The following is a 72089-nucleotide window of genomic DNA, read 5'->3' as shown; positions in this document are numbered from 1 at the left end:
CATCAGTTTCTGCCTCTGTGAGATGGCAATAATAGAACAGATATCATAAGATTTTGAAGATGAAAGGCAATAATATATGCAATATATGTAATATGTAATATGTAATAATATATGTAAAGAAATTAGTCCTGTATCTGACAGAGTGGAAGTGCTCAATCAGCCATGCTTGCGCACTTATGACTGTTAACTGAATTCTCCTCACACAGGCATGAATACACTTCAGCATTATTTTCTGGTTTTGGCGTTCTATTTCTAGAGGGAATTGGAGAAAGGTATGTATGAACCTTTTTGGCCCAAGGTAGCTCTAGCTAGGCAGGTTTGGATTCCATTCCTTGCTCTGCTTTTTAACATATCTCATCTGGGAAATTATGCCAAGTGTAATACCTGCCCAGAAAGTTTGCAAATATGATAATAGATGGGATAGACTTAGCACTGTGCATGGTATCCAGAAAGCACTTGATAAATGGTGTCCATGATGAAGGTGAAATGATATACATAAGAGTAAGGAACCAACACTACCCTGGGAGTGGAGTAGGGGGTCGACACATATGTTAAGAGGCAGCAGTTGCTGTCCTGAAAGGATAGAAAAGCAATGTGGTTTCCCAGACAGTAAGCTGGGTTGTTTAAACAGAACTGTTTCAGGAGGTGTAGCAAAAAGCAAAGCAAAACAAACAAACAAAACCAAAAATAAAACAAAACCAAAAAAAAAAACCCCGATTGAGAAGAACATCATTCTTATTTATTTTGCCATTCCCTTTATACCTGAGAACCTTAAAGAGAAATGTGTGATTCTAAGGTAACCCTGGTCTTCTAAGGCTCAATTTTGGTTGTGCACAACATCTTATCCATAATCATCTTTTGTCAGGAGCATCTCAGTACATGTGGGAAGTCTCTGTTCTTCTTTCCTGAGGTGGAGAGCACCTAACTTCCTGAGGCTCCAGATGAGTATGGGATGAATTTACTGGCTACCACACTTGTGTGCAGAAACAATGGTTCTCAGGGATGTGATGTTAGAATAGGTGAACTTGTACATGGGCTGTAGAGGCATTATCCATTAAACTCAAAGACTGGGTGTTCCTGCTGGTTCTGGAGATGTGCCCATTTACTATAAGGTGGTAAAGGGAATGATTCATTTGCTGTCCCTCCATTTTATCTTTAGTAGTCTGTTAAGTCTAATCAGAAAAAGAAAACAGCCAGTTTTACAAGTGAAGCCAAGTGGTAGGTTTCTATTGTTTCCCAAACTGCATGGGGTAGGAGGTTGTTGAGCAGTTTCCAAGGGCCTAGAGGGCACTCACCCTCCATCCCAACCACATACATTCTTTGACTAAAGAGTACTAACCACAGGAACAAAAGGCTTCTCCACGAGATCTTCCAATAACATTTCTTCGGTGTCCCAGGTATCTATTCTTTTTTTTGGCCTGCGAGCTGAGGTTGTAGAAATAAAAATGAGTTTTGATTTTGGATAATGATTTAGAGGTAATTGCTGACATTGAGAAAGGCATACTTTATTTTCTACTAGATCCCTTCTGTTCCATTCTCATCCTTACCCCTTATTCCAAGAGCTCTGCCTATTTTCTCCTTGGGTATGGCCAAGTGCATGTCCCTCAATGCATGCATAACAACTCATTTAACTTCTTGTTTGGGTGTATACTGTATGTGTGCCTCGTGTTTATGTTTTCTCATTGATCAACTAGGCTGGGTAGCCTAATGAGGTCTGGGTGCTCCTTTCTCTACTGCCCATCCTCCAGTGCTAGGGTTACAGGTGTATAGCAACAATCTGTAACCAATGAGTCAACGTTACTTTTGAAAAGATTGTCATCACTAGATGGAGCTGGATTCTGTGTATTATAACATTGAATGTTGCAAGGCTTTTATATGGCTAGAGAGTATCCAGACTCAGGTCTTCATGCTGACATGGGAAGGCATGTTAATCCCTGATTTATATCTCCAGTTACCTATCATTAGCAATGTTAATGCCTCCATAGTATGGATGCATCCTCATTTATTTAGCCACCCCTGTCATTGGACATTTACATTGTTTTCAACATTTAGCCCTTGTACTGCATGTTATAATTGGAATATTCTTTAGTATACTTTTTGTGTACTTCTGTAATTGTCTTTGTAGATGGCTAAGAAATGAGACTAGTAATTTAAAGGCATTCCATATTTTTAAGTTTTTAAAAGATATATTTTACTTTAATATGGGTGAGTCTTTTGCCTGTATGTACATCAGTGCACCACATTCATTCTTGTGAAGGTCAGAAGAGGGCATGAGATCCCTGGGACTGGAGTTACAGGTGATTGTGAGCTACCCTATGGCTGCCAGAAACTGAATCTGGATCTTCTGCAAGAACAACAAGTTCTCTTTATCACTGAGCCATCTCTCTATCTCCATTTTAAAAGTTCTTAATACTACTGAGAAAAGGGAAGAGAGAGACAGGCAACATACCCTTCCTAAAGGTTATACTAATTTGCATTTCCACCATTGGCAAGCATAACCTTTAAGTTATCACTACTACCATCCAAAGATCTTGTGTGAAATAATGCTAGGGCATCCTTACTGCCCTGACAGGTGATGGTGTGCAAGGTTTGTTGCATACATCTTTCAACAACCGAATGTAGTATGAAAAATGAGTTTAAGTCTCAAAATAGGAATGCTATTATAGAAAATATAAAGGAAGACCTATGTGATTTGTTTTCTGTGACCAATGATTCAACATTACCTTTGAAAAGTTTGTCATCAGTAGATGGAGCTGGAGTCTGTGTATCATAACATTGACTATGGCAAGACTTAATGATATTCTGAGCTCCAATATTCTGAGAACATTCACCTTCTTCCATGATTACATCCAGAGCAAATGTTACAGACACATTCTTTTTGGGCCTTATTCGAAGACCATCTTTCTGCATGCCAAGAAGAAGAGGGAAATTGTCAGTTAGTTCTCAAGAGTTCAGTTACTGACCATGGGCAATAGTGTTTAAAGTCATTTACTTGTAGGATTGGCTTTAGAGGCCTAGCATCCAGTGAGCGTTGCATTAAATGCTGTCTTGAATCAAATTGCTGTCTTTTCTCAAAGTGTCTTTGCTCAACCTGCTGGCGATGCTCCAGGTGTAGTCTTTTCTCAAAATGATGTCTGTTGTTTTTGATCACGTCTACTCTGTTAACTAAACTAAGAACATTTGAAAGAAAAAAGTCAGTAGTAGAAATAGGCATATTTCAAGATTTTTCTTCTTGTTTTGGTCCTGGGAACTGAATTCTAGGCTTTCTATGCATGAGGCAAGTTCTTTGCCACTGATCTATAGCCCCAGCCTCCAAGCTTTTTTATTCAATGCAGCCACTACCCTATCCTTTCCATATGCCTTTGATCAATGAAAGTGACAACAAAGCAGGAGGACATTTAGGCCTTTTTTTTTCTTGCAAAACCCTGATCACTTCCTGTTCTTTTTCACCATTTCTGTCCTTTCCTATCATTCCATAATTAGGAAGATTAGAGAACTGAAGGCTGATAATCTGCAGCAGCTGTGTAATAGTCATCTTTAGAATATTATCAATAGGCTCCTTAAGGATCACATGTTCCCTCTGTCTTCCACATGGCAATTCTGAAAACAGAAGCCCTAATCACAATAGGTTGATTGGCTTTACCATTTTTTTAAACCTATATTCCCTTCTTCCCACTAAGGTGACTGCTGATGTTGTGCCAGGACAGGTAGTGTACCTAGAAATGTTGATGGGCACTGCCAAAGCCCCACTTGAGCTATCAGATTCTGAAGAAGTTGCTGTCCAGAATTCAAGGACCTCTCAGAACTCACAGGTCATGTTGAAGATTGACTTTCACTTCTGTTCTTATCTAATCTAATGGAGTAAATCTAATGGAGGCAGCTTAGTACCTGTCTGATGAGTATCTTTCCCCATAGCCTATAATGTTCTTGGAGGTTGAAATGCTTATATTGGATGTTTGTTGTCGAGTATACAGTTCTTCGTATTGATCTCCAATGGCAGCTAATAGCCAGCGCAGCCCTGTAACTATTGGCTGTTGGTGCCTCTTTGAAAGATGTTTCATGGTTGAACAAGGCTCCTGTAAATAGAAAAGAAGGCCTCACCTTTGGATCCCTGGACCTTTGGGGACTAATGATCATTAAAATGGCAGAGATAGATGTGCTATGCCTGAATGGGTTCTCAACTTTCAGGAAGACACTCAGCAGGCACATCTGAGAAAGTGGATGAAGAGCATAAAAGTTGGGCCCCTTTAATAAAATGGTTACAGTGGCTTCATTTTGTTACCTCAAGCAAACCACTGAGACCCTCTGGCCATTTAGCTTTCTCACCTATAAAACAAGATATTAAAACCTTTCAAAGCAGAGTGTAATATTTATTATTATCAAGTTAGAAACAGTCACTGCAGATTTTGCCTGTCATGGAGAGGAACTTTGACACCAAGCTGACATATGGGGCTGATGACAGACAGGGCCCTGGTTATATTAGCCAGGAACTAAAGGAAGAGAAATGAAACACTGACACTTACCACTCGGCACATGGACTTAGTCTCATTCACTAGCCTTTCCAGAACTAGATACTCAATGATATCACAAGGCAAGAGGGCATCCTTCTTATCTTGTTTGTTCGCCAGGCTAGAATAGGGCATAAAGACAAGAAGAGTGAAACCAAGGTATAGTCAAAGGGATGTGTCGGCACTTAGGAGGCAGGTGAATACCTGTGAGTTACAGACTAGCCAGGTCTACATATTGAGACTGTTTGAAAACAAACAAACAAAAAACAAGGCAAACAAACAAACAAAAACAGCAAACAAAACACAAGCAAACAAAAAAAAATATGGAGTAGGGGAATGCTAACTTCTACAGGTCCAGGAATTGGGCTTACCCAGTGAGACAGATGAGCTAGACAGTTTCCAAGCCAACTTTTAATAGAAAAAAAATAGCGCAAATTATTTGGATACAGATAATCCCCAGAGTTTATTCTCCACTTCCTCTATATCACACCTTGTACTTTAATTACAATCACTAATTGGGATATATACAGGTGTGGAGTTTTTACATCTATGAAACTCTGTTTATGCTCTAGGAAGGATTGCTAGGAATGAGAATGGCAAAGGGGGAGATTGGAAGGAGTGAGGATTGGCAGGCTACTGGAATTATCCCCACTCCAGGAAATGAGTACCAGCTACATCGTCTTGAGCAACCAACTGAGGGAGGAAGGCATTGGAGCTGATTGTATAAAACAGGGCTTGCTCTCTGCCATCAACTTTCAGGATCAGAGACTCAAACCAGAAAAGAACAAGTTAAAGAGTGTTCAGGAAGAGTCCAGGGTTGGGGATAAGATTATCTAGATATTATTTCTCTTTTCTGAAGATTCAGAATTCATTTATTCAGTTAGGTACCATGTTCCACATGACTGTGTGTGGTAGAAAGCGGCCCTTGAAAACAGTTACCAGTGAAACTGAGCCTTTCAACCTCATTGTGCCTAAAGAGGTCTAGCTCCTTATGACAAAAGAAGCCCTTCATCTTTATACCTTTCCCAAGGCACAAATTGGCTAAAAGAAAACAAGACACAAAGGCAGAAACTTACATTAAGATGGGCTTTCCCGATATCCTTTTATCAAACATTATGTGTGTTAAGATGATCTTCACTTCATGTATGCGTCCTATATCGCTAGAATCCACGACAAAAACAAGCCCATGTGCCTCAGCATAGTAGCTTGGCCATATTTCTCGGCCCTTCAGGTCTCCAGTTAGGTCATAGACAGATACTTGATAATCATCGAGTAGAAGTCTAGTCTGTGTTGGTTTCATATCGCTGTGCATCTTGCTAGGAATTACTACAAATGGAAGGAAGGAAGAAATGACCACAGTGTGACAAAATGTATTTAGATAAATGTGATCATCCTTTTGCAGAGCCTGCTGTCAGAAACCCTACTAAAGCAGCCTACCACCCTGCTCATATTCATGGATGCATCTTTCTAGTTCTTCAGTATTTTTGTTTGTTTGTTTGTTTTGTTTTCCAAAAATAGAGTTTCTCTGTGTAGCCCTGGTGATCCTGAAACTCATTATGTAGACCAAGCTAACCTGAAACAGAGATCCACTAGTTTCTACCTCTAGAGTGCTGACACTAAAGGCGTGCACCACCTAATGTATTTTTCTAAATCACAGATTTTCATGTGCTACCCTTCCTGGCTTTACAACTTCAGTGAGTAAACTGAACAGTGAAGCACATTTCTATCCAAGTCACCACAGTCTTCATACATGTCATAGTCTATCTTTTCCTGAGCCTTCACAGACTGCTCTTCTTTCCATCATTCTGTACTCAGTTCATGCCTGTTTTTATAAAGTATCAATTTAGATCTTTTGTGTTGTAGACAAACTTTCCTTATACCGCCCTTAGTCTGCATAAACTGTTATCTACCCTGTGTGTACTATTATTGTAACACACATTAGAGCCATGAATTCTATTATTTCCTTTACTGAGTTAGAAAGAGCAACAGGAAGGTTAAATCTTAATTTTATCCATTATATTCATGAAGCTGAGCACAGAGGTTGGTACACAGGTACTCAATAAATGTTTGATGAATTTACGCTAGTTCTTTCATTTTTATAGTTTCTTCAAGTCTCAACCTCCACATTCTTCAGGAAGCCTTCTCTGACCTGCCCCCCTGTCACTGCTGTCTCTTAGCACACTGTTGAAGTAGTCACTGACTTGTTTTTGGGCTTGCCTCCCTTACAGTAAGGTTTCAGTAAGGGTTTACAATGTCTGTTATTATGAATAAGGACATGAAGTGGCTCTTCCAAGAAACCAGGCCATAAGCAGACATATTTCCCATGTAAAAGCTTTGTCCAGAACATAATATTCTGTAAGGAAGTAGATGCTTAATTCAGCCCCTAATAGAAATGCATTTTACAACAACAGTCTTTATATGTTTCCATTTTGTTGAACTGATGGTTATGGTCTAAGTTTCTGCTTACATTAGTAGTTAATAATTTCATAGATTCTTGACACTAGCAGTATTCAGACTAGAATCAGTAATTTCTTATTTGGAGTCTTAGATATGTCTGTGACATTTTCCATAGGATTGACAAAATAAATTCTTAGGCTAATTTACTAATATGCTTTCAGGTTTTTGGAAATGCTTGTTTATATACACTTATAAATAGACACATACATCTTTATGTGTGTATAATATGGGGACTATAGCTTAATGTGGTTTTATAACATTTCTTTCATGTTTGTCTGATCTTTTTAATTATAGCTTTCAGAAAGCACATACATTTCAGTCACAACTTTGATATGCTATTTGCTATTTAAATTAGACTACTTGAAAAAATATATATACAGGTAACATTATACAGACTGGGCAGGTTTTAATTAAGAATACACACACACACACACACACACACACACACACACACACACACGTGTATTAATAACAATGATAAAAGGCCGTGAATTTGAAAGAGCAAAGAGAATGTATGGTAGGATTTGGAGGGAGGAAAATGAGGGTGAAATGATCTCATTATAAACTCAAAAAATTAACAATTCAAGTTTTAAAAAAGTGAATAGGTTGAAACTGCAAATGATATTTTAAAATCCTGTTTTGTTTGTTTGTTTGTTTTGCATCTCAGGAAGTTTTGTTATTTTTTTCCTGTCAGAACAACACATCGTTCTCCTGTTTTTCTTTTTTTTAAGATTTTATTTTAATTTATTATGTATATAGTGTTCTGCTTGCATGTGTGCATGCATGTCAGAAGAGGGTATCAGTTCTCGTTACAGATGGTTGTGAGCCACCATGTAGTTGCTGGGAATTGAACTCAGGACCTCTGGAAGAGCAGCCAGTGCTCTTAACCTCTGAGCCATCTCTAGCCCTCTCCTGTTTTTCTTACTGAAACCTAATTTTTTCAATAGTTTAGTCTGTTGCTGATGACATTAGATAGTAGAAGAAGCGTTTCCTTGTCAATTTGCATTTATCTTATTTTCTCTTCATTTATAAACACCCTGGGGAACATTCCAACTCTCGTTCATCTCTATCCCTGGCTGCGTGTTTCATAAAGTATGGTTTGGGATAGTGTGCTTCAAAGTTTCATGGATGTGCTTATTAACCCCTACCCTGAACCAAATGACTCAAGAGCTCAGGATCTCTAAGCTTGGGATGGATGCATCTATACCATTTGTAAGAAATTTGCTATGGCTAGCATGATCCTGATGTGATTCCTTTGCACTTTAAAGCTTGTGAGTCACTGCTCCTGAGAACTGTGACACATAGGTGTGGTGGTATCTCAGCATCATCTGATGGTAGTGAGGAGGATGGGCCCTCACCAAACTAAAATAGCTGAGCTTCCTGAGGCTAGGTTAAGAGGGCTGAAGTCTTCCCAGGTGACTTTGATCACTGCCTCGTTGTTCTCTAGATTTGCCTTCAAGGGCTTTTAAAAATCTGTGGTGCTAGTCTTCATTCTTTAAGAATGAAAATCCAAAATATGTAAATTAAATGTCAACAAAACAAATAACCCAACTAAAAACTGAAAAGCTGGGACATACCAAATTTACCCTGCATACAAGATGTGCAGGGATAAAGATAGAGCAGAGAAAGCAGAGACTGAAGGAATGCCCAGCCAATGCCTGGCCCAACCAAAGATCCACCCTATTGGAGAGTGCCAACCATCACACAATGAAAGATACTCTGCTAAGTTTGCAGACAGGAGCCTGTTAGAGTTGTTCTCTGAGAGACTCTACACAGCAGCACTTCAAAACAGATGCTGAGACTCACAGCTAACACTGGGCGATGAGTAGTGAGTCTTGTGGAAAAGTAGGAAGAAAGAGAAAAGGACCTGGAGGTGATAAGAGCTCCACAAAAAGAACAACAGGGCGAACTAATCAGGGCCCAGAGGGACCTATGGAGACCGAAGCACCAATCAAGGACCATGCATGGACTGGACCTAGGTCCTATACATATATGTAGCTGATGGGGAGCATACTCTTCATGTGGGTCCTCTAATACAGATGTAGGGACTGCATCAGACACAGGCTCACTTGCTATCTTTTTTTTTAATCACTTCCCCCTGGTGGGACTACCTTGTTAGGCCACAGTGGAAAAGGATATGCTCAGTCCTGATGCAACTTAATGAGCTGGGGTGGATGGGAAATTGCGCTCCCCTTCTCTGAGGAATAGATCAGTGGAGAGGAAAGGGGGAAGTTTTGGACTGGGAGGATAGAAGGGATGGGGGTACAACCAGGATGTAAAGTGAATAATTAAATAATAAATTTTTACAAATTGGGTTCAGAGCAAAACAGAATTCTCAACAGAGGAATATAGAATGGTAGAGAAACACTTAAAGAAATGCTCAACATCCTTAGTCATCAGCTAAATGCAAATCAAAACAACTCTGAGATTCCATATTACATCTGTCAGAATGACTAAGATCAAAAACTCAAGCTATAGCACATGCTGGTGAGGATGTGGAGAAAGGGGAACACTTCTTCATTTCCAGTGGAAGTGCAAACTTGTATGACCACTTTGGAAATCAGTCTGGCACTTTCTCAAAAAATTAGGAATAGTGCTACCTCAAGACCCAGCCATACCACTCCTGGGCATATACCCAAAAGATGCTCCCCAATACAACAAGGTCATTTGCTCAACTATGTTCGTCGCAGCTTTGTTCATAATAGCCAGAATCTGGAAACAACCGAGATGCCCTCAACCAAAGAATGGATAAAGAAACTGTGGTACATTTATACAATGGAATACTACTCAGCTATTAACAAAAAGGAAATCATGAAATTTGCAGGGAAATGTGTGGAACTAGAAAAGATCATCCTGAGTGAGGCAACCCAGAACTAGAAAGATATGCACGGTTTATACTCAGTAATAAGCAAAGTGTTGGCCATATAATACAGGATAACCATACTAAAATCCACAGACCTAAAGAAGGTAAATATCAAAGAAGACTACAGGGAGGATGCTTAAATCTCATTCAGAAGAGCAAATAGAATAGACACCAGAAGAGGTTGTAGTGAGGGAACAGGACCATAGATGTCTTCTGAAAGAATTCACCCAGCAGGGGATCGAAGCAGATGCTGAGACTCTCAGCCAAATTTTGGGAAGAGGCCAGGAAATCTTATGGAAGAAAGGGGAGATAGAAATACCTGGAAAAGACAGGAACTCCACAAGTAAACACACCACTAGAGCCAAAAAAAAACCCCCAAAAAACAAAAAACAAAACAAAACAAAACAAAAAACCCTGGACCCACAGCATACTGCAGAGATCAATACTCCAACCATGGACCATGCATGGAAAGGAACTAGACCCCCGGCTCAGTTGTAGCCAATAGGCAGCTCAGTCCCCATGTGGGTTCCCTATTAAGGGGCACAAGAGATATCTCTGACATGGACTCTGTGGCCCACTCTTTGATCACTTCCCTCTAGCAGGGTGGCCTTCCTAGGACACAGAGGAAGAGAATGCAGGCAGTCCTGATGAGATAGTCTGGGGTCAGAGGAAGAGAATGTAAGGCAGACCTGATTAGATAGTCTGGGGTCAGATGGTAGAGGAGGAGGTCTCCTTCTTTCTGAGGACTAGGGGAGGGGGATAAGGAGAAGAAGGTGGGATCAGGGAGAGACAAGGGAGGGGGCTACAATCCTGATATAAAAGTGAGTGAATTATAAAAAATAAAATAAAAGTACATAGCAAAATAATCTGTGGTGCTGGTCTCTCTGAGATTTGAATTACATATATTGGTCCTCAGGTACTGTGTTCTTTTGAAAGCACTCTAGTTGGACCTGGAGAAATGGTTCAGTGGTTCAGAGCCATTTGCTGCTTTTCTGGATGGACTTGGATTCCTGCACCTTGATGAGAGCTCAAACCTGTCTGCAATTTCAGTTCTAGGGTATCCAAATTCCCTCTTCTGGCCTCTGTGGGCACTCTATGCCATGCATCTGCTACACATATACACATGAAGGCAAAACACACATCCATATAAAATAAATATTTTTAAGTATATAGGTGATTGGAATGTATAGTCACATTTGAGAGTCACAGATCTCAGTGTCCTTATTTAGGACACCTGTCTGTTCATGATTGGATTTCTTGCCCCATGTGGTCATGACATGCAAAACAATTGTAGTAGATGGTGTACTGATGAAGTAATGATGGCTTGTATGCCAAACTATTTTGTAGCTGGTGTGTTTAAATGTCCATACAAACTACTATCTGTAGACTGGAATTCCTTTCCTAGATAGTGTCTGTTTATGGCATTCATCTTAAAGCAAACAACACAGAAACAGGAGAAGTGAGCAATTCAATTTCGAGTAAAGAGAAACCTAGTAGATTGACTCTAAGTGGGCCTGCATGAACAGTGGGGGCTGAGACATTCTTCAGAATGTGACATCAGTGCCCATTAGCATGTCTCTGTGAATGAAGTCACTACCATGAACCAAAGCATTTATGAGCCAGCCCCAAGTTATTCACTGAGCACAAGGCAAGTTATGCAAGACAGACTATATCCATTATACTTCAGGAGTCAGTCAGAATGGAAAACAGACACTAGAGTCAAATGAATAGCTTGTGGTTAAATTCAGAATGAGAGTTTCCCACAGTTTTCTGGCTTTCAGAAACACCTGGGGAGTTCTTACAGTGTGGGTTCCCAGACCCCATCTAGACTAAATGAGAATTCAGAGCTAAGGGAGGTGGAGCACTAGTAAACTATTCCCATTCTTGTCAATAATCTTGTGGCTTGGTCTGTCTGGTTCTTTGACTTCCTTGTCACTGTTTACTTTTGTTCATTTCTGGAGATGTGAGAAGTCAAGTGTGCTGCATCTAAGGGGGCATGCTAGGCTGAAGTGTTGACTAAAATACACATGGAGGTGCTATTGGGGCCTGAGAGAAGTTCTGAAAAGGCAACATGTAGTTTCAGGAGAATGGTGGAGAACCTTCATTTCATGAGTAATTATTGAATATATTGAGAGCACAGACTCAAAGAGGAAAAGATCCATTTCCTCTTCTCATGGGGTTCCCAGTTTGGATTTGAAATTGTGCAAGGATCTTGGGATAAGTGCATGCTAGAGGGTGTGAGCAAAGAATGTGATGCAAGGAGTAAAGGAAGGTTTTCTTTGGCCAGGCTGTGACTTGAAGGGCTTGGTTAAGCACATGACAGAGGGGTTACAATACAGGAAAAGCAGCCTTGTATAGTGGTATAGTGGTGTGTGTACAGGGTGCACAGTGTACAGTGGTATGGCAGAGGAATGGCAGAGCATTTGCTTTGGTTTTATGAGAGAACTATAGGTGAGGAACTTGGGAAATGAAGCTGGAGGAGTAGTCAGAGCCCCAAACAAGACCTTGTATGCTGCTAAGCTGGGTACATTTTGCTTCAAAAACAATGGGGACACATGGAGCACTACTGATCATGGAGTGTCATGATTAGATTTTTGCATCTCTTTGGTAATTAGAGGAACAAGTAGAAACAGCCAGATCAGCCAAAACGCCAGTGCTGTTGAAAAACCTTCAAGTAGGAGAGCATGAGCACAGGTGTCAGGACAACCATTTACTCTAGTTTGCTGAGGGTTGACAGGTTGTATAAAAATCAACCATGTCATCACTCTTATATCAACTCAATAAATATTGATGATGAGTCAGACTCTGTGTTGACTTCTGATTGATTAAAAGTTAGTTGGGACTTCCCAACTAGTATAAGAGATTCCTACAATGCTGTGTGACTGCTTCTCGAAATGTCCAAGGATTAAGCTAAAGATGTGGTACTACACTTGAGGTGACAACATTTCTCAAGCACTAACTTTCAATATCAGCTATCCCAGAGTTTTGTGTCACTACACTTTTTTTTATTATGCTACACTTGTATCTTATCTAGACCAAATTATGGACTGGGCTCTCAAACTACAAAGCATTTCAAACATGCTATCCTTCAAAATTGACTGCAGTGTTACATATTGTAGATTATTCCTATTGACATCATGTGAAGACTTTCTATTGAGACATCTTACAAAGGGAGCAGGTTAACAGACACTATATAAGTAGCTTGTTAATACTGAATGAGGAGACTGAGATATTTATCTTTACAAGAGAGAAACTGAGAGTCCAGAAGTCAGGCTAAGGTAGAATGAATACTGGCAGACCCACACCAGAAACTAATGCTGTTTAGTTCTCACATCTTTGAAAGGCCTCTACAAGATGACTTTTGCCAGAGTTTTCCAAGCCAATGACAATGATAGTCACATTCCTAGAAGAGAAAAAGGAAAATGGGTCAAAGCCACAAACCCATTCATTTTCAGACTAAAAAATTCTATTCTTTCTTAGTGTTTGAAGCTTTGCTTGCAATAGTCTCAACTCATGTATCATAAAAAGCCCCACCACACTGGCAGGAGTGGTGTAACAGCCCCTTCCAAATCTTTCAAGGATGCTTTCCCTCCCCAATGTAGTCAATATACAAACTGATCATCCTCTCTTAACTGTGTTCCTATCTTGTACTTGCTGTTTAATTACTTTCCAAATGTGTCATGATCATTTGTCCCTTGTGAAACTTTGAGGCAGATGCTTGGGAAATAATTCTAGTTTGGATGTAGAAAAGTAGTTGTAAAGTTACCTTTGTTTTTCTTCTGTGGCCCTTTGACAAGACCAGCACGCAGTCAAGAGTCGGAACATGATTCAACTTGGTTCTTAAATACTAAATGACAAAAATAAATGACAAATAATCATTTGTGAATTAAGTCAGTTTGTCATTATACAGATACTGATAAACAGAAAGTCTGTGAGTGTTAGAATTCCATTGCATCATTCAGCCCAGCCTAATTTGCAAATGTCATAGAGGAGAGAGACTGGCTATTCTGAGCTCCAGTGATAGTTTTGTGCTACTATGTAGCTTCCTACAAAAAAGGGTGACTTATTACTAAAGTAACCTACCACACAGACACAATCAGATGGACCCTATCCATTTAGCTAGAATTTGTTACTACTAGGAATATCTTCATTTGGAGAAGGGGTGGATGATGCTTTGGAGAACCCACTTAGTTTAAAGAACTATTGGAGGACCCATTCTAAATAACACTTCTCTATTTGGCTTGGTTCTGTTATTGCCTCAGATTCAAAGATACAGGTGTTGTTGACCCATTTTTCATAGATTTCATGCAGTTCCTAAAAGCTCTAAGGGACCTCAGACATCACCTGGAGTACACTAATAAACATTAAACTCCAATCCAGATGCCCTACTATGAAAGATTTCAAGAAAATCACATATATTTTTTTCAAATAAGTTTAATATGAAGTTTGACTTGAAAATGATTGTCAAAATAAAAGACAATTGAGGCAACTGCCTCAAAATTCCATGTATGAATACCTTGTTGTTGTTTGTTTTTGTTTTTGTTTTTTTAGTTGGGCTCTTATTTTGTAGCTCTGGCTGGCCCGGAAATGGCTACATAGACTAGGATAGCCTGTAACAAAGTCTCTGCCTTCTAAATCCTGGGATTAAATGCATGTGCTTCTTTAGGACTATAGATTTTAGTATGTTTATCTTCTTTGAATGGATAATATCCACTTATAAATCAGTTCATACCATGTATGTTTTTCTGCTTCTAGGATACCTCACTCAGGATGATCTTTTCTAGTTCCATCCATTTGCCTGCAAATTTCATGATTTCCTCGTTTTTAATTGCTGAGTAGTATTCCATTGTGTAAATGTATCCATTTTTCAGTTGAAGACACCTAGGTTGTTTTCAGATTCTTTCTATTATGAGTAAAGCTGTGTGAACATAGTTGAACAAATGTCCTTGTATGGTTGAGCATCTTTCAGATATATGCCCGAGTGGTATAGCTGGATCTTGAGGTAGCACTATTTCTAATTTTCTGAGAAGGTGCCAGGTTGATTTCCAAAGTGGTGTATAGGATTACATTCCCACCAGCAATGCAGGAGTGTTTCCTTTTCTCCACATCCTTACCAGCATGTGCTATAGCTTGAGTTTTTTATCTTAGCCATTTAGACAGGTGTAATATGGAATCTCAGAGTTGTTTTGATTTTCATTTCCCTGATGACTAAGGATGTTGAGTATTTCTTTAAGTGTTTCTCTGCCATTCTATATTCCTCTGTTGAGAATTCTCTATTAATCTCTGTGCCCCATTTTTTAATTGGAGTACTTCGTTTGCTGCTGATTAACATCTTAAGTTTCTTTATATATTCTGGGTATTAGCCCTTTTCAGATACAGGGTTGGTGAAGATCTTTTCCCAGTCTGTAGTCTGTCATTTTGTTCTGATGTCAGTGTCCTTTGTTTTACAGAAGCTTTTCAGTTTCATGAGGTCCCATTTATTTATTGTTGATCTTAGAACCTGTGCTGTTGGTGTCCTGTGCCAGTGACATTAAGGCTCTTCCTCACTTTTTCTTCTAACAGATTTAGTGTATCTAGTTTTATGTTGAGGTACTTGAGCCACTTGGACTTTAGTTATGTGCTGGGTGATAAATATGGACCTATTTGCATTTTTCTACTTGTAGACATCTAGTTAGACCAGAAAGGAGGACCCTAGGGAAGAGGCTTAATCCTCATTTAGACGGGCAAACAGGATAACCAATGGAAGTAGAAGATAGGGAACAGGACAGGAGCCTTTAACAGGGGCCCTCTGAAAGACTGTATCCAGCAGTGTATCAAAGCAGATGCTGACACTCATAGACAAACTTTGCGCAGAGTGCAGGGAATCTTATGGAAGAAAGGAGAGACAGAAAAACCTGGAGGGGACAAGAGCTCCACAAGGAAAACATCAGAGCCAAAAAATTGTGGGCCTAGGGGGTCTTGCAGAGGCTGAGGAATCAACCAAGGACTATACATGCAAGGTTTAGAAGATCTAGACCCCCTGCTCAGATGTAGCCCATGGGCAGCTCAGTCTCCATATAGGTTATCTACTAAGGGGAGCAGGGGCTGTCTCTGACATGGACTCAGTGTCAGGCTCTTTGATCACCTGTCCCTGGTGAGGTAGCCTAACTAGGCCATAGAGAAAGAGGATCCAGGAAGTTCTGATGGGACCTGATAGAGTAAGGTCAGATAGTATGAAAGGAGGACCTCTCTTATCAGTGGACTAGGGGGGAGACATAGAGAGGGAAAAGGGAGGGAGGGTGGGAATGGGAGGAGATGAGGTAGGGAGCTACAGCTCGGATACAAAGTGAATAAATTATAATAAATAATAATAATAATAATAAAGAAAACATTTAAAAAGCTTTGTGCCACCACCTCTGGTTTCATTCCTCTACCTGTGCAACAAGGATTCTTGCTGTCTTGACATTTTTAGCCATTCTAGCAACTGAGAAATGCAATCTCATTATGATTTTGATTTACATTTCTCCAATAGTTTATTTTGTTGGAGCCTAGAATTGCAGGAAGAACTGGTAGGGTTAAGGAAAGATGTCATTTTGTACCCATATGGGCCTTGCCTCAGAGTTTGTTGAACAGTTTTTATGCTACTTATTAATGGATGACTTAGCATTATTCTGAACAGTCATCCAGTCATCCCATTTTGGAGCATCGTTACTTTTAAATGGAGGCTCACATTCCATAGCTCATCTTTGAGTACAGCTCACTGTTTTAGGAAATTGGCTTCCCTAAAGGCTACTGGAAAATGGCTCTGTCTTGAATCAGACAAAAAAGAAACAATACATATGGCCCATGATCAAAAGCATCCTTACTTAATCTTGCTTATGAGTCTAATAAGACCTAGAGCCTAAAAGGACAGATTCCATGATGGCTATCTCCCTTTGAGATAAGGCTGGTAATATCTTTATGTCAGTTTCTTTTTTAGTACATTGTATTAGTATGTATTAACTGTACAAAATAATATATACTTTAGTATATGTATATAATGTACTTTGTTTATACCCACCATGATCCTTTTATTTCTTCCCCTTGCCTTTCCCACTACCCACTAGTATTCCTTCTACTTTAATGTAATTTAAAAAAATATGGAGGCTATTCATGTATCCTAATCATTTGCAGAGATTCTAAGCTTGACCTAGTCTCTGACTGTCCAAATTGGCACCATACAACTTCTGAAGTAAGAAAGGTAACTAAGTGGGATAACCATAATTCAAGCACACAATCAAGCCTAGAGAGTCTGGCTTTAGAGACTGTCTTTTGGGTCAGGAAGCTGACAGGCTGTAATTGAGAAAGAACTGAGCTATCTGAAGATTCCTGATGCTATTATGTTCAGGGCCTCCACTAGATAGCCTGGAGTGAAATCACCTAAAGTTAAGCCTATGAGTGTCTGTAGAGTGAAGAGCTCTATGTATTTGGCTTACCTTGAGGTGTTTAATTATTTATCTGATTACAAGTTCTTTTTTTGGTTGAAAGAATGTTAGTTATGTTGAATTCAGAAAGATTTGTTGAGCTTTTAGCCTCCAGGATAGAGTAACACAGCCCATATGTCCACTTAAAGGGTAGGCAATGTTCTAAAAATGGCTGTCAAGGTTCTAGCATATCTATGGTAACCACTTCCTAGCTCTTAGCAACCAAACACATTCTCTTTCCTTGTGTGATTACAAATAATTACTAAATGGACTTTTATTCATTATAGATCTTCTTTTCTTTTAAAAGTACATATAGAATGTACTGGGCTTATTTAAGTACTTTATTTATATTAACTCATTTAATCCTTATTGCAACATGACCAAGAAAGAAAGTACTACTGGAAGAGAAAAGTGATCATCAGTCTTACAAAACTGCAAATCCTATGAACAATGATGACCAAGCAAGATATGTCTACGGGTACAATAATGGTACAAATCATATGGCAGTATCCAGTAACTCTCTGATTGGATTTCAGTGTCACTTCATGAAATGGAACCTATACCTGGCATCATAATCAGGGCAAAGATCCTTTTTCTAGATAAGTCATAGGCTCTAGGTGTAGAACCAACTACCATATTCTGTCAAAAGGGCATAGTATTAAAGCAACTCCTAATGACTTTCATCAAAGAAGATTCTTCTCAGTAGAAAGTAGTTAACACAGAGATGTACAAAGGTCATCCTGAAGAGAACAAGTGTGTGCAATGCTCAGCTCTAATGGGACATCTATAACACACTCCTCCCTCCAAGACCCAGGGAACTTCATGGACGAGGGCCTGGAAAGATTGTAAGAGCCAGAGGCAGTAAATGAGTACAAAGAAACAACCTTTCCAAACACAACAGAGCAGTTGCCTGTATGAACTTACAGTGTTTTGACAGCATGTACATGACCTGTGAAATCTCAACTCGGGAAAAAAATCCCAGGATGGAGTGGAAGAGGTTGGCTTTTTTACTGCAAGAAAAATGTTATAATCAAAATAGAATTGTATTACATTTTCAAAGAATTAGTTTAAAACAGTTTAAATAAATGCTCCACTCCATTGGCTCAGATATTTTTAACAGTTGGTAGCACTGTTTGGAGAGTTTATGGAACCTTTAAGAGGAAGTAGTTACTAGACACAGGCTTTGAAGACTTATAGCCTCATCTCACTGTTCTCTCTTGGCTTCTTTCGTGTGTGTGTGTGTGTGTGTGTGTGTGTGTGTGTGTGTGTGTGTGTGCGCGCGCGCATTCACACATGCGTGTGTCTGTGTGTGAATATATGATCTTGCTGTTCTTGTCATACCATGCATTCCCTGCTATTATGGACTCTATCTCCCTGGAACTATTAACAAAAACAAACCTTTTCTTCTTTAAGTTGCTTTTACTCATACTATTTATCACAGCAACAGAAAATTGATACAGATGGTTGTTGCTCTGGGCTTTTGATACTAGTGGTCTGGGTAGCTATTGTAATAATTTGATTCTAGCAACAGTTAGTGGCATCAGACAGAAGCAAGCAACAGCCACAGCTTTTATACAGGGTTCAGATGCTAGGATCCTCAGCCTTACAGTAACAAGTGTTACAGCTCTTAGGCCTAGAGTGCCAGGGTCCCTAAGCCATTGACAACTTTTAAGTTTTATATTTCTCTAAAGCTCTTATTTTCTCTATTGTTTCTGTTCCTCATTAGGCATACTCTATCCATGTTCTTCGTCTCTTCATCTGCCATGTAATTTCTACTGCTCCTGTGTTTGCTGCTGCTGAGGGTAGTGACTTTTGCCACCTTCACTACTGTTACTGCTTTCCTTTCTTTGTGCTGCAAATTCAGCTCAGTATATTAATGATAAAAGTCAAAAGGATATAAGAAAAGACCATTTGTGAGAGGTCTTTAATTTGGCATTCATGCTGCAACACGGCACAAAAGGGTGTCTCTCAGGTAGGTCATAAAGTGAGCCAAACAGCTTGCTTATATAATCAGCTTGTGGGCATGGCTGTAGCAAAGGTTATGTACTGAGCACAGTAGCCCACATGCATATGAAGAACCATGCTCAATTCAGGAACAGCAGCCCCTCTTTCAAATGAAGGTATGTCCTTTTATCAATCATAGAATGGTCCCTCAAGCAAACGAGAGCTATCATTTGCACTAAATCAAAGCAGTTCCTGATGCAAATGAAGATTTTTATTTTCACAGATAATAGCATAGTTCTTCGTGCAAATGAGGAAACACACTTGCAGAAATCATAGTAGTAATCCAAATTAATATCTATATTTGTCCAATCATGGCAGAATCCTTTATTAAAACAGAAAATTGCATTTTTATCTATCACAATAGTCCCTGCTGTAGATGAAGATGTTTGCACCAGTCATGGGACAGTTCTATACTTGCATCATAGTTTCTTATGTAAATGAAGGCCTTTATCATACCAATCATGGTAGCCTTGCAAATAAACAATTCTGTTTGTCCCAATCATAGCATACATTTTCTTGATATCAGAAAATGTTCAACAGGGCTGTTCATGGTGTTGCATGCCTTTAACACCAGCCCTTGGGAAGCAGAAAAAGGCAACTCTGTATGAGTTTGAGGCCAACCAGGTTTATATACTAAGTTCTAAGCCAGCCAGGATGAGAATTGTATAGTAAAATCCTGTCTCAAATTTTTTTTAAATATTTTTTATATATTTACTGGCCATTTTTACTTCTTTTGAGAACTTTCTATTTAGTTCATTTGCCTATTATTATTTGTTACTTTGGTGTTTAATACTTTTTAGTCTTTTATTCTGAATATTTATCCCCTCAAATGAATATAAAGTGGTAATGTAGAATAAATTATAAAGTTAAAAACAAATATGAAATAAAGGAAGTGACAGGGGAAAACAAAAAAAAGAAAGAAAGGTCAAAGATAAAGAAGGTCTGCAAGATGGCTCAGTGGGTAAAGGTACTGTCTTCCAAGACTGAGAACCTGAGTTCAAGCTCCAGAATCCACATTGTGGGAGGTGATCATGCTTGTGTCTTCCCACACTCTTCCAAAAATGTAATTTAAAAGAAGAACCTGTTAGGCAAGTGTGATGACCACTAGCTACAGAAATCAATCTAGCACTTTCTCAAACAATTAGGAATAGTGCTACTTCAAGATCCAGCTATATGGGGGCTGGAGAGATGGCTCAGAGGTTAAGAGCACTGACTGCTCTTTCAAAGGTCCTGAGTTCAATTCCCAGCAACCACGTGGTGGCTCACAGCCATCTATAATGAGTTCTAGTGCATAATGAGATCTGGTGTACACATAATAAATTAAAAAAAAAAACCTTAAAAAACGATCCAGCTATATCACTCCTAGGCATATATCCAAAAGATGCTCAAGTGTACAACAAAGACATTTGCTCAGCCATGTTTGTAGCAGCTTTATTTTGTAATAGCCAGAACCTGGAAACAACGCAGATGCCCCTCAACTGAAGAATGGATGCAGAAATTGTCGTACATCTATACAATGGAATAGTATGCAGCAATAAAAAAACAGGAAATCATAAAATTTGCAGGCAAATGGTGGGAACTAGAAAAGATCATCCTGAGTGAGGTAACCCAGAAGCAGAAAGACACACATGGTATATACCCACTCATAAATGGATATTAGACATAGGATAAACATACTAAAATCTGTACATCTAAGGAAGCTTATCAAGAAGGACGACTCTGGGTAAGATGCTCAATCTTCACTCAGAAAGACAAATGGGATGGACATTGGAAAAGGGAGAAAACAGGGACCAGGACAGGAGCCTACCACAGAGGAACTCTGAAAGACTTTACCCTGCAGGGTATCAAAGCAGATGCCTGAGACTCATAGCCAACCTTTGGGCAGAGTGCGGGAAATCTTATGAAAAAAAAGGGAAATAGAAAGACCTGGAGGGGACAGGAGCTCCACAAGGAGAGAACCTAGCCAAAAAAATCTCAACACGGGGATGTTTTCTGAGACTGATACTCCAACCAAGGACCATTCATGGAGATAACTTAGAAACCCCTTGCATAGATATAGCCCATGGCAGTTCAGTGTCCAAGTGGGTGCCCTAGTAATGGGAACAAGGACTGTCTCTGCTAGGAACTCAGGGGCCTGCTCTTTGATTACCTCCCCCTCAGGGAGGCCACAGAGGAAGACAATGCAGCCAGTCCTGATGAGACTGATAGACTAAGATCAGATGTAAGGGGAGGAAGACCTCCTCTTATCAGTGGACTGAGGGAAGGGCATGGGTGGAGAAGAGGGAGGGAGGGTGGGATTAGGAGGGAAAAATGGAGCAGTCTGTAAGTGGGATACAAAGTGAATAAACTGTAACTAATAAAAATAAAAAAAAACAACAAAAAAGAAGAATCTGGAAGAGGGGGAGGAAGAATTATAGGAGCCAGATGCATCTAGGACACCAGGATAACATGGTCCCAGAATCAACTAAGCCAAGCTCATGGGGCCTCATAGAGACTGAAGTGGCAATCACTGAACCTACATGGGGTTCGTGCTAGGCCCTGTGCATACATATTATGTTTGGTAGCCTGGTGTTTTTATGGGATTCCTAGCAGTGGGAGTGGGGGTTGTCTCTGACTTCTTTTGTCCTACTCTTGAGACACTTTTTTTTTTTCCTACGTGGTTGCCTTGTCCAGCTTTGATGTAAGGTTTTGTGTCTGGTCTTATTTTATCTTGTGCAGTGTTCAGTTAATGTCCCTGGGAGACCTCCTCTTTTCTGAAGGGAAACAGAGGAAGAGTGGATCTAGGTTGAGTGGAGGTAGAAGAAGCTATGAGAAGTGGAGAGAGGGAATGCTGCAGTCAGGATGAGAGAAGAATAAATGAGAAAAAAAGAGAAAAAAACTGTGAAGAAGAAGAAAACATGAAAATTGTTTAAAAGTCCTGATGAACTAGGGTTAGATGAAAGGGGAGGAGATCTCCCCTATCAGTGGACTTAGAGAGGGGCAGGGAGGAGATGAGGGAGGGTGGGTGGGTTTGGGAGGGAATGAGGGAGGGGACTACAGCTGAGATACAAAGTAAATAACCTGTAATTAATATAAAAAATAAAAATTAAAAATAAATAAAAAAGAAAGTACAGAAAATTATGTGGATAAATTAGAGAAATGTAAGAAGGGTGATTAAAAAAGTAAACATAAGAAAATTCATCTTATAGGGGATTTATCTTGGCTCACAGATTCAGGAAATAGTTTGCCAGGATGAGAAAAGCATCAGCACCTTGTATTTTACTGGCAGTCAGGAACAGACAGTGATGACTCATGATGCTCCTTAGGCTTTAACCTCCTTTTTTAGTCTTGGATTTCTGCCCATGGGGTTATGTCACCCATATACAGAGTGAGTCTTTGTCTTCTCTTGTCAGTCAAGGCTCTGGAAAATCCTTCACAGGCATTCCCAGCTTTAGTACTTCAGGATATAAAATAAAAAGCAATGCAGTGGATTTCTTTTCCAGCACTGTTGTGCCATGCAACAGATGTCACTGTCAAGCCAAATCACTCCACAAGATTTAAAGCCTGTGAGAACTATAGGGTTTTGTTATGGCTAGAACTGCCAACCCTTTGTTTGTTACAAGGGCTGCCTGACTTGTGATGAAGCTTTTGTTTCTTCTTCTCAAAGAACTGCTAGGGTTGGAGCTGTGGGCTGTTTCCACTTTGATCTTCATCACCTTTCTTTTCTTCATCCATTTTAGCTGTCTGATCTCCTCTTTCTGGATTCTGTATGTTTTTCTTCTCTTTACATTCTAGATATCACCTTCTTTGTTAACCACACTTCTCATTCATAGAATTAAATGGAGGAAATGTCTCATTTTTCCCCTTCTCACAAGGAAAATGTTTTATTATTTTTTAAATGTTTCTAAATAATAAATGTTTTATTATTATTTAAAGTGAATTCAAAATGCATATGGTTTGAAAATCACAATTATGTTTTTGAATTGTTTGGCCAGCAGCTGTTTTTCCTAAACAGCACAAAATCTGAACACTCTAAACTCTTACATTTTTTATTTTTCAACTTAATTAAATGTGCATGCACACATAATAAATCACAGTATGTAAACACATATCAAGCATGTGCCCTTAGTTCATTTTCCTGTTCATTTCTTAGCCTAGCTAAGGAACATTTGAAACACAAAATAAACTGATATCACTCTGCTTTATTCTCTGTAATGAAAATAAATTTATGTTGGATTCTATTCTCATAATTTATTTAAATCTTTATGTTAATATAGGCAATCAGTGCAAAGATTTTGAAACATCCTTTGAAGGCTTATTAAAATGTAGCAAATTTCTAATTTACCATCTAACCTTGGGACTAGACCCTTGAATCATTTTAAGAATTCAACTTTGGAGTCAGATAATTTTAGCACTCAGGAGGCTCAGTGTTCAAGGCCAGCCTTGGCTACATAGCTAGACTGTGTGTGTGTGTGTGTGTGTGTGTGTGTGTGTGTGTGTGTGTGTGTGTGTGTTTGTGTGTGTGAGAGAGAGAGAGAGAGAGAGAGAGAGAGAGAGGATTCTATTATAATCCCACTGTGCTGGCTAGTTTTATGTCAACATGACACAAGGTTAGAGTAATTTGGTAAGAACGATTCTCAATTGAGAAAATGCTTCCATAAGACAGATTTTTTTCCTTTTTAAAATGTATTATTTATTACAATTTATTCACTTTGTATCCCGGCTGTGACCCCCTCCCTCATCTCCTCCCAATCCCACCCTCTCTCCTTCTTTTCCCCGTGCCCCTCTGTTAGTCAACTGATTTACATTAAACATAAGTGTACTATCATAACCTGCTTGTATCAATTTTTACATGGGGATATTTTTGTCATTCACTTTTAAATACTCTTTAGCTCCACATTTTTTTCTCTCTTCTTCCTTCTCTCCCTTTTCCTTTTGTGATTGATTGATTTGTGAGCGAGTGAATGTGACTGTGAGTGAGTGTGTGTAAGCCAGAGGTCAATCTCAAGTGGTGTTCCATAGATGCTATCCACCTTATTTCTTGAGGTTTTTCACTATGTCTAGAACTCATTGGTTAGTCTTGGCAGGTTAGCCAGCCAGCCCCGAGAATCCTCCAGTCTGACTCCTCGGCACTAGGATTACAGGGCCACTACCATCACACCGGTCCTTTTCACATGTGTTCTGAGGTTGAAATCAATCCCCTTGTGCAGAAACACATTGTTAACTGAGCTGTTACTCCAGTAACAAGTACTTTGGGATTTCTCTTGTTTTTAGTTTCTTTTTTTGTTCTTTTTAAGTCTCTTTTCTTGTTCAGATTTGGTAGTTTCTATTGATTTGTTGCAAGTTCAGAAATTTATTTTTCTGTAGACATTTTAGTGAGTTTTACATTTTATCATGTTTATAATTATAAAATTTCTATTTGACTCATATTCTATTTCTTTGCTGAGATTTTTCTTTCCTTCATCTTTCTATCTTTCTTCCTTCCTTTCTTTCTCTCTCTCTCTCTCTTTTTTTTTTTTTTTTGAGGCAGGCTCTCACTATGTAGCCCTGGATGTCCTGAAAGTCACTATGTAGACTAAGCTGGCATCAGATTTACAGAAGTCCACCTGCCTCTGCTTCTTAAGTGCTGGGATTAATGGCATGCAAGACATTGCCTGGCCATTTTTTTCATTTCTTTATACTTTTAAGTGATTGTTAATATTATAATTTAATTCTAGCATCTGTGTCATCTCAATGTTGACATTGAGTTCCTTTCCTCCTGCAAGTTGAGACTTACATGTTTTTTTATGTAAAAAGTATTTTCTGTTGCATTTTAGGTGTTGGAGGCATTGTCATACAATTCTGAATTTTATTTTCTCTTTCTCTGTCTTTTCATCATCTTTCCCTTTTTCTTCTTCTGAGAGAGGGTATCACTTTGTAGTTTTGGCTAGCCTAAATCTCACATTGTATACCAGACTGACTTTGAATTCACAAGCATTGACCTGCTTTTGCCTGCTAGATAATGAGACTAAATGTGTGTACCACTACATTTGGCTTTTTTTTTTTTTTAAGAATGTGTTTAGATGTGTTAGCCAGGTCTGTTAGTGTGGATAAAGAATTCCCTAGCAAAAATGAATTGGTATTCTATCCTTTCTTATTTCAACAAATAATGTGAAAGTTTCTCTCCCCTATTTCTTATGATAACACCCTGTAAAAATTATAACTTTAAGCCTGGCAGTGGTGGCCCATGTTTTTAATCTCAGCACTCAGGAGGCAGAAGAGGGTGAATCTCTGAGTTCAAGGCTAGCCTAGTCTATAGAGTGTATTCCAGGACAGCCAGGGCTACACAATGAAACCTTGTCTTAGAAAACAAATAAACAACAACACCCCCCCAAGGGAAAAAAAAACAAAAAATCAAAACAACAATAACAAAAGCCATACTGTTAGTCTTTTGTTGCTTGATAGGTTAGAAGTCCTGCTATCATGCATGGGCTATACCTAGACCACATATGTAGCAGATCTGCAGCTTGGTAATCATGTGAGTCCCCTAACAATGAAAGTAGGGGTTTTCTCTGACCCTGATACCTTCCTTTTAATCCTTTTCCCCTAGCTGGGCTGCCTTCTCAGGCTTCAGTGGGAGAGGATTCACTTAGTCCTGCTGCACCTGGAGGTGTCATAGTGGGTTGGTACCCTTTGAGGGCCTCCCCTTCTCTAAGAATAAGGAGAGTGGGTTAATGTAGGAGGTGGCATGAGTTTTGGACTTGGGGGAGAAGAAGAAAGGGACAAGGATTATGCTGTAAACTGATTAAACAAATAAGAAATAAAAGAAAAAAAGTCCTTCTCTCTGTTGGAAAAAGCAGTATTGCCTCATCTGTCTCATTCTACCCTGTTGCATCTCTCTCTCTCCGCCTTTCTCTCTCCATGTGTCTTTGTGTCTGTGTGTGTGTTGTATGGAAATTTAGCTCCTTGCTAGATACCTTTAAATACTAAGTAGGACAGTAGGAAATGGATGCATAACTTATTCTTCCTCTTGCTGACTGATCCCACTGAAACAACCCAGGAGAAAGTGGAGTGCCAACTAGTGCTATCCCCTGTATCTTGCTCTACAGTTTACTTCCTTTGATTTTGCAGATATTATCTCTGTGTAGGAGGTCCAAGGCATACTCATCCTGTCTGATTCCTGTCAAATGGGGCTAGACATGGATATCTAGCATAGATGACACTGCAGAGAAGGGAAAGATTTTTCTGTAATGTTTAATCATTATCAAGATGCTTTTCTATTTTCTAGATTACCCAGTTTCTTACTATTTACCTAACTAGAACAAGTTTTCCTTGTTTTTTTCTATTAACATGTATGGTTGTTTTTTCTTGCATGTGTATCTATGTACCACTTTTGTGCTTGGTAGTTACAGGGACCATAACAGAGCATTGGATCCCCTAGAACTGTAGTAAATGGGTGGTTTTGAAATACCATGTGAATATTGGGAATTGACTCTGGATCCTTTGAAAGAGTGGCCAGTGGTCTCAACCATTGAGCAATCTCTCCAGACTCATTTATTTTATTTTTTAATTGATCTTTTAGTTCATTTATTGTCAGTCAAAATAATTCATGTAATGAGTCAAGATACATTTAAATATATGTAAGTGATATTTTATACTACAACTCTTCTGAGTATCATATTTTCTACATATCATGGTTTGGGTGGATGTTAATTTCCCTGCTGATTATTTCAAAAAGTCTGTAATATTTGTTTAGATATTTAGTTAACTGAAGGTTTGTTTGGAAGTGATTTTTAAAATGTCAGGTGGATAGGAGGGAGACAGAGCTGTCCTTTAAACCTATGTTTTTTCACCTAATGCCAGGAAAGTCCAGAGTATGAGGTTTTTCTCTAAGAAGATCTCATGGGGGGAAAAAAAAAAGATTACTAGGTCCCCTGCTGTTCTTTCTACATCATCATTCTTCAGCTATTTATTGCATAATCATCTCTTCCAGAAAACCTGGGGTCAAGTCCCAGCATGGCAGCTCACAACTGGCTGATATCTCCAGCCCAAGAGTATTATCTGATACCTTCTACTGGCCTCTGAGGTCTTTGCATGTACCTGGTATACATACATATAGGCCAAATACTCATATACTAGAAATAAATGAAAAAAAAAACCTTAAAAATGTAATACATTGAAAATATTTTGCTTTGTCAATGAGAAAGGGGAAGTGAAGACAATATGAAGACAAGGAATATTAGAACTTTTTTACTGTCAAGAGTTTCTGAGGGCTAGGGGGATGGCTCAAAGGGTAAAGCACTTGATAGACAAGCATGAGTACCCAAGTTTGGATCCCAAGAACCTATGTAAAGACTGACACAGTAGTACACATATCTGTAACCCATACAGTTTTATGGGGAAATGGGAGCTGGAGACAAGAGATCCTCCAGAAGCTCACTGGTTAGCTACCCTTGCTTACAAAGTGGTGCGCTGCCTCAAACAAGGTAGAGGGCAATGACCGGTACTTAAGGTTGTCTTATGAGCTCCACACACATGTTGTGACATGCATGCACACACCTGCACTCATACAACTACGTACACAAGCACACACACATTTCACATGTGTTTGGAAAAAAGAAGTATATCTGGTTGGTATGATAAGTATAGACAAATCAGTTACAACATGGTACTTTGAGTTTTGGATTATTACAGAATTTCAAAGGGGTGATTTGTTGTGGTCGTTTTTAAACTCTGTTTTATTTTGGTTCCTTAAAGCCTCTCCCTTCTACCAACCCTCTAACTTTTGGAAAGAGAGAGAGAGAAAGCTAGTGGGGAGAGGGGGAAAAGACCTCTTTACTTCTCTGGGAGGTTTAGGGTCGATAGGTTCTTTGAGGGGCTTTACCAGTCTCGGTCAACAGCAAACACAGGAAGAAGTCTCCTCACTCTATCTCCTCCAAGCTTCTGTGCCACGAAATGTCTCCACTGTGACTGTGCAAAATGCCACACCAGCTGTTGTCTCTGGTCTTTCCAAACTGCCACTACATCCATCTCTGGTCTTTCCCAGCTGCCACACCTTTTCTTTCTGGGATCTCATTTTTATACCCCTCAGAGTCCTAGACCACACCCCTTCATGCAGCAGGAATCAGGCCCATTATCAGCTGGAAAAGACCACGCCCCTCAGGAGACAGTTGTCAGCTGCGGGCAAACTAAAGCCCAACTAAAATCCCATACCTTGGATTAAAACAAAAGCATAATTACATAACATAACTGAGCTTTTAAAGAAACCAAAACTTCTATTACAGTGATTCCATGCTTCTTGTGTAGTGAAAAACTCGTTGAATTTAGCTCTATACGAAACAGGAGTCTGTTCTATCTTGATTGGTCAGAGGGATGAAGTATTCTGGTTTGAAAATATTTTGGTTGAGCATATATGTATTATAAATTTTCTGTTTACCCTTTCTGACCCTTGCATATCCTAGTCTGTATCTCAGGAAATGAAGCTATACACTAATGAGTCTCTTTGCCTTTATGGCTTCTGGTATGTTTGAGCAGTGGAATCCCTGGCAGGACATCGGAGAGAATGATCAGTGGTCATCTTGTATATTCTTGCCTTTCTCCTTGTAGGATTGCCCCAGGTTGGCTATTGTCCCTGACCTAAATTGTTGTCGTGGGAGTGCTCTCTACTCTGCATACTTCTTTTTCTTAAAATGGTAAACGTTCTTTCTCTCATTTTGGATGGAGGATAGAAACAGCTCCACGTTATGGCACTTTTTCCCTCTTGGTTTTGCTATCCTTTATACCTTTACTATAAAGGTGCCGACACCTTTGTAGATAGTCCTTTTGTCAAACTTTCTACTAATTATACTAATTGGAACATGCCTTCTGTCTCCTGGCAGGACCCTGACTGATGCAGATGAAGTCTTAATTCTCAAAGAATTACAATACCATGAAATAAGCCTAACAGAACAGAATAAGACTAAATATGATTCAATCTGTCTCTCTCAGTGATTAATAGTGGTTCTTGCAGTGCTTTCAGATAATCATCAGTTAGGACAAGAAATGTCTTTGGAGAGCCACAGACATGCAGAAGTATCTGTTTACAGAATACTAACAGCAACTAGCACTTATTCATTACTGTCTCTCTGCATTGTGTTTACTCGTGCTTTCTCTTCAGGATTTCTCTTGGTCTCCTCATAGGGTTCTATGAAGCAAGCACCTTTATTTTTGAGACAGCTTATATATATATATATATATATATATATATATATATATATATATATATCTCAGGTTGGCTTTCAACTTGAAATTAATATGTTGTTGAGGATAAATTTGAACTCCTGATCCTTCTGCCTCCACCTTACAAGTACTGGAATGACAGGTATGTAGTACCACACCCACCCCTGTCTGTGACTGTCAGACCTGAATCTGAAGAAACTATTGCTTGTTTGAGACAAGGGAATTTAAAGTAAGTCAGGGATAGGGTGGCATAATGCCTGTACATTCAGCACTTAGGAGGTGGAAGCAGAGAAATTAGTTCAAGGCCAGAATCAATTATATGAATTTGAGGGTATATATTGTATACTGACATATACAATGACTCTGTCCATCCCCACCCTGCATGCAGAATAAAATAAAACACAAAACAAATCTAGTGGCTCAGTGGTTAAGATCACTGGCTGCTCTTGCAGAACACTCGAGTTCAGTTCCCAGCACCTACATGGTGGTCCACAACAAACTGTCACTGCAATTCCTATGGATCTGATGTCCTCTTCAGTATCCCTAGGCTTCAGGCATACATACACATGGCACAGACATTAGAGGAAGACACTCACACATACACATAAAATAAGAAAATAAAATGTAAAAAAAAAAAATCTTCAGAGCACCAGCAAGATGGCTCATCAAGTAAAACTACTTTACCCCCAACCCCGAGGACCTGAATTCAGTCCCTGGAACCCACACGATGGAAGGAAAGAACAAACTTCAGCAATTTGTCCCCTGACCTCCACATGCATACACACACAAACACACACACACACACACACACACACACATACATGCACACATACACACCACAGGAGAGTAAGTCAGGAAGCTAAAGGAACCTAAAGAGGAAGTGGCTAGTACTACTTCTGTTGTAGAAAGAACAGCTTGGCCAGCCTCACCTGTTTCTATTTTTAATATTTTTAGATGTACTGATTTTATTATTTTATGTGCACGAGGGGTTTGCTTGCATGTATATCTGTGCCTGGTGCCTGCAAAAGCCAGAAGAAGGCATTAGAATCCCTGGGACTGAAGTTACTAACAGTTGTTTGCCACCATGTGGGTTCTAGGAATCAAACCCTGGGTCTTTTGCAAGAGCTACAAGTGCTCTTAACCGCCTATTTTTGTTTGACATTGTAGTGACTCATAAGAACCTTAAAAAAAACTTTGTCTGGAAGTCTTAGTATTGTTATTACAGTGATTTTGAACAAATCAAATTAACTTCTTTGAACTTCAGATACCTCACCTATAAAATGGAGATAATGATCTAATAGCCCTCATCTGAAGTGCTTGGAACCATGAGAGGCAACACCAAAGAACAGAAATAATCTATGCAACATTGTCTTCTCATTTTACTCTTTCGGGCCCTTATGATACATTCTCAGTTGTCTTAACAGTTTGGGGCAGCTAAAGACAATTGCCAAATAATTGAGCAATAAATAACCATAGCAAGTCTAGGAAAAGAAAGATCATACATTCATTTTCCAGAACTGTGTTTTCTCCTTAGGCCCTTTACATTACAATCTGTCCAGATCAACTTGGGGTGTTGATCCAAACACTCCATCAATGGTTCCTTTTAATTACACAGGAGACTAAATTTGCATCTTTTTGGTTCTCTGTCTTGGGCTCTGGATGGGCAGCTGTTGCCAAGACCCAGTAAGACATACCTGGGAAGTGCTGGAGGAGTTCGGGCTCAGCCTGAAGTTCTCACCTACTTACTAGCATGTCACATTATCCTGTCTTGTTGATATCCTTAAGCAGGTCATGGTCAGTATTCCTGGCCAGGAGACAGAAAGTGAGGATGTGGGGAAGCAAAGAAACGAAAACAAACAAAAATCCAAACATTTATGGTAACCATATTCTTTACCTTCTTATTAAAAAGACTAAGTTTTTAAATCCCTCCAACTCACCAGGCTTCTATAATAACGTGTTCTGAGCTTTGAAAGCCTTAGCTACTGGAAAGAGTTAATGACTGTGCACAAATTGTGTAATTAAATATCTATTTCTTACAGAAAAGTAAAAAGAACTGGCTCCTTGTCCTAGTTCTGCAGTTTTCTGTCTGTTTCTGTCTCTCTCTCTCTGTCTGTCTTTCTTTCTCTCTTTCTCTCTCTCTCTCTCTCTCTCTCTCTGTGTGTGTGTGTGTGTGTGTGTGTGTGTGTGTGTGTGTAAATGAGATGGCTCAGTGGGTAAAGCCTGATAATCTGAATTCAATTTCCAGAATTCATAAAAAGTCAGACGCAGTGATGCACATGAGTAATCCCGGCACTCCTATAGTGAGCTAGGAGGTATACATAGAAAAATCACCTGGAAGCACACAGGCCAACTAGTCAGGAGTATGCAGTGCATCAACAGAAACAAGAGAGACTTTGCCCAAACAAAGTGAAGAAACAGAAACACTAGTGAATAGGTGAGAGCTTCAGCCTGAGCTCAAACTCCTCCAGTACTTTCCAGGCATGTCTGACTGGGTCTTGGCAACAGCCATGTATCATTTGGCAATTGTCTTTAGCTGTCCAAACTGTTAAGACAATTGAAAATCTACCAGAAGAACCCAAAAGAGTGAAAGAGGAGAAATCTTTTCACAGTTTGTTTCTGTTCTTTGGGGTTATCCCTCATAGCCCACCTACCTGCTTTCATATATTTGTTCTTGTAGTGACTCACTTGAAGATCGTCGAAAGAAGTTTGAGTGGTAGTTCTGGTACCATTGCAGTGATTTTGAAAAAAATCAAATGAATTTCTTTCTACTTTGGATACCTCATCTATGAAATGGAAATAATGCAGAGAGAGTATGTCTCTTCTGAAATACTTAGGACCATCCTTCATAGTTTTCCCAATTTTGTAATAGTTACATAGACTTTATGAGTTAAATATCTCTAATCTTGAAATCTGAAATTCAAAAATTTTCACAATCAAAAAATGCTTCTGATGTTCAAAAAGTTCCAGATTTCTAAATTTTTTGGATTTATAGTAATAGTTCTTTCCCAATATGCTGGCTGAGGTACATAGAGGACTTTGAATGGTACTTGGCACAGGAGCTAATAAGAAAATCAGTGCTCATTGTTTTTGTGGTTATGGTGCCAGGGAAGCAAAGAAAGATGACTTTTTGAGGAGATGCTAGTTTATTCTACATAATGTCAAATGTAGTAGAGGGGTCAGGGAAGATGAGAATTGAGAAAAGGCAAAGGTTGTGAGATTTGATTAGACACATGAATAATATTACACTTGAGATTTATCATCTGTGTTTCTTTTCGGCATACTAGGCATAGGAATCAGAGTTTAAGAAAATCCATCATTTTTTGTGCTCATTTAAGTTCAGAGGAAACAATGTTTACGGGGAGAGCATATAGAGGGCAGGTACATGCATCCATGACAACTGGAATATACTCTGCTTTTGTCCTAGAATTTTCTATGATGTGGAAATGTTCTCTACCTGCATTGTCTAAATTACACGTGTGGATGCTGAGTACTTCAAGTAAGACTAATGTGATCAAGGAATTGAGATTTTAATTTTACTGGACAGTACTTAGTTTAAATGTACATAGCCACAGATAGCTGCTGTCATAGTGGATAGTGCAGCTCTCATTGCTCATGGGAAATCCTTGAGGCTAATTAGGGAAATAAAGCATGTACTCTTGAGGTCAGTTAAATATCAAAAGAATTGGCAGCAGACAGTAGAAGTTTAATTGTTTTGTGGGAAAAAAAGATAGAGAATTTGAATCTTACAAAGTGGCAGAAATTTGGGCTTGACCTACAGAGATGAATGGTGTTGGGATAGGAGAAAACAAGGCAGGAAACTTTTCCAGACAGTGTGGAAGAGGTGGAAAAATTCTTGGAGGTAGACAACCCATACACCCATGAATTTCAGTATAATGACCATTCTAAAACAGAGCATTGATGCTAAAACTTAGTTTGGATTGGGAGCAGGTCAGAGACAGGCTGATAGGATTGTCGTTGGAAGCTTCATATAGTGGGAAGGTGTATAATCTAAAAGTTAGAGTGAGGAAAGCAGTTAAGTTTGTGTTCAGTTTTGTATGTTTTACTTTTCTGGCTAGTATTCTTGGAATTGTCAAATCAATTACTAAAATTTCTCTGCCAGCCATATTTGCATTTTCTTTTTTTGTATTTTATTTTTATTAATTACAGTTTATTCACATTTTATCCCTCCCTGTAGTTCCCTGCCTTTTTCCCTCTCAATCCCACTCTCCCTCCTCCTTTTCCACCCATGCCCCTCCCCAAGTCCACTGATAGAGGAAGTCTTCCTCCCCTTCCCTCTGATCCTAGTCTATCAGGTCTCATCAGGACTGGCTGCATTGTCTTCCTCTGTGTCCTGGTAAGGCTGCTCCCTCCTCAGGCGGAGGTGATCAAAGGGAGGCCAATCAGTTCATGTCAGAGACAGTCGCTGTTCCCATTACTATGGAACCCACTTGGACACTGAACTGCCATGGGCTACATCTATGCAGGGGTTCTAGGTTATCTCCATGAATGGTCCTTGGTTGGAGTATCAGTCTCAGAAAAGACCCGTGAGCCCAGATTTTTTGGTTCTTTTGCTCTCCTTATGGACCTCCTGTCCTCTCCAGGTCTTACTATCTCCCCCTTCTTTCATAAGATTCCCTGCACTCTGCCCAAAGTTTGGCTATAAGTCGTGGCATCTGCTTTGATACTCTGCAGGGTAGAGCCTTTCAGAGGCCCTCTGTGTACATCTACACAATGGAATATTACTACTCAGCAATAAAAAACAAGGAAATCATGAAATTTGCAGACAAATGGTGAGAACTGGAAAGATCTAAGTGAGGTATCCCAGAAATAGAAAGATACACAGGGTATATACTCATTTAGAAGTAGATATTATATATATATATAATATAGAATAAACATACTAAAATCTGTACACCTAAAGAAACTAATCAAGAAGGAGGACTATGGCTAAGATGCTCAATACCTATTCAGAAAAGCAAAGATGATGGACATCAGAAGAGGGAGAAAACAGGGAACAGGACAGGAGCCTACCACAGAGGGCCTCTGAAAGGCTCTACCCTGCAGGGTATCAGAGCAGATGCTGAGACATATTTGCATTTTCAATACAGTTTTATGTTTTAACTGATTAGGACCCAAGTACCAGAGCCTGACTTCCTGGGTTCAAATCTCAGCTACTATCTGAGCTATTTTAGGATAGATGAATCTATCAACAGTTTTGTAACTGGAGCCCATTATAGTTGCTAGGCAAGGAAGGCATTGCAATTATTACATTAGGTTATCAAGGGTCTACGGTAGCACCTGGCATATAGTATGCTTTCAGCAAAGGTATTAATATTATATTAAAGAACCAATCAAATAATTGAACAAAAACTATGTTATATTTATCCACTCAGCGCATTATAATAAAATGTTAGAATTTTTTTTTTTTTTTTTTTTGCTTAATGTGTTGTATTTCAAAGTATACTGTTTCACTTACTTTTACATACAATTAGTTACTAAACAGTGAGTGAATTTCTTTTCTCACTCAGTGTATTTAACCTATGGTCAGTTTTGGCTATGAATTTTCTGTCTTTATAAACTCCATCCTCTGTTATTAGCATTTGGTGAATGCTGTTATTAGCTTTTGGTGAATATTTGTTTTCAGAGAAACAAAGTGATGTTTTGGTTTTGTTTTCAAAAATGTGCTAAGGTTATTATTTTTGTTTTTCTCAACATGAGCCAAGCTAGAGCTACTTGGGAAGGGGAACCTCAATTGAGAGAATACTTCTATCAGATTTACTATAGACAAGTATTTAGGGCATTTTTAAAACTAATAACTGATGTAAGGGCCCAGCCCAGTAGGAGTGTCACCACCCCTGGGCAGGGTGTATTAGAAAGGTAGCTGAACTTGACCCCAAGCCAATAAGCAGCATCCATCCATGGCCTCTGCTTTAGTTCCTGCCTCCAGGTTCTTGCCTTGAGTTCGTTCCTTGACTTGCTTCAGTAAAGGACTGTAAGTTGTACAGTGAAATAAACAAGGAGTAAGGCCAAGTAGGAAAGCAGAGGTACTAAAGATATTATTTAGTAACAACCCAAGATTTGTGATCTTTTCTGTTGTTTAATTTGTAATTCACCCATTATGTCAGGCAGTCTAAGAGAAGTCCTCTTTTCCTCTTGGCACTGCTGAAATTTGCCTTTCCTTGTCATTAAGATCAAGCATCTCTAGTTCCAACAAGTGCGTAGTATGCCCATACGTAAGAATGTGAAATTATATTCACACAGATTCATTGATACCAGATTGTACTTGGTGGGGATATTCTTTGTGGGCAATTTAAGAACACCAAGAGAGTTGGTGTCAGAGATAGACCCTTGTATGTAGAATTAAGTCAGTCTTACTTGGGCCCAGGCCAAAGAGGAGTCAAAATCCTTATGAAATGTGTGATAATATGATAGATGGAAACTGTTTTAGGAATACATTGTACCACTATCCCTAAGGAAATCCTTTACTAAATATAATTATCTGAGTACCTACTTGTTTGGTAGTTTAGGCTCTGAGTTTGCATTTAGTCTTCCCTTGCCCTGGAACAATTCTTATGGGAATTTAACCATGAGAACTCAGGAGTAGTAAATTGGAAAGATGGTAATGAGTCTTTCAATTTAAGGTGACCTGGAAAGTTAGTTTTAAGAGTGGACTAGTGATTCTAAGCAGCCTGTAGTTATTTTATTTGGGTAGACATAGAGTCCACATTAGGTTCTCATTCTGGGCTTCTCTCCTAACTCTTATCATGCTGTGTTATAATATGATGTTTTTGTCTTTTACCTTTGTAATCCAGAGGGTTCTTGGTTGTTAGCACCAGAAATCTATAACTAATTGGTACAGAAAGCATGCCTTGAAAGTGTATTAAGTGGCTCACAGAATCACTGGTCATGCTGGACAATCAGACTCAAAGCTACAAACCAACATCATAATAGCCACTGTTACTGTGACATCTACTGTTACACCCAGGTCCTCTGAGGAGAATTGTTACATATCTGTGTGAAAACCTTATTACAGAAAAATAGGGTAGAACCCTAGAGATGTCTGGGAAAGCTATTGGATGGCAATGTAAGTCTCAGCTTTATGAGGGAGGGAGGGCAAGACCACTAGTATAAATAATATTAGACTGAAGTGCAAGTCTAATGAAATTATTGGCTATGTTGATGTCGAGTCCTGTAACCAAAGTCACATATCAGAACAGTCCAATACTTCTAAGAATTGGACATTCTTTCTTAGTGTGGTCTCAGAGCAAAATAGCAAAATTTGATCATAACAACTAGGGCCATGGCTAATTGCATAGCTTGTATTTGGAAAACTAGGAGGCACATTTGTATTACAGTCTCAGAAAAAGGCTTTTGGTTGCTGTAGGTCATGGGCTCCCAATTCCAGGAAAGCGTCTATAGATTCAGTTTATCTAAGTCTCATGCCTCTGTCCTGATTGCAAAGAAGATTTGCTTTACATTAGGATCTGTTGAACTCCTCCCATAAAGAATGGAATTCAGATGATAGACAAACACTCAGTATACTGTGTACTGTTTCAACTTCTTAAGACCTTTTTCTTGTTCATTGTTAATTATAAATATTACAAATTACAAAAATAATTGTGTGTGTGTGTGTGTGTGTGTGTGTGTGTGTGTGTGTGTGTGCTTGTATATTTGCATCATGAGGACAGCTTTGGGGAATGTGTTCTTTCATTTTATCGTGGGATCTGGGCATCAAACTCAAGTTCTCAGATTTGCCTGAGTACTTTATTTGCTGGGCCATCTCAACTGCCCAACAGTTGGTTTTACATGGCAACTTGGATAGGCTATGATAGCCAGTTGTTTGGTCAAACACCTTTGTAGATGTTGTAAAGTTCTTTTTCATTTGAGGTTGAAGAAAGCATGTCACCCTCCATAATGTGACTGGATCATATCCAATTCATGAAAGCCCTGGAGAAAAGGCTAGCATCTCCCGAAGAAGCCCAGGGTTATGCCTGAGCTTCAAGCCTTTGGATGGGATACTACAACATTAACTATTGTCTATTTTTGGACTGCTACCTTGCCATGAATTTCTGACCTACCACCAACTGCAGTTGGCCCTATGTCTTGGTGTCATATATGTACAATGGAATACTACTCATCTTAAAGGAATGATGGGCTGATGCATGCTACAGTGTGGATTTACCTTGAACATACCATGCTAAATAAAAGAAGCCATAAAAGGTCACACATATTGTATAATTCTATGAAATGCCCATGCTTTAATATGGCTATATTTTGAGTGTCCTCCAGGGTTTCATGTATTTAAATTAATCCCTATCATGAGGTATGAAGAGCCTGGAAACATAGTCTATTTGTGGTGTTTAGAGTAGAGCCTCTGGGGAGTGAGTGCATAAGATTATGTAAGATTATTTAAGTTGAGGCTCTAGGATGTATTCCTGTTGCTTTTATAACAAGGAAGAAGGACACACAAATGCATGGGAACTCACTCTCTCTTCCAATGTGATCACCTGTGCCTCCTTGGAACACTACTGGCAAGGGACCCATCACCAAATGCAATCCATCTCCTTTCAGTCAATAACCAAAATAAATGCATTCTTTTCACAATTCACCAAATCTGTGGTATAATACTATTGGCAAAAGAAATGGATGAATACAGCTAAGAATAGACAAATATATTGAGATGGAAAGTAGATTAGTGGTTGTTTCATCTAAGAGAAGGTAAATGGGTGTTTAATGGATTGGGCTTCTTTGGGGGAGTGATGAAACACTCTGGAACTAGATTATTGAAATGAATAGATGGTTTTGTATTAAGACCTCTAAACTGTGCACTTTACATGACTTATTATGTAGCATGTGAATTATATTTTAGAGCTATTATTTTAAAAATAAGTAATATCCATTATGTACTTTCTCCTCACTTACCTCCACCAGGCAATGCAAATAGAGCTTGCCAGCTGCCTGGCAACAACATCCTTATTTCCATGCTACATTTTGTGAAAGCACTTCTTACTCTTCAAAGCTAATTTAGATGCTCACTTTAACTCCATTTTTTTCCATTTTAAATAGATTTTTTTAAAAAGGTAAAATGCCAGGGGTGAGGTTGTAGAGTGAACACATTGTATTTTGATTTCAGGCTCATATCCTATCTATGGGTGATACTAATGAGTAAGTGGGGTACAAAGTGAAAAGCCAGAGTCTTCATACATAGTATGTAGGAGAGAGAGAGAGAGAGAGAGAGAGAGAGAGAAGTCCTTGAGGATATATGATTGATTTTTTTTGACTTAGATATCTTTTTTCTTTTTTTTTCTTTTTATTTTTCTTTTTAGTTACATTTTGTTAACTCTGTGTCCCAGCTGTATCCCGCTCCCTCATTCCCTCCCCAACCCCACACTCCCTCCCTGGTCTCCTCCCTGCCCCTTTCCAAGTCATGATAAACATAATGAAATCTACACACCTAAAGAAGATAATCAAGAAAGTGGACACAGGCGAAGATGATCAATCCTCATTTAGAAAGACAAATGGGATGTGCATTGAACGTATGACAGGAGTCTACCACAGAAGGCATCTGAAAGACTCTACCAAGCAGTGTTTCAAAGCAGACACTAAGACTCATAACCAAACCTTCGGCAGAGTGCAGGGAATCATATGAAAGAAGGGGAGTTAGGGGGGGGCGGAGCCAAGATGGCGACTAGCACACACAGTTTCCAAGCTGTGGAAGAGAAAAAGTTCTGAGTTGATGAGTGGAAGAACTTCTGAAGCCAGGGAAACAACGGAGAGACTTTCTAAACAACAGGGAACATCGCAGGAGGTGAAAACCTTGGTCTCGGGTCACCCGGGGACTTGTTTGGGGAAGGTGAGAAACGATCCTTTGATCTCTCGGCACTCCCCTCCCCCAGACCTCCCTCCTCCTCGGCACAGCGGACTCGCCTTACTCAGCGCAGACCTAACTGCCTGGGGCCTGCAGCCACTGAGGCTGAGCCCCAAGTCCTTTATCGGCAAAGGACAGCAGTACTGTGTCTCAGAGCCCCAGATTCACGAGCGGCAGCTGCACCATCCTCCCAGGGCCCGAGTCTGCTAGACGCCATACTAGCTCCGCAGGATCGCGATCACTGACGGTACGGCCCGCCCAATACCACAGTGACAGAGAATACGCTATATACTCACCAAAACCAGACAGAAACGCCATACAAGCTAGACACACCAGGCGCTGGGCCTCCGAAGCTTGGAGAGCACAGTAAAGAGACCCCAGGACTTCCCAGAAAGCATCTGGACTAGCAACCCAGTCTCCAGTTACAGCGGGACTTTCTAACCTGGCGGCGGAGCAGCACTGAGCTGGCGGGGCACATCAGCCCTCCAGTTTAAGACTAACCAGGGCCAAACCAGAGAACAGAAAGGCTGGTTACCCCGATTCCCACTGACGTGACCACCCTGAAATCTCCAGCTGCAGCAAGACCTCATAACCTGGCAGTGACAGCAGCACGGAACTGGCGGAGCACATCAAAGAAGCAGGGCCAAACCAGAGAGCAGACAGCGCAGATACGCCGATCTCTGCCAAGTGTCCTGCCTGTAAGTGAGTGCACCCTTGAGAATCTGCAGCTCCACTGATCCTGGCTTCTTCTAAAACAGAAGCCAGGCATCGAACCCCCTCCCACCCATATACCCACTTTGGGAAACAGAGGGGCACTTGGAACATTGAAGTTCCTGCTCTGTGGGTCTAATTGAGGAGTTAAGGCAGTTAATGCCAGAAATTGCGCTGCGATCATCACTAGCGCCTGCGACATATACATTGCAGAGCCCCTCCCACACACTCAAGGGATCAACATTAGCCATCACTCTGTCCCTCGAGACACACGCCCACACCCACTTACACACACACACACACACATATACACACACACGCACGCACGCTTGCATTTGCCTCTGTTTGCGCCTGCGTACTTTCCTCCCACAGGTACAGCTAGTCCTCAGCATACGCTAAGGACACGGGACCTCTCTCAACTTCCTGAAGAATTCTCCAGACTCGAGAGAGAGACAGTACCAGTCTGATCGGCTGAATCCAAAAACAAACAGGGAAGGTCTCAGATAAGCCAATGGCCAGGGGTAGGCGAAAGAACATTTCCAACATAAATCAGGACATCATGACTTCACCAGCAAACCCCAAAATCGATGGATATTCCAATTCATCAGAAGCACAGGAAAATGACCTTAAAGCCATGCTTGCTCAATTATTTGAGGCTCATAAGGAGGAAATGAACAAATCTTTCAAAGAGATGGCCAGTCAATTGGAGGTAAAGAAAGAAGAAATAGACAAAACCCTTAAAGAAACACAGGCAAACATAGCCAAACAAATAGAGGCACAAGTAGAGAAGAAATTAGTGGCATACAAAAAGGAAATGAACAAAGAAATAGAGTCCATCGTAGAGAGACAGGAATCCAAATTCAAACACATAAAAGAAATGGTGCAAGGCATGAAAACAGAATTAGAATCAATAAAGAAAACACAAAGTGAGAAAACTCTTGAGCTGGAGAACTTGGAGAAAAGATCAGGAACCACAAAAGTAAGCATCACCAACAGAATACAAGAGATGGAAGAGAGAATCTCTGGAGCTGAAGACACACTTGCAGAAATTGATACTTCTCTCAAAGAAAAAGTAAAATCAGAAAAATTCCAATCACAAAATATCCAAGAAATCAAGGATGCTATGAAAAGACAAAATCTAAGAATAATAGGAATTGATGAAAAAGAAGACTCCAGGCTCCAAGGTCCAGAAAATATTTTCAAAAAAATCATAGAAGAAAATTTTCCCAACTTAAAGAAAGAGATGTCCATAAATATACAAGAGGCCTACAGAACACCAAATAGACTAGACCAGAAAAGAAACACATCACGTCACATCATAGTCAAAACACTCAATCTACAAAACAAAGAAAAGATATTAAAAGCAGCAAGGGAAAAAGGCCAAGTAACATATGAAGGTAGACCTATCAGAATCACACCAGACTTCTCATCAGAAACTATGAAAGCCAGAAGGGCCTGGGCAAGCATCATGGAGACTCTAAGAGATCACAAATGTCAACCCAGACTACTATACCCTGCAAAGCTTTCAATCAACATAGATGGAGAAAACAAAATATTCCATGACAAAACTAAATTTACGCAATATCTATACAGCAAACCAACCCTACAGAAGATACTAGAAGGAAAACTCCAATCCAATGAAAACGAATTCACCCAAGAAAACAGGGCATACAGATAATGTCCCAACAAAAATGAAAAGAAAACAAGCAATGAAACAAGGTAAGATCATCGACTCCATTACACAAGGAACTAACATGCATTGGTCAATATTATCTATCAATATTAATGGACTCAACTCACCAATAAAAAGACACAGGCTAACAGAATGGTTACGGAAACAGGACCCAACATTCTGTTGCATCCAAGAAACACACCTATGCAACAAAGATAAACACTACCTCAGAGTAAAGGGCTGGAAAAATGTTTTTCAAGCAAATGGTTCCAGAAAACAAGCTGGAGTAGCCATCCTAATATCTAATAAAAGAGACTTTCAACCCAAGTTAATCAAAAAAGATAAGGAGGGCCACTATATTCTCATCAAAGGAAAAATCCAACAAGAGGACATCACAATTTTGAATATCTATGCCCCAAATACAAGAGCACCTACATTCCTAAATGAAACAATATTAAAGCTTAAATCATACATTGATCCTAATACCTTAATAGTGGGAGACTTCAACACCCCACTCTCATCAAGGGACAGATCAACCAGACAGACACCAAATAGGGAAATGAAAGCACTCACAGAATCCCTAAATCAAATGGACCTAATAGATGTCTACAGATCTTTTCACCCAAACTCAAAAGAGTACACCTTCTTTTCAGCACCGCATGGAACCTTCTCCAAAATAGACCATATAGTTGGTCACAAAGCAAGCCTCAACAGATACAAAAGGATTGAAATAATCCCTTGTATACTATCTGACCACCATGGACTAAAGCTGGACATCAACAACAACAGAAACAACAAAAAGCCGACATGCACATGGAAACTGAACAACTTACTACTCAATGACAGCTGGGTCAAGGAAGAAATAAAGAAAGAAATTAAAGACTTTCTAGAATTCAATGAAAATGAAGGCACAACATACCCAAATTTATGGGACACATTGAAAGCAGTGCTCAGAGGAAAATTTATAGCACTAAGTGCCTACAAGAAGAAATCTGTAACATCACATACAAACAACTTAATGGCCCAACTGAAAAACCTAGAAAAAAAAGAAGCAGATACACCCAAGAGGAGCAGACGGCTGGAAATAATCAAACTAAGGGCAGAAATCAATCAATTAGAAACAAATAAAATTATCCAAAGAATCAATGAAACAAAAAGCTGGTTCTTTGAGAAAATCAACAAGATAGACAAACCCTTAGCCAAACTAACTAAAAAGCAGAGAGAAACCATACAAATCAGCAAAATCAGAAAGGAAAATGGGGACATAACTACAGACACTGAGGAAATCCAAACGATTATTAGGTCATACTACAAAAGCCTATATGGCACAAAATTTGAAAATCTAAATGAAATGGATAACTTTCTTGACAGATTCCATCTACCAAAATTAAGTCAAGATCAGGTAGAAAGACTGAATAGTCCTAAATCTCCCAAGGAAATTGAAGCAGTCATTAACAGTCTCCCCTCCAAAAAAAGCCCTGGACCAGATGGCTTCAGCGCAGAATTCTACAAGACCTTCAAAGAAGTACTAACACCAATTCTCCACAAACTATTCCATAAAATAGAAACAGAAGGAACACTACCAAACTCATTCTATGAAGCCACAGTCACTTTGATACCTAAACCACACAAAGATCCAACAAAAAAAGAGAACTTCAGACCTATCTCTCTTATGAACATTGATGCAAAAATACTCAATAAAATACTTGCAAACAGAATCCAAGAACACATCAAAGATATCATCCACCATGACCAAGTAGGCTTCATCCCAGGAATGCAAGGGTGGTTCAACATACGGAAATCCATCAATGTAATCCACCACATAAACAAAATGAAGGAGAAAAACCACATGATCATCTCCTTAGATGCTGAAAAAGCATTTGACAAAGTCCAGCACCCATTTATGTTTAAAGTCTTGGAGAGATCAGGGATACAAGGCACATACCTAAAGATAGTAAAGGCAATATACAGCAAGCCTATAGCCAACATCAAACTCAATGGAGAGAAACTTAAATCAATCCAACTGAAATCAGGGACAAGACAAGGCTGCCCACTCTCTCCATATCTCTTTAACATTGTACTTGAAGTCCTAGCCAGAGCAATAAGACAACTAAAGGAGATCAAGGGGATACAAATCGGAAAGGAAGAGGTCAAAGTGTCACTATTTGCAGATGATATGATAGTATACATGAGCGACCCCAAAGATTCAACCAGAGAACTTCTTCAGCTGATAAACACCTTCAGCAAAGTGGCAGGATACAAAATCAACTCAAAAAAATCAGAGGCCCTCTTGTATACCAAAGACAAAAAGGCTGAGAAAGAAATTAGGGAAACAACACCCTTCACAATAGCCACTAACAACATAAAGTACCTTGGTGTGACTCTAACCAAGCAAGTGAAAGACCTATCTGAGAAAAACTTCAAGTCTTTGAAGAAAGAAATTGAAGAAGATCTCAGAAGATGGAAAGATCTCCCGTGCTCATGGATTGGTAGGATTAACATTGTGAAAATGGCCATCCTGCCAAAAGCAATCTACAGATTCAATGCAATTCCCATCAAAATACCAACTCAATTCTTTACAGACCTTGAAAAAAAGATTCTCAGCTTCATATGGAGAAACAAAAAACCCAGAATCTCCAAAACGATCCTGTACAACAACAGATCATCTGGAGGTATCTCCATTCCCGATCTCAAGCTGTACTACAGGGCAACAGTAATAAAAACTGCATGGTATTGGCATAGAAACAGAAAGGAGGATCAATGGAATCGCATAGAAGACCCAGAAATAAACCCACACACCTATGAATTCTCAATATTTGACAAAGAAGCCAAATCCATTCAATGGAAAAAAGACAGCATCTTCAACAAATGGTGCTGGACCAACTGGATGTCTACATGCAGAAAAATGAAAATAGATCCATATCTATCACCCTGCACAAAACTAAAGTCCAAGTGGATCAAGGACCTCAACATAAAACCAGATACTCTAAATCAGCTGGAAAAAAAAGTGGGAAACAGCCTAGAATTCATTGGCACAGGAGACAACTTCCTGAACAGAACACCAACAGCACAGGCTCTAAGAGCAACAATCAATAAATGGGACCTCATGAAACTGAAAAGCTTCTGTAAAGCAAAAGACACTGTCATCAAAACAAATAGACAGCCTACAGATTGGGAAAGAATCTTCACCAACCCTTTATCTGACAGAGGGCTAATATCAAGTATATATAAAGAACTAAAGAAGCAGAAAAGCAACAAACCAAGTAATCTACTTAAAAAATGGGGAACAGAGCTAAACAGAGAATTCTCGAAAGAGGAACGTCGAATGGCAGAGAAACACTTAAAGAAATGCTCAACCTCATTAGCCATTAGGGAAATGCAAATCAAAACGACCCTGAGATATCACCTTACACCCATCAGAATGGCCAAGATGAAAAACTCAAGTGATAGCACATGCTGGAGAGGTTGTGGAGAAAAGGGAACCCTCCTCCATTGCTGGTGGGAATGTAAACTGGTTCAACCACTCTGGAAGTCAATCTGGCGCTTTCTCAGACAACTAGGAGTAGTGCTACCTCAAGACCCAGCTATACCACTCCTAGGTATATACCCAAAATTTGCTCAAGTACACAACAAGGACATTTGTTCAACCATGTTCATAGCAGCTTTATTTGTAATAGCCAGAACTTGGAAACAACCCAGATGTCCATCAACGGAGGAATGGATACAGAAACTGTGGTATTTTTACACAATGGAATACTACTCAGCAATCAAAAAGGAAGAAATCATGAAATTTGCAGGCAAGTGGTGGGATCTAGAAAAGATCATTCTGAGTGAAGTATCCCAGAAGGAGAAAGACAAACTTGGTATATACTCGCTTATATAGACCTACAAGACATGATAAACATAATGAAATCTACACACCTAAAGAAGATAATCAAGAAAGTGGACACAGGCGAAGGTGATTAATCCTCATTTAGAAAGACAAATGGGATGTGCATTGAACTTATGACAGGAGTCTATCACAAAAGGCATCTGAAAGACTCTACCTAGCAGTGTTTCAAAGCAGACACTAAGACTCATAACCAAACCCTCGGCAGAGTGCAGGGAATCCTATGAAAGAAGGGAAGTTAGTATGATATGGAAAGGATAGGAGCTCCACAAGGACCAAATATATCTGGGCACAGGGTCTTTTCTGAGACTGACACTCAACCAAGGACCATCTATGGATATAACCTAGAACTTCTGCTCGGATGTGGCCTGTGGTAGCTCAGTAACCAAGTAGTTTTCCAAAGTAAGGGGAACACGGACTATTTCTAATAGGATCTCAAGGGCAGGCTGTTTGACCCCCACCCCAGGGGAGGAGCAGTCTGTTAGGCCACAGAGGAGGACTTTGCAGCCAGCCCTGAAGATACCTGATAAAACAGGGTCAGATGAAAGGAGAGGAGGTCCTCCCCTATCAGGGGACTTGGAAAGGGGCAGGGAGGAGACCAGGGAGGGAGTGTGGGGTTGGGGAGGGAATGAGGGAGCGGGATACAGCTGGGACACAGAGTTAACAAAATGTAACTAAAAAGAAAAATAAAATAAAAAAAAAAAAAAGAAGGGGAGTTAGTATGATATGGAAAGGATAGGAGCTCTACAAGGACCAAATATATCCGGGCACAGGGTCTTTTCTGAGACTGACACTCAACCAAGGACCATCTATGGATATAACCTAGAACTTCTGCTCGGATGTGGCCCGTGGTAGCTCAGTAACCAAGTAGTTTTCCAAAGTAAGGGGAACAAGGACTATTTTTGCTCAAGTACACACAAGGACATTTGTTCAACCATGTTTGTAGCAGCTTTATTTGTAATAGCCAGAACTTGGAAACAACCCAGATGTCCATCAACAGAGCAATGGATACAGAAATTGTGGTATTTTTACACAATGGAATACTACTCAGCAATCAAAAAGGAGGAAATCATGAAATTTGCAGGCAAGTGGTGGGATCTAGAAAAGATCATTCTGAGTTAAGTATCCCAGAAGGAGAAAGACAAACATGGTATATACTCACTTATATAGACTTAGATATCTTTTAAGGATCCTGCAGCCTAAAATGAGCATTCTATAGAAGGAAGGATCCTTCCATTTTAGCTGTTGATTTCCTCTAACTATCAGCCCCCAGAGACTGGTATTCTTTGAGTGCTCTATCAGCTACCTGCTGATGATTACTTACTTTCTTTCCTCTCTTCTTCCCTTATGGATACTATCTACTACCCTTACAGCACAGCTCCTGGAAAGCCTATGAACAATCTTCTTCCAGCTGCAGTGGCTTGGAATGTTCAACACAATTTTCAAGCACTATTAGTATTTTAAACACTATTTTCATGGTTTAAGAGGTTCTCAATGCCGTAAAGATGCCAAGAGCTTTCAGACTGGATGACTTTTAGACTCAGTCTTTTTTTTTTCCATGCTTAATTGGGGTTTAGCTGTGGATAAGGAGTCAGATTTTCAGCATCTCCCTTTTGCACAATTCTCGTGCTTTAAAGAGGGGGAAATTAACCCTTGAACACTACCTAGAATTTAGAGGACTACAAATTGGCTTCATTTCACTTAACTAGCTCTTGAGAGATCTCTGCTTTTAGTAGGGAAAGCATTTCTGGGCCTCCGCAGCCCCATGACTGTCATCATTTTCAGTGTCCCTTGTCCTCAGAAGAGTAGAGTTGACCATAGAAATTGACTAATTGTGATAGCTAATTTTGGTTTTCAAGTAAACAGGATCTAGAGTCACCTAGAAGACAAGCCTCTGGGTGTGCCTGTGAAAAATTATCTATAATTAATGATGTCCAAAGACCTGCCTACTGTGGGTGATAGCATTCTATGGACTGGGGTCCTGGACTGAATAAAAAGGAGAAAGTGAGATGAGCATGCACATTCATCATTCCCTGCTTCCTGACTGTGGATGTTACATGGCCAGCTGCCACATGCTCTTGCTGCCATGATAGACTGTATCTCCTAGAACTTGAAGCCAAAATAACTCTTTCCTCCCTTAAGTTGCTTTTATTGGGTATTTCATCACAGCAATAGGAAAACTAACTAATATACTGATGGGTCAAAGAATATTAGAAACAATGATGCTCTTGGCTAGTTTTTTTTTTTTTTTTTTCCGGTAGGGGAAAGGAACAGGGAAATAAGAAACCTAAGGATTTAGTAACCTAGAACGTCTGAGAGTCTTAAGACTGAAAATAGAGAAGCTGCTTCATGAGAGGAATCAGATGTCAGGAAAGTTACAGGTATATACCAGCCCTGGGGGAATCCAATAAAAGTATAATAGGAGTCCTACCCTTAAGATTCTATAATAATTTAGTTGGAACACAAAAATAAATACACTTGAAATAATTCATAATTTGAAACTAAAATGTGGTGCTGACAAAAACAACAAAACAAAACAAACAAACAAATAAAAACCTGCCAGAGAAAGGATAGTTCCATGGATTGACAACCTTTGTGAGCTGAGTGGGTGAATAAGACTGCATATTCAGCCAAAAGACTTTGTGCCCCAGCCATAATGTCTGCACCATTTAGAGAAGAGTCTGACTGAGTCCTGCCTGGCTTCGTGGAGGAAGTAGGGGGGAGGAAGCTTAATCATCACCACCTGTTGATCAGCACCGTCATTGATGGCCACACTAAATATTCATTAGGCATCTTTCTTATGTTCACACTTCTATTGGGAAGGCAGAGCAAGAAGAGTTGAAGGACTCATATAAGAAAGTATGTGGCTTATAAAAATAGGATAAGTAAAGGAAAATGGAAAATGAGGGCGGACAGGGGAAGTTAGAAATGGCTTGCCTGGGTTAGAGGTGACCTTTGAAAGAAGATTAGAGCTTTATTAGTGGAGAAAGAAATGGAGTGAGCTGTAAATGCCATCAACAAGGCACGGAAGGTGAGGTGAGCAGGATGAATATAGCTAAGTGAGCAAACCTGTTGGACTGGTGCAAAAGCTGTGCAGCATCCTAGCGTGGGTGACTAAAATTATAGAGAAACAGTAGTGATTACAGATAGCCTTGGATGTCAGACAGAACAACCAGTCATTTGCAAACAGAATAGGAAGTCTGTAGAGCTGTGCTTTGGGGGAGTGGTAAAATCATGGGGCATAAGGCAGAAAGACTGAAAGAACACTGCAGTTTTATCCTACAATCTTTATATCTTTATAGTTTGCTTTTCTGTGTTTGGATGACTAATTCACCCTGTCCTACCATAATGGGTAAGTTGGTCACCCTGCCTGAAACCTGCCTTGTAAGCTGCTTGCTAAAGCGATGATGCACACCTTTAATCCTAGCACTTGGAAAGCAGAGGCAGATATATGTCTGTGAGTCCCAGGCCAGCCTGGTCTACATAGTGAGACCTTGTTTCAAAAAACCACAACAAACAGAAAAAATAGCAAACTTAAACTAATAAAAATAAACAAAAAGGAAAACAGTTCAAAGAGATTATGTACTATTTACCATTGCTAGAGCACCCATTTTCCAATTAAACATTCTAAGCCATCAGCATTTTAAAGTTGTTCTTAATAGTATCACCTCCTTAAAGAGGCCACAAAAGAGGAAGTTGCAGCCTCTAAGCCAGCTGCTAGACCAGGGGCAGCTGTGCTGCAGACTACAACCTTTCCAAGTGATATCTGTCCTCCAGTCAGCCCTTGGGAAAGGATGTGACAATCGAGAGAATTTAGACACACACACACACACACACACACACACACACACACACACACACACACACACCGTGAACGACAAAGATTAAGTCTATCTTGAGGCCATCCTTTTGGTGGCTGCTTTCTGGTCACTCCTCCCACTGCTTCCTTTTGCTGGCTTCTGGTGGTAGGAGATTGGCACTGGGTCTGCTACATTTATATTACCTGGAGGCAGATGTTTTCTTTTTTTTTTTTTCTTTGGGGTTTAGGATTATGCAAACAAAGCATGAAAACAAAAGCTCAGTGAGGTGGGGGAGGATTGCCCTTAAAAATCCAGGCAATTTTTAGAGCTCTTTAAGATGTCTCTCTCCTGGTTTTACTAACAGCTCACTTGGCTCTTTATCAGTCTGTTTAGAATTTAGCACCTCTTCAGAGCCTTTTAACCAAAGACCTAAAAGTTTATTCTAAAGCTTCTGTCCTGACTTCATTTTGTAAGAGCAGAAATTAAGGCATATATGTGCTTTCAGTGTCTGTGGGCTGGCTTTGAGTTTTAATCTCTCTCTGTTTCAGTAGTCCCTTTGCTGCATATGGTCTTACCTGGACTGGAAACTATGACCCAATTCCCTCTTAGGCTCCTGCTTTTCTGATGTTATCTGGAGGGCAATAGGACCTGGGGAGGTTCAGCCCTGTGGCCAAGAGAGACACACCTGCCTAACCGAGTAGGTTGAATGAGTGTGGGAGCCAGTCCCTTTAGCTAGCTGCTGAAGGGAGGAGTAGAAGTGGGTGTCTGCTGCTGCTCCCAGAGAAGAAGAAAGCTGTAGCTGGCTCCCTCCTGGATCCAGAAGTCATGGTGAGAAACGCTGCTCAGGCTCCTTTTTTTGTTGCTCCTTGCTACGTGGAGCATCCTTTGGCTATTCGCCTTGGAACTCTGGCTCATTTTGTTTTGCCCCATCTGTCTCTCCCACACCCACAGCTAATGTCAGCACCACCCGCCCAAGTCATCCAGGTGCCATAGGTCCCAAAGCCCTGGACCAGCTGCAGTTTTCAAACTGTTTATTGCCTTTGGTAATAAACTGTCTCTGTGAAGACACCTCTCCAGCCTCTTCTATCGTGCACTGCGCATTCCGCTTCTTTCCGAGGAGATGTCGCTTGGGGACTGTGGTGGCATTACTCTGGCCCCCAGCTAGGGCTGTCTTAGGGGCGGGGCTTGGAGAACCTTCCTGAGCACACTTGCCTCCCAGCCAGTCTTGAGAGAGTGCTGGTGAGCCAGCGAGCAGGTGAGCTAATAGGCACAACTTAGCAGCAGGTTGGATGTATACCTAGGTGCTGAACCTGACTGTGCTTCCTCTTCTACCTTGGCTCAGTTCTCTGCTGACTTGAGAGGCCATACTGATGAGAATTGCTGAGGAGAAGCTGCTGAGTATTTGATGTGCCACCCCAAAGTGGCTACTACGTTGCCTGAGGACTATGAAAGGAGGCTGGGTGGAAACAGTTGTTCCTTGCCTTTTCACACACCTGGACCTGGACACCAGACTCCGTGCTGGGATGCTTTTCCAAGTTTCTCATCAAATATGTGATTGCATTCTAGGGACAATCGAGAGTGAAGTTCAAAGAGATACAACTGGACTCTCCATTGCAGACTCTCAAGTCTAGAAGAGAGTTGTCTCCTGTTCTGACTTGTTGGTCTTCTTTCGGGAACTTGACTTGACACTGTCCACCTGATTGATCCTTGGACAACAGTGGCTATTGGGGCTCTGTTGGCGATGGACAGTGAAGAGTTCTGAACTCCAGACCATAAAAGATTCTCCACAATGGATGGAGTGTATGAAATTCCTGAGGAGCCAAATATGGTTCCTATTTCATCTCTGGAAGAAGATGTCATCCGTGGACTTAACCCACACTTTACCTTTCCATTTAGTATCCTCTTCTCCACCTTTTTGTACTGTGGTGAAGCTGCATCTGCCTTGTATATGGTTAGAATTTACCGAAAGAATAATGAAACCTTCTGGATGACATATACCTTTTCCTTCTTCATGTTTTCATCCATTATGGTTCAGTTGACCCTCATTTTTGTCCACAGAGACCTGGCCAAAGATAGACCATTATCATTATTTATGCATCTAATCCTCTTGGGACCTGTTATCAGGTGAGCATTATTAAATCTCTCCCCAACCCCTTCAAATGTGTACATCGGGGGATGAAGCTAATATTTACATGACTGATACTGTGCTTCTAATCTAAATAATTCTTAAATTGCTTCTCACTCTGTTTCCCTGCCTACTGTCCCAAAACCTTATCTGAAATCTTGGGTGCAACAATAATGGCTTTTTGACATGTATATGTGTTCAAAAACCATGAGCACTAGAACCATAAGACTCGATTAGAGAGTTCTTACTGAGTTTATGTTATGAAAACTGGTATGGGACCAGCAAGTGTATCTACCTTGTGCTCTTGGGCTATATCTACCGAATGCTTTTTCACTTTATTTGGATTGAAACCCAAGTGGTGGGCATGCTAAATAAGTGCTGTTCCACTGAGCTATAGTCCTAGCCTCCAGAGTCTGTAATTTGAACTGTTATTTAATTGTCCTATGAAAGAAAACATTCATTCTTGCCTTCATTCTGTCCTGCATTCAGTTTTCACATTTCGGACTTCTTGGGATGTTTTGTTTATTTGTCTGTGTTTTTTGTTGTTGTTTTGGTTTGGTTTGGATTTTGGTATGGCCATTTTCAAAATTTCTAGATATATTTGACATCTGAAGAGTGCTTTATGTAATAGGTGGTAGTAAGCTGGTACTACAACCCAATAATATTTCTTGCTTATTTCTTCTTATGTTGCTACAATAAATATATGCAGATTGGCAGGAACAAAATAAGGTGGTATACCTCTGTCCGGATTTAGTAGCAAAGGGTGGTAGTATCAGGTATTTCCATTCAGATTGCTGTGAGCAGGGTGAGAACATGCTTAATTGTAGGGAGACAGGCATCTGTGCCCACAGAATCATCTGAATGCTATGGGGTTTGACAGTAGAGAAACATTGTGTAACTTATGAGGTCAGGAGAGAGGAATGGTTTGTCTTGACTGCAAGAGAGACAAACATCCACAGTCAGCTGAGGAATATCTGTCACCATGTTGATGCAACATGAAGATAGCTCATCATTAGAGATCTAAAACAGTCTGTGAAACTTCATAAGAATGGGACCCCATTAATAAAATTTATTATCTGCGAATATGTATTTCTATTTGTCAATGATAGTTCCATAAATATGGAAAATGATTATCAATTCTGTTTTAAACAAGGAAGAACTAGTTAGGTTGCTTCACGGAAAATATGGGCTATCTTTGCAAAGCAGTGGCCTGAATTAGGAGCTCTAGAGCTTAGTCCTCCCTTTATTACTCACTAATTGAATGGGCTCAGTGAAGATGCCATCTGTCTCAGTTCCCTCATCTGTAAAATATATGGTTTGGCTAGATCTGTGTTCCAAGTCCAGGTGCTCACAGGGGTTATGTGTACTATAAATGAACGAAGTAGGCCAAGTATTAGGAAATAGTCTCACATGTGATGATAAATGGAAACAACATCTCAGTGCTAAAGAAATGGAATACCATGGCAAATTGGAATCTGGGACGTGCCTGTCTGCGAGGCAGCCACTTTAAAACTCTAACTCATTGTTTCTGTGTAGGGATTCAGACTTGGTATTGCCAGATCTAAGTTTTGAGAAGTTAGTTTCCAAAACAGGGTTTTATGTGGTAGTTCATGATTTTAAATTTGAGAATTTACTAAAAGCAAAGTCTACAGTATGAGCCATATTATATACCTAATGTGCATACGTGACTCAGCTTTCCATATGTAACTTTTGGATTGGTTGATCTAAAGGTACTTTCCTATTCAAAGTTTTTGAAGTTATCTGTACACTGAAGACTTTAATTTGAATCATGGAATTTTAAGATGTTACTACAGACTCACAAAAACCATTTTTTGGTCCCTTTCAAAATGCAACATAACAAATTAGCAGTTGAAGAAGATTAAAGTACCCAGCCCTAAGTTTTTACTTTCTTTTTGTTGTTTGTTTGTGGCTTTCCAAGTTGATTTTGACTTTGCTCTATGTAGAGAGTTGTTCACTGTTTTCAAATTTGTCATTTCGCTTGTACTGCACATGGTTTGACTGAGAAGCATTTATAAGCCTCAGTTACTCTAAGCCCACAGAGGAAGAATAATTGTTTTTATTGAAAATTTTTATATATTTTTGAGATTTTTTTATGTATACTTTGTGTGTATATATATATATGTATATAATTTCAACTTCTCTCCCCTTCAACTCCTTCTGTGTCCCTCCCCATTTCTTTTCAAATTCATGATTTTTTGCCTCTAATTATTATTTTTATATATTTTATATATTATATAAATATATAATGTATATTTATGTATATATAATGTACATATATATAATGTATATATGTATATAGATATGTAATGTATATTTATATAATATATAAATACTTGTTGAGTCCATTTAGTGTTGCTCATATGTATATGTGTTTAATGTGGACCCTTAGCAACTATTAATTGCCTGTAGTTCTTCAGAAAAATGATTATAAACTTAGAAATGATACTACTTGTACAGTTGTTTTCAAGGCCATTCTTGTTTTCATTAGGTAAGAGTTTTATTTCTGCTATCAGGCAAATGAAGCTGTTTTTAGGGCATGTTCTCTTACATGAAATGCAACATGCTTCTGGAAATGGCTTACTATAGCTCAAGAGTAAGGCATCCCATATTTACTTAAACTCACAAACAGCCTTAGGAATGGAATCATAAACAAAATACTTCATGCCACTGGCACAATATTTCGTTAAACAATAGTATGGATGGGCTTGAAAATGTACATAGACATTTTATCCAAAATAGCAAATGTGTTGTAATTACTTCCTTCTTTCCTTCCTTTTTCTCACCCAGGTCTTACTGTTTGTCTATAGAAAGTAGAAATTTCAAGGCTGGGATGATGACTCAGTGGATAAAGCATACATGAAGATTTGATTTTAGGTCCCCAGAACCAATGTACATCTGGATCATTATTCCCAGTACTCCTACAGAGAGATAGGAGGCAGAGATAAGAGAATCTCAGAACTTGTGGGCCAGATATCCTGGTGTACAGAAAGAGAACTATCTCAAAAAAAGGTGGAAGGCAAGGACCAACACCCAAGGTCATCCTTTGATCTCTGTATACATAAACTGTGGCATATGTATGGCTCCCTACACACAAATAGACACATATGCACACACACATGAAAGTGGAAATTTCTTGTGTTCATATTGGAGCAGTACACATGAAAAAATATTCCTGGGGAATCTGTGGAAAATGGCAGCCAGTACTTACATTCATTCTAAATCTTTCTATTAACAGTCAAAAGCCTAGAAAGCACATCAGTCCTGAACTTGTCTTTAATCTGTTTTCCTATTAAATCATTCTCTGTTCTGACCTTCTGCATTTCTCACCTGCTTTCTCTTTTTTCATTCTCATTCTTTCATTTTGCTCAGCAAATGTTTATCAAGTTTCCACCATGTGAGAAAAGCTGGAAGCAAGATAAATAGAGCTTCTGTCCTCAATCTATTGGAAACGATTTCTAAATTTCTGCTACAGATAATCTTGTCAAAAATAGTTAGGTTTCCATTCTTTTCAGAGTAAGTGGGGGAAGCAGTAACTCAGGTGTAACAAAAACAGCATGCTCTAGTGCTTTTTTCTTATGTTTACTGCATGAGAACTGCCAAAGACTTTTGATTTTGATGGGGGAGGTGTCAGAGGGTCACAGCAGGAAATAGACTCTCAGCAAGATGTCAAGGGTAATAGGCTCTGGTAAGCTTGTTTTCTTCATAAAGAAAGAATCAGGTTTAAAAGGAATCTGTCCCAAACAAGAGACACATACAATAAAGAGATGTTTTCTTTAAAAAGCAGAACTTAAGAACCTCAATTATGAAGCTGAATGTATTTATTAAAGAATATTTGAATTTAGAAATTTAAGTTTTGAAAACCAGAGCCTTTCAGAGCCCTCATCTTTCTCTCTGAACATAGTACTTTTTAATACTTTTGTATTTGAGGCACATTTAAAAAAAATTCAGACATATTTTGGAGGAGATAAAATGATTCCTTGACTACAAAGAAGTATTTCTGAAATGGTGTTCTTAGGCAAGTGGGTGACCAAAGAGGGAAAAAAATTAGCCCTAATTGACTTGTACAAGGTATGGCCAACCCTTTTATTCATGTGCAATGGGCAGAAGAAAGGAAATGCCAAAAAAAGTGATACAACCTCCCCCAGATTTTTTCCTTTATGACGCCTTCTTTTCTTGGGACAATTTTAGCTAAGTTTCCATCATGCTTTACTCCCACAGGTGTTTGGAGGCCATGATTAAGTACCTTACACTGTGGAAGAAAGAGGGGCAGGAAGAGCCTTATGTCAGCCTTACTCGAAAGAAGATGCTAATAGATGGCCAGGAGGTGCTAATAGAATGGGAGGTGGGCCACTCCATCCGGACCCTGGCTATGCACCGTAATGCCTACAAACGTATGTCACAGATTCAAGCCTTCCTGGGCTCAGTGCCCCAGTTGACCTATCAGCTATATGTGACTCTGATCTCTGCAGATGTCCCCCTGAGTAGAGGTGAGTGGGGTCAAGAGAAGGGAGGGTTCTTAAACCAAGAGTCTTAGAAGTCTTGGCCTGAACTGTCCAATATACTGTTTACTCATGTGAAATTTAAAGAAAAAGAAAAAAAACCTACATTAAAAGCATACTTCTTCAGTAGTGATGTCTACATTTCAAATGCCCAGTAGCTACATCTGGTTAGTAACTTATTATCTTGGGATGGCATAGATCTAGAATGCTTTCATCATCATAAAATAGTTCTTTTGGACAGCACTAGAACTTAGGGAGGAAAAGAGCTCAGACCCACCAGAATTCTTAAACTGTCAATATTCATTCAGAAAGGCAAACAGGATAGATATCAGAAGAAGGTGAAAACAAGGAACAAGATAGGAGCCTACCACAGCGGGCCTCTGAAAGACTCTACCCAGAAGAGTATTAAAGCAGATGCTGAGATTCATAGCCAAACTTTGGGCAGAGTGCAGGGAATCTTATGAAAGAAGGGAGAGATAGAAAGACCGAGAGGGGATAGGAGCTCCACAAGGAGAACAAAAGAACCAAAAAAATCTGGGCCCAGGAGTCTTTTCTGAGACTGATACTCCAACCAAGGATCATTCATGGAAATAACCTAGAACCCCTGCACAGAGGTAGCCCATGGCAGCTCAGTCTCCAAGTGAGTTCCCTACTAAGGGGAATAGGGGCTTTGTCTGACATGAACTCAGTGGCTGCCTCTTTGATCACCTACCCCTGAGGGGGGGAGCAGTATTACCAGACCACAGAGGAAGACTATGAATGACAGTCCTGATATCTGAAAAACTAGGGTCAGATGGAAGGGGAGGAGGTCCTCCACTATTAGTGGACTGAGGAAGGAGCATGGGAGGAGTTGAGGGAGGGAGAGAAGGAAGAAGGGATTAGGAGAGGATGAGGGTGGGGCTACAGCTGGGATACAAAGTGAATAAACTGTAATAAATAAAAATTATATTAAAAAATTTCACAAACACACTTTCTGGCCACAGTATCAATAAGAAGAAAAAAATGGAGATTTTCCCTTGTCACTAGTGTGTACACTGTGTTGCTAGTTGCTTAATTTGTTTACAGATGGCCACCTTTAGAGAAAAGGTTCTCAAATATTTCTGCATATCACAATCATGTGGGAATGTTCTTTGTCTCTCTCTCTCTTTTTGTTTGTTTGTTTTTGTGATGTTGTCACTCTTTGTATTCCAGGCTGGCCTAGATCTCACTGTATAGCCCAGGATGACAATCCTCCTCATGGCAATCCTCCTGCTGAGCTTCCCAAGTGCTGGGACTATAGACAAGATCTGGCATGCCTGGTTTGGAAGGTTCTCCTTAAAATTTACCTTCCATTCTCAGACCTGAATCAATCACAGAGTGTGGGGAGGCCAGTAATCTGTATTTTTAAAAAGTGCCCCTGTTGATCTTAGCTAGTTTCATTAAAGAATCACAGATGTAATCATTTCCTCCAGTGGTAGTAGAGAGACAGAAAAGGGCTGTGGGATGAATAAGAGTCATCAGGCCTGGTCTAGGTCTGATCTTCTTGATGATCTCTGAGGAAGTTACAAAGAAGCCCCTGCCATATGTTTCTGCTTGTAAAAAGATGGGTCCCTAAATGAGTAAGACTTCTAGCAGAAGATTCAATGTGAGTCAGTATTGTCAGTGTCAAGATCAAATATTGTTAATGAGTTTTACCAGCCTGAGTTTGTTTCATCTGTTTTACGCAAATGCACATTCAGATGTGGGTAAACTTTGGACCATTTTTTTTTTTTATTAGTAAGTCCTGACCTTGTTTGACAAAGTCCTCTGACTCAAATAAATGCAAGGGGCCACCTCTATCCCCTTTGCTCCATTAACAATTGTTTCTGAAGTTCCATTGGTTTGGAAGCTTTATACAAGTGTACACTTGACAGTAGTTTGACAACATTGTCTGGAAATGTTGCTTTTCTTCCTGAGAATTTTGAGAGTGGGAAAATCATCTAATTAAAATATATGTACATTACAAAAGTGACAATGTGCAAACTGATTGACCTACAGGTAACTGTGTCCTTGAGAGCTATTAATTTATTATTATTAAACTATTATTAATTATTTTAATTAATTTAGTAATCAGTATCATTTGACATAAAGGAAGACTAGGAAAGGGTCACCTATATCATCTACAAGTGGGGATTAGTTATAGTGGATAAGGAATATATCTGGCCTTCCTCTCATATACATTAATATGGATGCCATGGGCCAAAAATTAAATAGGGTTTAAAATATTTTGAACCACACTGTTGTAAGTTCAGAAATTCCGTAAATATCAAATTGTGAGGGTGATGAGTTGTTGTTATCAATGACAAAATCAAGTAACCATATAGTATCTCAGAGACTTGGGAAACTGAGGCCTAAAGATATTCAGTGTCTTCCACAAGCTCTGTGAAGGATTCTACAGGACTACTTGAATGATTTTGAATCCCAAGCATCTATTTTGCTTCTGTAAATCAAAATATGTTCATTATTCCACAAACCTTTATGAAACACATACTTTATTTCAGACAGTTTATGTTATCTTGTAAGGATAAAAAAAATAGATATGGTCCCTTTTGCCTTCATGAGATTTCTACTACATTTTGGCACATACAACTGGAATGAATCATAGAAGACTAGTTTCTTGAAGAAGATACACAACAAAGATTAGACTTCAACTGGAAAAAGCAGTTTCTAGGCATAGTGGCCCAGCACTTGCAAAGCAGAGGCAGATTTCTGTGAGTACAGATTGATCTACATCACAAGTTCCAGGCCAGCTAGAGCCACAACACAGTGAGATACTGCTTAATAAAGAAGAAGCAGAGGAGGAGGAGGAGGAACAGAAGGAAGGAACATATATGCCTCCAAAGATTAGTAGTTGTTGTTTTTCAGATAATTCATTTTTCCTTTCTCACTTACTGTTCTCCCAGAATACTGTTTATTCAGTTAGGCCTGCCCTATACCTTTACATATGTCCTTCCTATGTCAGTGACTTCTTCTCAGTATTATTTATAAGACTTAATCATTTCGAAAAGTTTGTTTTGTATATTTCTATGATTAAACTCTTGCATTGTATGTTCATCCAAAATTTCTAAATTAGAAACTTAGAAAACAGAAAAACATCACCCAATGTTTGCCTGTGAGTCTCGCCATCAGTTTTGAGGTGCTACTGGGTAGCACCTCTCAGAGGACAACTCCATCAAGCTCCTATCTGTAAGTTTAGCAGAGCATCTTTCATAGTGTCAAAGGGTTGGCACTCTCCTATAGTGTGGGTCTTTGGTTGGGGCAGGCATTGGTTAGGCATTCTCTGCTCTACCTTTATCCCTGCATATCTTGTAGGCAGGGTAAATTTTGGGTCATAGTTTTTGTGGGTGGGTTGGTGTTCCCCTTTCTCTGCTAGGAGACCGGTCTAGTTAGAGTATGTCCTCTTCAGTCTCTGTAGCCTCTGCTACTTGGAGTCTCTGCTTAAGTACCCCTCATATCCTCCCTCAGGAACCTACCCTGAGTTAGGTCTCCAGCTTGTCACATTGATGTCCCACCCTCAGTTTCTCTTTTCTCTATAGTCCTTCTGTTCTCTTGCCATTGGTCTCTCCAGTTCTGTTCTCCACCCTCTTAACACTCTGTGACCCCTCTCCTACCTTGTTCCCTCTCTCTTTAGCCACTGCTTCTCTCTATTCTATCTCCCCTTCTGAGTGAGATTTATGCATCCTCCCTTGGATCTTCTATGTTTCATATCTTCTTTGAGTCTGTGCCTACTATGCTTATCCTATACTATATGGAAAAAATCCACTTACAAGTAAGTCCATACCTTGTGTGTCTTTCTGGGCCTGGGTTAATTCACTTGGGATAATCTTTTCTAGTTCCATCCATTTGCCTGAAAATTTCATGATTTCCTTGGTTTTAATAATTGAGTAATATTCCATTGTCTAAATGTGCCACAGTTTCTTTATCCATTCTTCAGTTGAGGGACATCTAGGTTGTTTCCAGATTCTGTCTGTTATGAATAAAGCTGCTATGAACATAGGTGAACAAGTGTTCTCAATGTGTGGTGGAGCACCTTTTGGGTACATTCCCAGGAGAGGTATAGCTGGGTCTTTCTTTCATATTGTTGAAAAGTGGGAGGAAAGAGAAAGGGACCTGGAGGTGACAGGAGCTCCACAAGAAGACCAACAGAGCCAAATAACCAGGGCCTAGAGGGGCTTGCTGAGGCTGAAGCATCAACCAAGGACCATGCATGAACTGGACCTAGACCCCCCCTACAAAACTGTAGCAGATGTGCAGCTTAAACTTCATGTGGGTCCTCTAGTAAGGGAAGAGGGGCTTCATCAGACACAGGCTCACTTACTAGCTTTCTCCTGCCCATAGGACTGCCTTGCCAAGCCACAAGGAAAAAGGACATGCTCAGTCCTGATGCAACTTGATGAGCTGGACTGGATGGGAAAGGGGGAGTTAAGAAGGGAGGATAGGACTGGGAGGGGAGTAGGGATGGGGCTGCAACAACAAGAGTATAAAGTGAATATATTTTTTTAATTTAAAAAGAAAACAAAAGCATACAGGAATAGTTTTATTATTTTTATTTGCTTATTTATATGATGTTGGAGCTTGAATCTGTGGCTTTCTTCATGATCAGCCAGAGCTCTGCTACTGAGTTCAAACACCATCAACATTAAAGAAGATATTTTGGGTTTATTTATTACATTTTTCTTCCTGTGTGTGATATTTTGTTTTACTGTATATATTTCAGGTCTACACTGGGAAGTTTTGATACTTCCTATAATTACTATTTGTGTGTGAACTCTTTCAGTCCAAGTAAAATATAATGCCAAGCTGTACATTAGGGTTTCCAAATGTAATCATTTTGTGACAGAAAGTTTGTTCCCTTTGGCAAAAATTCTCCTGTTTTCCCCCTACCCCCGAAAACGATTGCCTTCCTCTGTTTCCTTAAATCCGTCTATTTATGAGATTTTACTTATAAATGGGGTAATACATTATTATTTCTTAGTCTAGCTCAGTTCACTTAGCATAAAGTCTTTGATAATCATCCATTTTGTTGCAGCAATATAATTTCCTTCATATTATTGTTGGGTAATATCCCATTGCATATTTATGCCATTTTTTTTTTACCCATGCACCCACCAATAGACATTTTGATTGTTTCCATATAATAGCTGTTCTGTGTCTTGCTGCAATGAACAACATAGCAGGGAAAACATTTCTTTGAGGTACTGATTTCCTTCCCTTTGCATATGGAATTGCTGGATCATATGTTAGTTCTGTTTTTATGTTTTTTAGTTATATTCATGCTGTTTATCACAATGGCAATATCAATCTACATTCTAACTATGTATAAAAGTTTCATTTTATCCATACTGTTTTCAGATTTAAAAAAATTGTGTTCAGCTTAATAGTTATTAGGTAGCATCTTATTGTGGTCATTCTTTGTATGCTAGGCAAGGACATGCCCACTGACCTCTACTACCAGCTCTTACTGTGATTTTCATTTTCATTTCTCTAATGGTCTGTGATATTGAATATCTTTTTCTATATCTGCTAGACATTTATATGTCCTTGTAAAATGTTTATTCAGGTCCATGCTATTTGTATACGTAGCTATGATTATATGTAAGTCTGCTTTTAATTAAAGAATGCCTCAAGCCCTGTCCATCAGCTCTGAACCTCTGGTTCTGAATACAGGCTTTACCACAAACATCGACTGATTGCTTCTCTGTCTTATTCCTTATTTTGCAGTTGTGCTAATGGTTTTTTCCCTGATATCTGTCACCTATGGGGCTACCCTCTGTAATATGTTGGCTATCCAGATCAAGTACGATGACTACAAGATTCGCCTTGGGCCACTGGAAGTCCTTTGCATCACCATCTGGAGGACTTTGGAGATTACTTCCCGCCTTGTGATTTTGGTGCTCTTCTCTGCCACCTTAAAGTTGAAGGCTGTGCCCTTCTTAGTGCTCAACTTCTTGATCATCCTTTTTGAGCCCTGGGTTAAATTTTGGAGGAGTGGTGCCCAAATGCCAAACAATATTGAGAAAAATTTCAGCCGAGTTGGCACTCTGGTGGTATTGATTTCTGTCACCATCCTCTATGCTGGTATCAACTTCTCTTGCTGGTCAGCCATGCAGTTGAAGTTAGCAGACAGAGACCTTGTTGACAAAGGTCAGAATTGGGGACATATGGGACTGCACTACAGTGTGAGGCTGGTAGAGAATGTGATAATGGTCTTGGTTTTTAAGTTCTTTGGAGTCAAAGTGTTACTGAATTACTGCCATTCTTTAATTGCTGTGCAGCTTATTATTGCTTATCTGATTTCCATTGGATTCATGCTCCTTTTCTTCCAATACTTGCATCCATTACGCTCACTCTTCACTCATAATATAGTAGACTACCTCCATTGTATCTGCTGCCGCAGACAACATCGGGAAAGGGTTGAGAACTCAGAGCCACGTGGTGAGACTGACACAAGACAAAGTATTGTCTGATTATTTTTATTCTTCTGAACATTATAGCATGGGTTTGGGCTTGACAGGAGCAAGTGCGAAATTGAAAGAGAGGGTGAGACTCCTGTATGTGAGTACTCACAGGCCTGTTTTCTTGACTCATCTAGTAAGCCTAACAAAAGAAAAAGTAACTTCCAAATAGGCTTTACTGTTTATGATTGACTGGTAGGTTTGGATACCAGCACTAGTCATTGTTTATTTAGTTTGTTCTCCTAGTCAATTGGAATAACCTTCAGGTACTTCACTGAGACTCTACATTCCCAACTTTGTTCATTTGTTTGAGGTATTGTTGAGCTTCCATGGGCTGATCTGAACTCTGCCACAACATGTCTGTTCTGATCAGAGGATGTGACAACTTACTAGCAATGAGCACCTCCCAGAAAATAGTCTGGCTGTTTCAGTACTTTTAAATATGACAGTGGCTGGGATATTTTGATTCTAATGAGAAAGTGCGGCTAGGAAGTCCCCATTATTAAAAAACAAAACCAAAACCAAAACAAACAAAAAACTACTTCCCAAATGGGTTTACATTCTTTTAGGCTTTTACTAGTGATCATTCAGCAAAGACTTCTCTTTTTAGAAGCCTTTTCATAGTCAGTCTTTCAGAATTGTGTGCAGAATAGGATTCCTTCAGGGAATAAACCAGAATGATGTTTTTTCAGGGCAGGATCTCATGTGTCTCAGGTTGGGCCTAAAGTCACTATGTAGCTAAAAACTATGTATCTTGAACTCCTGATCTTTCTGCCTTTACCTTCTGAATGCTGAGACTGCAGATGTGTGCCACAGCATCTGGTTATATAGTGCTGAGGACTGAACCCAGGGCTAGACAAGCACCATTTATATGGTGCTGCACACTGGACCTGGGGTCAGAGAAGCACTCTACCAACTAAGACCTCCCCAGCCTCCAGAATGACTCTTAAGGAACTGCGTAGGCCTCCAGCTCCACCGAGTGATATGTTTGAATAAAATTCCTCACCTGGTGCCCCATTAATACTGATTTCCTCCTATCCAGCTTTTCTGACTCTGCATTTTGTTACTTGATGTAAGCCTCAGAGAAGCTGAACTGTAATTGGAAGTGTTTTCTGATATGTGAAATAAATGAAGATTTCTTTGTGTCTTCTACTGTTCTAAGAAAAAATTTATTGGTTTTCATTTAGGGGAAGAAGTAGCAATGGCTAAAACACCACATTCATGGTGTTTTGTATTAGCCTGGGTAACTCCTCAGTGAAGTACTCCTCAGTAAGTGCAAGAGAGAAACAAATCACATGAGATTGTCAACATTGTTTTCTTCCTGAAGGATTCTACTTGCAAATGAGGAACATAGGGTTCTGTTTTGTTTTTTAGTCTTTTTGTCACAACAAACTCCAGTAGTCCAATTTTTTTTCTATTTTTTTATTTTTTATTAATTACAGTTTATTCACTTTGTATCCCCCCACAAGCCCCTCCCTCCTCCCCTCCTGATTCCACCCTCCCTCCCTCTTCATGCCCCTCCCCAAGTCCACTGATAGGGGAGGTCCTCCTCTCCTTCCTTCTGATCTTAGTCTATCAGATCACATCAGGAATGGCTGCATTGTCATCTTCTGTGGCCTGGTAAGGCTGCTCTCCCCTTAGGGGGGAGGTGATCAAAGAACAGGCCTATCAGATTATGTCAGAGGCAGTCCCTCTTCCCATTATTATGTAACCCACTTGGACACTACACTGCCATGGACTACATCTGTGCAGGGGTTCTAGTAGTCCAATTTTTTTTCTCATGTACCATCATCCTTATATCTCATACCAGTTGCATGCTTTGGTGGACTTCTCAGCTGGATGCATAGAAGGTAACAAAACAATTGATGTTGTTATAGCCACTGCCTACTGGAAAAAATTATCTCAGCGTTATATAACAAATTATTGTTCCTCACAGACCAGGAAAAAGAGATAAATTCCTAGAAGTGCACACTAGCTGAGGAGCTATTGGCAAATGACTGCTGCCTGGAGAGGGAGAGTCATTTTTTTTTTTCATGGATGCAACCACTGAGATGCTCCAGGAGATGCCTCTATGCCGTGCACATACTGGGAACACTGAGTGAACTCATTGGGTTTTAAGTAAAAAAGAGAGAGAGTTCCTGAATTCGGAAGAGAATAGTGGTGAGGGGGTAGGGGAAAATTTGGAATAGAGGGAATGAGGAATGGGGGTAGGTTTGATAATTTACTTCTAAAATCATTAAAGTTGAATAGAAAATTTTAGAGTATGGACTAGTTGTGGCTACCGTGTTTCAAGAACTTGTAAACAATCTGATATGCAGTCTTCTAACACTGTCCAATTTTATTTTTACCAAAGCTTTGCTTTTAACTCACCTACCTGCTTACTATTATGTTGGAAGAACTCCATCTTCTAAATAGTGAGCTGTTCACTAGAACTATCCAATTTCTTCACATGTCTAGTATAGTTTTACCAACTTAAAAAGATTGGCTTTTTAGTTTGGGGGAAGAACATAGTAATTTGGAGACAGCAGAGGTTTCTTTATATAGCCTCAACTCCTTCATACCATTTTATCATGACAGAGTCTCAGGTTGTCATATAAGATTGATATGTACTTCTAACAATTATTTAGGGAGAATATGAAGGACATTATCAATTCCAAAAGAAAAAAGACTCTTTAGATCCCAAGCAAGAATTTCTTCTGCCCAATGATTATTGTGCCTCAGTTAAAAGCAGGGATGATATTTGGAACAACAATTTGGTGCACAAAAGCATGTGAATCAGCTACTTTGGGAGAAACTATGGGAACAGAGAGGCACAGGGTAGAAAAATACCTCAATGCCAAATCAGGCAAAAATTTCCACCATGTGTCTTCCCAGCAATGGTGATTTAATATCATAGGAATGAAGAGAGTTTAGGGTCAGGGGTGTGGAGTAATTCCTAACCTGAATAACCTGCTACCCTCATTCAGAGAAGTGAGAGTTGTGATTGATACGTTATGGAAATGAACACGAAGATGCTCCTCTGTGGTAGTCTTTCTGTTGCATATCTATCTTCCAGATACACAGAGAGGAAGTGTAGAATATGAGAGGGTGGGCAGGGGGAAATGTCCACTTCCATTTGCAAACACATCTGTATGCACTCTCTTGTTGCCTTATGAAGTTCTATTTTTAGGACTGGGGCTTGCGCTCAGTGCCTCACACCTGCTAGACACACAGTATGCCGCTAAGCTATATAATCAGTTCCTTTTTAATTTTTTTTTTTTTGAAATAGGGTCTTAGTAAGTTGCTCAGGCTGGTCTTGAACTCACTGTGTATTGTACATATACTTTGAATGTGCATTCCTCATGTCTCAGACTCCCCGTAGTAGGGTTAACAGACCTGTACTACCAGGCCCAACTATATTCTCTGAAATCTTAAAGCAGCACAAGGTATGGTATATGGACAAGTCCTGCTGAATGAAAGAGGACACAATGATTAGGCCAGCAAAGGGTTTCTGGGAAAGGAAGACAGAACCATGAGTTTTGGGAAAAGGAACTACTGAAGCAAGAATTTCTTTCTAGTTGTCAACATGCTCTCAACAACTATTCTCATACTACTGGTAATATTGGTAGGCTAAGCATAGGCAAGTCAGAATAGAGGAAGGTATAGTAAATAAATTTAATGTAATATAAGTACATTATATTTTATTTTTATTATACTATATGTTCAGTTCTGACGACTATCTCAATATGGTAAGGTATTTGCTATTATACCAAGCCTACTTTACAAGTATAGTTTATTATTTCACTTGCTCCACAAGTATTTTAAATACTATGGACACAGAACTGTGAATAATGTGAAAAATGAAAATAATAGCTTATATTTATAAACACACTATGTATAGTATAGTACCAAGTGCTTTAATTAGAGAGATGGCCTCACTTGGCTCCCTGGATGGCCTGGAATTCACTATGTACTTGGGTAAGCACCACTTAACTAGGCCCAAAAGATTTATATGTAATTTTATATTCTGTTTGTATTTATATGTTCAGTCCTCACAACTATCTCAGGACTGTAAAGTATTTGCTATTATACCAAGCCTACATCACAAGGAGAATTTAAGGCACAGCAAGGCGAAATGATACCTTCAAGGTTGAAGCCAGTATCAAAGCCAGGGTTCAATCAGTATCTAGGCCTGTATGTCTGAAGTATCTGTGAAATTACCTTTGTAGTTTCATGATTCTTTTTGAAGATATATCTAGGTCCATGCCAAGCATTCTTTTCTACAAAGACGTCTTATCAGAAGACAACACCCAATTCCATCTACAAAGAGCCTGAGATGAAAACAGAATGTGTGTTCACTGGCACCTGCAGGTTGGGACAAAAGTGTGGGAGGATGGCTGGTAAAGAAGCTCAGTCTCCTTCTAGTTTCAAAACTTTGTCTCAGTTATGGGGTTTACTTGTTTGTTTTGATTTGACTTTGAGATGGGATCTTGCTCTGAGCTTAAGCCGACCTCTATCTCACTATGTAGCCTAAGCTAGTCTTGAACTCCCAATCATACTGCCACTGATGGATTATTAGCATCATGATAATAGGGAAGGCTATGCAGATGTCTGAACAGAGAGTACACTGAAACTCTCTTTATGTTTGTTTTGTGTATGTGTGTGCACAAGTGTCATAGTGTACTTGTAGAGGTCAGGGGACAACTTTTGGGACTTAGTTCTTTCCTTCTTCCATGAGTTTCAGATGTAAAACTTGGGTCATGAAGCTTGTGTAACAAATGTTTTATCTGTCGAGCCATTTTGCTGGCCCAATACTAGATCTCTGTGTCCTGTCATCTCAGTTTTGCTGTGAACCTAAAACTGCTAAAAAATAAAGTCCTTTAAAAAACTCAGACCACAATGTTGATAGTAACAGCCAGCTGTGGTAGTATGACAACTGAACTGACACAATAGCCTAAAATGATCACTTCAAATGAGTCTTGAGAAAACTAATTCTATATATTAACTATATGCTAAATAATCCTAAAAGGTGCTGTTTGGTTCTCATTCACCTGGAGCACATTAACCACCTTGGATTCTAACTTAGCATCGTTATTTTCATGTACTTTTATTTTTTGAGTTGGCTTTGCTATGCTGCTGGTTTCCTTTTCAGTAAGTTAAAGATAATTTTACACACATTGTTCTCTTTTTACACATATTATTCTTATGAAACATTTCCTTCTTTCACATCCTCCCTTTGTTCCTCTTCCTACTCCCTTGTTTTGCATTCTGAGAATCATACTTGAACAATGACTCCCGTATGTGAACACAGCAAAAATGTGGGTAGAATGAATTGTTACAAAATCTTTTTATCAATTCTCAGTTAGAAGGGAGATTATTGGAGATTTTTCCATTTAGTTATTTATCTATCTTTATTTATTTATTGGTTTTTGAAGCAGGGTTTCTCTGTGTAGCCTTGGCTGTCCTGGACTCCCTTTGTAGACCAGGCTGGCCTTGAATTTATTGAGATCTGTCTGCCTCTGCCTCCCGGAGTGCTTGGAGGTATGCGTTACCACACCTGGCTGATTTTATTAACTAGTTTGGGATATTTGGATTTTTATAATACCTCACATAATATTTATAATTAGAAGAGCATGCTAATTATAAAAGAAAAGTAAAAGAAAAGTATGAAAATTGATTTACACAAAACCTGCTTCCACAACAGCTTTAAGGACTGGATGAAGAGCGGCACATGCTTCATAGAATGAACTAGAAATAGGAGGCAAATTATGGTATCTGCCTTTGAAGGAAAAGGGCTGTCATCTGCTGAGTTCTTACTAGATATACTAAGGTACCCATCATTTATAGGCTTTCATTTTATTATCACAGTGTTCTTATGAGGTAGATGTTCTCTATCTCTGTTTTCAGATAAAGACACTGAAGCCAAGAATGACTTGTCCAAGGTCACACCATTTCAACTTCAACACTTTTTGACCCCAAGATTCGAGTTTTTCCTATTCTTCCACACTGCCTCTCATTGTCATGATCTGGACTGTGTAGGACTGAAGGCAGTGAGCATTTTATACTCATCTTTGGGTCTTTAAATAGGGTGGGCCCATTCACATAGCTCATAAGACGCAAAGGGTCTCTTTTCAATAATTACATGTAGGGGCCGTGTCTGTATTCAGATACTCAAAGCATGTGCACAGAATGCCCAGTGTAGCTTTCTCCCTCCAGATGTTTATGGCCCAAAGACTGGTCCCGTACAGAGACTACTCCTACTGAGATTAGCTAAACCTTCCCCTTGACTCAGCTGTATACCACAAACTCTGCCTTCTTGATTTGTTTGTATGCATAACCTTGCCTTTCTGTTCAACTATATATATCAAACATGCTCTGCTTCTGGTTGAGAGGGATTGTGGCTTTTCCATCAAAGATCACAGTCCACCCTATCCCACTTTTTCTTCATTATCTTGCCTCCCCACTCAGGTCAATCCCTGATGCCACGATGAACACAGCATTTCACTTTGGTTAAACTTAGGATATAAACCTCCTGTTTAAAGTTGTAGGGGTTCCCCATCTTTCCTAAGATTTTTTTTTCTGTAAGTCCTTAATACATCACATTTTGTGTAACCTGGATTTTCCCTTTCTTTGATCTCTTGGTGACTTCCACTTGGGACAATTGTTTTTTGTTTGTTTGTTTTGTTTTCACATGAGACTTCTGTGAAACTTTATCCAAACCCAGATGTGGCTTAGCTTACTCTAGAAGCATCTCCTCTCTCTACATCCTCCTTGCTTTCCTGACCCAACTGGCTCCACATCTCTGGTTTAACCAACTTCTCTGCCTGACTCACTAGTTTCCTCAGCTTACTTTTTCTCATTGCATTGACCCACTTTGAAAAGAGACATTCCTCCCAACAGCCTCAACCCAAAAGTACTCACACTGGCTTGACAAGCTTCTTTATCTCCTAGACAGGAGGGGGATCCTGAACAGGGATAGTCAGAAAACTATCCTTCCTTGGAGTGATATGCAAGAACCCATGTGCTTGTGGAGCAAGACCAGAATTCAACACCAGAGCAGAAAGGCAGTAATTTATTTAATTGAGAGTGAAATTGAAAGTTGAAATTGGAGAGATCCAAGATGGCGGCAACCATATCTGAGGGGAAGAGGATCCGAAACTCCGAAATTGGTGAGTGAAGGGGTGGCTGAAGCCAGAACATCGACATTGAGGCTTCCTGGGCAAAAGGTAACAACCTGTGAACTGGGACAGTTTGGATCCAGGTCACCCATGGACATCTCTGGGGTCTGAGAGTGACAAATATTTATACCCCTTGCATTTCCCCTTGCCCCAAGCACAGGCCCCCCTGCTTGGCAGAGGCGGCAGTGTTTGCCCCAAGCATGAGTCTCCATGCTTGGCGACTGAGACAGCAGAGACAGCTGCAGTACAGGTGTCTCAGCTCCTCTGCTGCAGCAGCGGCTGGCCCAAGTAGGATCCCCCATTCTCGGTGACTGAGGCAGCAGATGTGGCTGCAGTATGGGACTCCCAGCTTCTCTGTTGTAGCAGAGGCTGCCCCAAGTAGGGGTCTCCCCACTCGTTGGCCAAACAGCAGATACCTCTGAGCTGACAGATCTCCTATACTTTCATTTGCCACTATGGGTCCAAATCTGAGAGTAGAGAACAGAGGGAAACTATGTGCTTTCTGAAAAGGTCCAGGAGCCAGTGAGTGCACCTTCAAGTGACTGTGTGCAGAGCCTCAGATCCAGGGTCCCTCTATTTTAGAAGCCACACATTGAAACCCTCACACCCAAAGCCCCACAGTGGGCAACATAGGGATCCTTGGGTCAGTGTTCTCAACACTGAAGCCTCTATTCTGTGGGTCTCCCAGTGGAGTCCAAGCAAACAGTTCCTGGAGCCAAGATGGTGCAACCCAGACAGAGCTGAATACCTGCAGGATGGTACCACAGGCCTGTGGGCCACTGAGGCATTCAGGGCACCTGGGCATGTGCATTGAACCCATGAACAGGGCCAGCAGCCTCGCCTGGCTTATACTCTACCACTCTATCCTTCAAGGCACACTTCCACACACACTCCTGCGCTTGTGCACATTCACCTGCGAACTTCCTCCCTAAGCTACAGCTTAAAAATCAACATCCACTCTCAGACTGGTGGACCTCTCTCATCTTCCTGAAGAATAATCCAGACTCCAGAGATAGATGGACCCAGTCTGAAGTACAGACTCCAGGAACAAACAGCAAAATTTATGGACAAGCAGATGGCTAGAGGTCAGCGTAAGAACATGTCAAACAAAAATCATAGCATCAGCAGCAACCCCCAAATCAATGGACATTTTAATGAATGGAAACACAGGAAAATTATCTCAAATCTATGCTTATCCACTTTAATTAGAGGCACATAAAGAGGAAACAAACAAAGCTCTCAAAGAAATACAGGCAAATCCAGCCAAACAAATAGAGGCACAATTAGTGGCATATAGAGAGGAAACAAACAAAAAAATAGAGGCCATCATAAAATGACAGGAATCCACATTTAAAGAGATGAAGGAAATGGTGTAAGGCATGAAAACAGAATTAGAATCAATAAAGAAAACACAGAGAAAACGCTGGAGCTGGAGAACTTAGAGAAAAAGATCAGGAACCACAAAAGTAACCATCACCAACAGAATTCAAGAGATGGAAGAGAAAATCTCAGGCACTGAAGACACACTTGCAGAAATTGATACATCTCTCAAAGACTAAATAAAATTGGAAAAGTTCCAAACACAAAATATCCAAGAAATCTGGGACACCATGAAAAGACAAAATCTAAGAATAGTAGGAAAAGATGAAAAAGAAGATTCCAGGCTCCATGGTCCAGAAAATATTTTCAAGAAAATCATAGAAGAAAATGTTCCCAACTTAAAAGAATGTCTATTAACATGCAAGAAGCCTACAGAACACCAAATATACTAGACCAGAAAAGAAATTCCTAAAGTCACATAATAGTCAAAACACTAAATATGCAGAACAACAACAACAACAAAATCTATTAAAAGCATCAAGGGAAAAATGCCAAGTAACATATAAAGGTAGATCTATCAGAATTACACCAGGCTTCTCAACAGAAACTATGAAAGCCAGAAGAGCCAGGACAGATGTCATGAAGATTTTAAGAGACCACAGATGCCAACCCAGACTACTATACCCAGCAAAGATTTCAATCAACATAGATAGAGAAAACAAAATATTCCATAAAAACCTAGACTTAAAAATATCTACACAACCCAACCCTACAGAAGATAGAAGGAAAACTCCAATCTAACAAAATCAAATACACCCAAGAAAACACAGGATATAGATAACATCACAACAAAAAAATAAAAGAAAACAAGCATAGAAACACAGTAACACCACCAACTCCACAATAAAAGGATCTAACATTCATGGGTCACTATTATCTATCAACATCAATGGGTCAACTTGCCAATAAAAAGACACAGACTAACAGGATGGTTGTGAAAACAGGATCCAACATTCTACTGCATCCAGGAAACACACCTCTGCAACAAAGAGAGTAAAAGGCTGGAAAAACGTTTTTCAAGGAAATGAACACAGAAAACAAGCA

General features: G+C 39.7%; 2 protein-coding genes across 2 annotated transcripts; one reads left to right on the top strand and one right to left on the bottom strand.

Moving 5' to 3' along the window:
- Positions 1-1102: 1102 nt before the first annotated feature.
- On the bottom strand, positions 1103-13653 carry Arl13a (ADP ribosylation factor like GTPase 13A). The gene is made up of 9 exons (XM_055608332.1): positions 13595-13653; positions 13161-13231; positions 5585-5834; positions 4524-4629; positions 3889-4076; positions 2993-3170; positions 2724-2904; positions 1340-1425; positions 1103-1105 (listed from the first exon to the last, which is right to left on the bottom strand). The coding sequence occupies exons 1-9, from the start codon at positions 13651-13653 to the stop codon at positions 1103-1105; spliced, it is 1122 nt and encodes a 373-aa protein (XP_055464307.1).
- A 37517-nt stretch (positions 13654-51170) lies between these two features.
- Positions 51171-62520, top strand: Xkrx (XK related X-linked). Its single transcript, XM_055608330.1, has 3 exons — positions 51171-51514; positions 55755-56023; positions 61775-62520. The coding sequence occupies exons 1-3, from the start codon at positions 51180-51182 to the stop codon at positions 62518-62520; spliced, it is 1350 nt and encodes a 449-aa protein (XP_055464305.1). The 5' UTR covers positions 51171-51179.
- The last annotated feature ends 9569 nt before the right edge of the window (positions 62521-72089 follow it).

The sequence above is a fragment of the Psammomys obesus genome, unplaced genomic scaffold (genome assembly GCF_907164565.1).
Source record: "Psammomys obesus unplaced genomic scaffold, mPsaObe1.curated_primary_1811, whole genome shotgun sequence".
Classification (NCBI taxonomy): Eukaryota; Metazoa; Chordata; class Mammalia; order Rodentia; family Muridae; genus Psammomys; species Psammomys obesus.
This window is presented reverse-complemented; position numbering and strand designations above follow the sequence as displayed.

Excerpts from the sequence above, each read along its gene's own strand:
- Arl13a (XM_055608332.1), bottom strand. The coding sequence starts at position 13,653 with ATGTTCCGACTCTTGACTGCGTGCTGGTCTTGTCAAAGGGCCACAGAA. Across the intron at positions 4,630-5,584 it reads TCGGGAAAGCCCATCTTAAT|CCTGGCGAACAAACAAGATA; the intron begins GTAAGTTTCTGC and ends GCCCTATTCTAG. Across the intron at positions 4,077-4,523 it reads CTAAGTCCATGTGCCGAGTG|GAGCCTTGTTCAACCATGAA; the intron begins GTAAGTGTCAGT and ends TTCTATTTACAG.
- Xkrx (XM_055608330.1), top strand. The coding sequence starts at position 51,180 with ATGGATGGAGTGTATGAAATTCCTGAGGAGCCAAATATGGTTCCTATT. Across the intron at positions 51,515-55,754 it reads CTCTTGGGACCTGTTATCAG|GTGTTTGGAGGCCATGATTA; the intron begins GTGAGCATTATT and ends TTACTCCCACAG. Across the intron at positions 56,024-61,774 it reads AGATGTCCCCCTGAGTAGAG|TTGTGCTAATGGTTTTTTCC; the intron begins GTGAGTGGGGTC and ends CTTATTTTGCAG.